The sequence below is a fragment of the Hibiscus syriacus genome, unplaced genomic scaffold (assembly GCF_006381635.1).
Source record: "Hibiscus syriacus cultivar Baekdansim isolate YM2019G1 unplaced genomic scaffold, ASM638163v2 tig00018586_pilon, whole genome shotgun sequence".
NCBI lineage: Eukaryota > Viridiplantae > Streptophyta > Magnoliopsida > Malvales > Malvaceae > Hibiscus > Hibiscus syriacus.
Window position 1 is genome coordinate 145,550 of NW_024062441.1, and position 72,089 is coordinate 217,638.

The window sequence follows — 72,089 nt, forward strand, 5'->3', positions numbered from 1 at the left end:
GTGCGAAGATTTGATTCAGCATGCAATATGAAGTTAGAGAAGATAGATTTGGTAGAACCTGGTCAGATCATAGATCTAATAAGCATTTGATGTTTTGAATTCTAATAACGGTGTAAAGGATCCTAGCTTTTTCATTTTTGTCTTTGAGGATGATTTAGTTCTCTAATATTCACAACGATTTCTACCCAAAGTACAACTGAGAGGATATAATGACTCCGTCTCTCTGTGGTAACCATTCAGCGAGGTGGGCGATGTCAATATTGCATTTTTCATTAGAGGCTAGATCAACTATGTAAAATTTTAATAGAGTTAAATCTTAATGTTAAAATATTATGTAGTCAAAATAAAATAATTAAACTAGGCATGGAATTATGCTTTCACATTACACAACAAAAAGATCATTACATTCATTAAAATGTAAAATGTAAACCGTAAAATGCTAAGTTTATATATATTAGATATCATAATTATTTAAGGTTGTTGGACCTCTTCTAAACCTTCTTTGCAAGTCACATCTCTGTTGTCATTCTTTTGCCTATCGAAGTTTCCAAAATTCTTTAAAGCCTTGGAAGTTTCATATCCTCGACCAGTTACAACCCTTGACATGACCACTAGCAAGCTCACATGATTAACTAAATCTACCATCTGACAACCAAATTTATTTAGTGTGTAAACTTACAAATAGTCATTATCATTCTAGGCCTAACACCAACACTAAAGGTTGTATATAAGTCATCATGCAAGGTTAGAGATAAGGATTCAAACTCTTTCTCCCTCTCCCAGACTCTCTCTCGGGCTCAACCTCTCTACAGTTTATCATCTCTTTTAGCATGCTAAACTATCGTCTACGGCTCTTCACCTAAATCAGAATGGACAAACCACCAACACTCACAACCATATTTCTCCCCTCAACAATTATTTTGTTGAGCGTAGATCACCACTTGACCAAAAAGAATCAGTTGAGATGAACCCAAAAGAGCAAAATAATCAATCATATCATATCTCCCATCTTCCTAAAATCCTCATGAGGCATCCGACTTTTCTAGCTAACAACATCAAACCGTGTACGATCTGATGTTTTATCAGGCTTATCATGGTACCTTTGACCAAACTGGTCAACATTACCCACTGCAACAATACCAACAGTTTGATACTCCAATGACCAAATCATCTTGCAAGTTCACAACTTGCAGAATGAGCTACAAAATTAGCATGTACAGTTTCAAGTCTCTCAGGCTGCCTAACTATAGTTGCAATAGCAAAACCATTAACAAATAGGAGCTATCCAGAAAACTCTTGAAGAGATGTTGATCTATCAATGCCAAAGAAGCAGGCAATGAGAGTATGAAGACGAAAAGCCTATAATAGTTAAGAGAGGCATCAACAAAAGTAATATGCCCAGCGTCTGAATACTTCACACGATATAGTTTCCCCTAGAGCCTGACCAAAGGGGGGATAACATTGAATATGTGTCTCAGTATGTTTACCTAGAGAGCAAGAATAGAAGAAGGAAATACAAATCATGCAAAAGGTATATTAATGATCTTAGGGCTTCAAATAGCTCTGAAGAAGATTGGGCTTACAGAGGAGAAGAATCCTCTCATGTCTCATATGCTAGTAGCTTCCTACCCTCCGCACTTCAAGTTTCCCAAGGAGACCTACGATGAGACCAAAGACCCTACTGAACACTTTTGCAGTACAAGAACTCTGTGAATATTATGGGGGCCTCCAATGAGCTGAAATGTAAAGTCCTCCCAACCACTCTACAAAAGGGAGCCAAGAATTGGTACGACTCTCTGCCACTAATAACTACGAGGGACTTCAAACAGTTGTCTCACATATTCATCAAACAGTTTTTGGCCATTAGAGTCATCCTCTACTTGAAGACCAGTCTGCTTAGTGTGATCTAGAGACCTGGCAAGCTTTTAAGGGAATATATGAGGAGATTCTCCAGAGCTGCACATAATATTCGTGACCTTTCAGATGATTAGGCCGACTCTGCGTACATTTTTAGCCTTCGATACGAGCCCCAGAAGCATGCCTTGATTAACAACATGCAAATAAAGATCAGTTAGTTCTATGAGGTAGTCAATAGGTATGTTGAAGTAGAGGAAATATGGTTTGTAGCTAGTATTGACCAGAGTTCAACTCCCCCACAATCTACCTCACAGAGCTAGTGTACTATGAGACACTCAAGGTTCCATGAGTCCTTGAGAGTTAATTAAGGTGTTGGAAGCTCCTCTTCTTTGGGTAATAAAGGAGATTGAAAAAAACATGTCTAACCATCCCTAGTAAGTTAATATAACTAACCAATAAGAGAATGGACCATTCCAGGCCTACACCAACTACAGACCCCTCAATGTATCATTTTCTGAGATCCTCTGTCAAGTTGAGGACTTCAATATTCTAAAATCCCATCCTCCAATGAGTCATGGCTCTCAACGTTACCCCACCTACTACTACGAACATCATAGTTAGAAAAGAGGTTAGACCAGTTTGTCCATAGAGGCGGGCACTAAAATAAGGTCCAAGAGAGGTACATCAAGACAACCTCGTTTGAGGATTTATCAACTGATAGCTGGTGTTGAACCACTGATGCAAAATGCACGGTGAGAGCGAATCACTTCCTAGTGGATGTTGTCACAATGGATTTCATCATTATGACGTTACTACCGTCTAAGGTGCTTGATTTTACCCACATTTTGGTGAGGTTTAAGCTTTGGTTATCTAAGGTTTCATTTTTTATTTATTTTTTTATTAATATGGGACAAGTACAAGGCATTATTTGTTTAAATATATCTCTCAACCATTTGATATTGAATGTTTACACTCCTAACATTCACGGTGCTCAAACCCGAAACCTCAAGGAATAATTTACCACTGAGGTCGCTTGGTTCGTGCCGATAAATTCCATTTTAATTAATTCCATTTTAAATTGGCTAATCTCCTTCGTGGCAATAGTTTTTATACTATAGTATAGATTTTGCTTGTTAGGAAAATCATGCTTACTAATATAATAAAAGCAACGTTGCAGCCACTACCTATATATACAATCATGCTTGGAAAATGCAAATATTTTAGAAGAAAATACCAACTTTGGAAGCTTTTTTTTAAATAAATTAGATCATATCACGATACTAATGAAAACAAATATTTTGTGTAAATTAATATACTTTTTAAAAAGATAATTTAATACTAATTATATGTAGAGTAATAAAGAATTTGTATAGAGATCTTATCAAACACATGTTAAATTCTTAAATATATGATTATATAAAAAATGAAAAAAAAAGTACCACTATAACTATATCAATTATCATGTAAAGTAAATAATAGTTTAATATTTTTAAATTAAATTGATATTTGATTAAAGCATCATATACATTTAATAAAAAATTTGTGTAATATAAATAAATAAATAAATCTAGAATAATTTTATATTTCTTAAACTAATAGTTGGGACTGATTCCTCTAAACATTTTGATCATAAATATCAGGTTTACATGTGATTTTATTATTAAAAAATTAATCACGAGAAAAACGATAAAGATTCTTGCAACTACCACTTGTACATGCAGTATATATACACATATATGCATGCCTTTGAAAGTCGTAGTCATTCTCGTTGTGGAATCAATAAGAATCACAGAAAGAAGTTGAAGAGAAGAAAATGGAAATGGATATGGCTTCTCTTCTGCACTCCTTAGTTCCCTCCTGGACCTCCGTAAGCAAATTTTCTAGTTTTTTTTTTCCTATTTCTTTCGTTGACAAAACTTGGTGATAGAATTTAGGAGGGCAACTTAAAATTTCAAAAAAAAAAATTAAAGATTTATATTAAGATTTTTAAAATTTTTGACCATTTTAGTTTATTTTTTTCTAAAAAAATATGGTCAAATTATAATTTTTAAAATTTTAAGAAACTTAACGATAATTTTAAAAATTATGGGAGGAGGTTTAATTAAGAACATTAAAAAATTAAAATTTAATTTGGACGTCTAAAAATTTTGAGGGATAAATTGATTTTTTTTTAATTTTAAGGGTCAAAATTAAAAAAAATAATTAAATTTAGATAGACCATGGCCCCTTTAATCCAGCTTGTGTTCCGCCCCTAATTTTCTTATCAAATTATGTGTTTTAATATACAAATTTAAGATGATTTGAATCGATACTCTAAAAAAGAATAGCACTCTTTTTTATCGTTAAATTCGTATTATGTCTTATTAAAATTTAATAAATTGTTGCCCTGCAGGTCAGTATATATACGATATATTTAGCTTACGTGGCGATTTCTTCCTTCGTTTTACCTGCAAAAGTTGTCCCTGGAATGATTATGAAAGATGGAACTCGTCTCCATTACCGCTGCAATGGTCTCCTTTTCTATTCAACATTTTCTCCTTTGATTTGTATATTTTTTTCCTTTGATATCTTAATTATATTTCTTTGCTTTTGGTTCGTTTTAGGGTTTTTAACACTTCTTTCATTAATTGTGCTTCTTGGGCTTGCATCTTATCTGGATTTAATATCACCCACGGTATGTATTTTAATTTAGCTAAAAAAATATTATTAAAACTGATTATTTTATTTAAAATTAAGAGATCATCAATCAACTTATATAAGAGAAATATAATTACATGTGCATCATAATTCTTAATTTTAATGAAAATATTTGCAGCTGATAGCTGACAGGGGGTTTGAGATGGTATCCACATGTTTAATATTCTCCATTCTTGTAAGTTATATTTTATTTTCCTTCCGTTTTATATTTTTTTAATTATTTTTTAATAATATCATCTTTAAGATTTAATTAGTAACGTATCATTTTACGTTTTTTTAGGTAGTTACAATTTTGTACGTTGTCGGATGCAATTCTCGTAGTCAATCTACTTCGTTAAAGCCTCATTTCACTGGAAATTTTATAGATGATTGGTACTTCGATTTACCCAAATCTTCATTTCTAACTTCCCATGTTTCCACATCCAATAATTGTGCCATTTTATCATGTTATAGGTATTTGGGAGTACAACTAAATCCTCATTTTGGGTATCAACATCAAGTATGTTACATGGTTTTAGCATTCACATGCCATGCTATCACATGATGAACACATAATCTTATAACAAATGATTTGGTTGGTTTGTGTAGATTCTTCTTTCTTAGGGTTGGAATGATGGGACGGATACTCACCAATTTATCAATTCTAGCAAAAAGTGTTCAACTCGGAACTTTTTCTCTGTCAATGATCCTATTCCAACTCTTCTGTTGGTTAATTCTCGATTCTTTACAATTAATGTATAATTATTATTATTATAGTCAGATATTACTAAAATACCCTTTTTCATCATCTGTATTTCAGATACATGTTATGGACTTCCTTTATCATGACGACAACTTAACTGGCTAGTAAGTACCATTCACCTACACATGAATAACCTATATAATCTAAATATTTTCTATAATAATCTGTTTTCATCTCCTAAAATTTTATAAATTTACTCCTAATATAAAATCTTACGTCCGTCCTGGATTTATTAAACTTACTTTTATTTTAATTTCATGCTATGGTTGTTTTTGTACTATAGCTGGGACATGATCGCTGAGAGATTAGGGTTCATGTTGATTCTTGGATATCTTGTGTGGGCTGCTTTCATAGCTACCATCTCAGTGAGCAAACTACAATAAATTCCTTTCCAACAGAACATTAAATTCAGAAATTACCATAAAGTTCTAAATTACTACACTTTTTGTTATTGTAGGGTTGGTGGCTTTTGTACAACAAAGTGGAGCTATCGACCCCAGCTGCAATAGCAATTTGCATAATTTATCTAATTGGGTAAACATTTTTCACCGTTTTAAACTAAAGGATTAGGGAATAATTAGCCAAGCAAATGAAGTAAATCATTTTAACCTAAAAATGTTTTTTTTTTTGGCAGTGTTGTTGGATATAGAGGAGCCAATAGTCAAAAACACCAGTTCAAATTGAATCCCAAAGCACCTATCTGGGGTAAGCCCCAAAGGTTATTGGTGGGAAGTTGCTAGCTTCAGGCTATTGGTAAGAACTTAATTATTTATTACAATCTCTTTTCTATCAACGAATACTATAATAAATTTCGGGTTAAAAACTACTCGACTCATATTTCTAGTTTGATTATGTTGGTAAAGGGGACTTGCAAGGCACTATACTTGCTATCACTTTCTTTCAGTTTGGTTTGCGGGTTCAGTAATTTTTTTTCTTCAAATTCTTGTATGGAAATAATAATCATATATATTTAGTACACAAATATAAACAGATGAACAATTTTGTGTGGGAAATGCATTCATTTTGCAGCTCTCCAATTCCATACTTCTACCCCATGTGTCTGATCGTGTTTTTCGTATCAAGAGAGAGAAGAGATGAAGCCCGTTGTGCAGAAAAATATAAAGAAATATGGGCAGAATACTGCAAAGTTGTTCCATGGAGAATTTTGCCATATTTGTATTAATCAACATAATGTTGCAGTAGCTGTTGGGACTATTTACTTTGATTTGATTGTTCTTGTTATTTTATTTTATTCATTTGCAAACCAGGGGGGAAGGGAGCTTGATTCTTGAATCCCTTGTTTGTAGTTTAATAAACTGCATATTTGAGATCAGTTGCCCTGCCAACTTACTCGATAAGAAATGAATTAAGAGTCCTGACTCTTGTTTTACATCTAGTTTTTGTGGGTGAGAATTCTAACAATGATTTCAGCAGACACAAAAATTTCGAACTCGAGAACTACATAATTAATATCAAATTATTTATCACTTAAATGAACCGTTGAATTAAGAAACCTACTTTGTGCCCCCTAGAAGGTAACATTACTACTGAAAAGTTGTCCAAGGAAGGTATTGGCAGGGGAAATAAAGGCCGAATCTTTTGAGATGAAATTGAACTGACTTTGACTCCACAACCTAAAGCTACTAGAGCTGATGAACTGTATTCGTAAATTTTACAATTTTAAGACAAGCTACTAGAGAGATATATTAGATATGTATATTTCAATCATCGTCAATCGTGATTATTAATTAATATAAAAAAACAGCTTGCCTTATGGTATATCCACGTGAGGCGTTTTTATATTTGATATGCAATTATTTATCAAATATAATCATTTCCTTACTTGTGTGAATATATTACTTTAGTGTATATATTTTATATTATAAGTCCATTGACCCGAACCGGTCGAGTTTTATTTAAAAAAAATCGGATTCAGATCGAGTTGGATTTTATATATAATATATTTGGGTTTAGGTTAGGGTCGGGTTTAGGGTCAAAATAACCCGACATGACCCGACCCGGGAACTTTTAAATTTAATATACGTTTTTCCATGTTAACTATCTGACACTATATCACTAAAGTAACCCTACCCTACCATGTGCAGACATACATTGTACCTAGTCCCTGGCTCCTGCTCACTCACATTTTCGGATTTTCCCTCCCATTTCACTTTACCTTCTCCAAAGCTCTAAGCCACTTTTCGACGATCTGGTCTGTAAGTATTTCTAACTTTTTTTTTTATAGAAATTTCACTCTTTTATAATTTTAATTCATCTTTAGTTATCACTAACTAACATTTTAATCTATATTTATGTTTGAAATTTAACTTGTTAAACTATATTATGGACTTGTAATTTTAATTATCTTGTATTTGAACTTATTTTTTCTTGATAGATTTGTGTTTATAATTTTTTTTTTAAAAATTCGAATAAAAAATAATTTAAAAAATTTGGGTCGGGTCAGGTTTCTCGCCAATGAATCGGGTCGAGTGGAGAAATTAATTTTCGAGTCGAGTCGGGTGGGTCGAAAATCTGACCCGGCCCATGCCCATCCCTACATGTAGGATCCCAAACGTTAATTAACAAAAATTTCAAACCTTTTATTAGTAAAAATAACCACATAAATATGGGAAAATAACGGCAGAATATTTAAGATGAAATTAAACTGACCTTGACACCAGAACCTAAAGCTACTTTAGCTGATGAAATATATCGATTTAAGTTCCTAAGAGGAAGTCTTTAGCATGTGTCCATTGTCGACCAGTGGTTAGGATATCTGGCTTTTACCCGGGAGACCCGGTTTCAATTTCCGGCAATGAAAAAAATCTTTAATCTTTTTACAATTAAGATCTGCACCACCACGGCTTATAACACAACCAAAGCTGTATAGATCCGTGTAAATAGTAGTAAACCAGTTCTAAAGTTAAATCGTCTACTTTCTTTCCTTGCTTCAAATATATATATATATTAATATATATATATATATGTTTTGTATTTATTGAGAAAATAAATAAATAATTCTCATAACATCATTTTGCATACATTTGTTAATGATGTTCTATTTGGGGTATCATGTAGGATGCTACATATTTGTGATTAGGGTTCTATTTTCATACGTGTTTAAGGGTTACATGTATGGTAAATCAGCTTAACATTTATAATCTAAGTCAAGAGTTGAGCTATAGACTTTCAAGTCTTTGGAGCCAATCTGCATCTGGTTTTTACTTCCTAAAATCCTCCCAAGTGTGAACAAGTTAATAGGGGCTGGTTTCCCTCTTAAAACCCTATAGTTTAAGAATCAAAAATCACGTTTTTAACACTTTGATCCTTAACCAAATGACCATCTTTTTAAGTGATTATAATTCTGCTCCCAATACTTATCATCATGGGTCCTTGGCCATATGGCTTTCATTTGAGTGATTTAAATCTTGTTTTCACCACCTTTCATCCTTAATGGCTCTCTCTCAGGTCACTAAAATAATTTTTTTTACCACACATGTTCCATAGTCATGTGGTCTTTTTTTTTAAATTCTAAACAAAATGATGAAAATAGTTGTATATTTTTTAACCTACTTTTAAATACCTCGAGCTAGTAATCCTAAACATACTAAAATACTTGAACAAGATTTAATAACTAGATGTACGAAAAGGCTTTAAATATTTGCTGAACAAACTTTTGCAGCTGAATCTGTTAAACACAACGTTTTGCCTTGTTTGAATTTAGGTTAGGTTAGAACAGAGACATATCTTTTAAAATTTCACCAAATATAAGTAAAGAAAAGTTCCTACCACTTCCCTGTCATTTTTCTTTTCTTTAATTGGTTGTTGATTGATTTTAATTTTTGATTATATTTTAACTTATTTAAAATAATGTTTTCTTTTGGCCCTTCTTCTAGTAAAATGTATCATGGTTGCTGATGCTTTTGGACTCGTGCAAGCTTCTTTCATTAGTCTTCTTTTTTGTCTATAGTTCTCCATGATTTCATGGTGGTTGCTTTCTTGATGTCTGATTCCTTTGTTTATTTACATGACATTCTGTTGATTCTTAAATGTATGTGTCATACGAGACTATAGTTAAAGTAAGATTCATTTTCATTCGTTCACTTCGAATATTCATGTTTTCCTCCTCTATGTTTGATGCTTTGGGCCGTCGAAACGATTCATCTCTATATGTCTTTTCCTCAATTGTTAACACTCTTGCTCAGGCTGTCATTAGTCGATCATCGTTATATTTTGCATATAATATACATGAATGTATTTGCCCTGTATGCATATGACAAGACATTGCTGATGATGTTTTCAAGATTGGAGTACAATTCTGCTTTGATACCAATTGGGTTTGGAGAATTGTTGTGAAGAGATAATGGCTACCTTCTGATTATGCTGATGTCCCATATCGTTTGTTTGTGATTGGGATGCGAAAATGGTGCAATGAATGCGCTGGAACAGAAGAAATAGCAAAGATCCTAATGACGGAGTGCTTGCTAAATTAGCTCTCAACTTCGTAATGTACTTTATAAGATTATTTCAAAACTGAATACCAATAGGCTTCCAGTTGTCCTGTATAGATGAAGCGTTTTTATTATGGGAAAACTGATTTCGGAAAATGTTGTTACTGTAATATAAAACTCTTCACTCTTTCAAAAAGAAGAGAGTTTGTCAATTGCTTGAAACTAAATATGAGAACAGCATACGATCACGTTGAATGAGATTTCCTCGAGGTCATGATGCTTCACTTCACTTGGGGTTCCATCTCCAATAGGCTTAATCCTTATTAAATGGTTTTGAATGGTGAATTTGGTGCGGTGTTCCAAAAAGAAATGCTTGAGTCAAACATTTATCAAATTATTAATGGAAATAATTTTTTAATAATCTGAGGTGATTATAAGGTAGCATCTGCTCAAAACTTTCTTAACTAATTGACAACACGTCTGCCGCTACAGGACCTGTTGAGAGAACAATATTCATTTTTACCACTTTGATGAGTTAAAATGGAAATAAATTTTATGCAGTATAAATAATCATGTAAATGATATTATATGAGTTTAAGTTGTAACCTAACCTGCAATTCGGCTTCCCTTTACCTCAAAAGAGTAGGCTATCTATTAGTTCTAGCATTATTTTTCTACCTTAAAAGAGAACGTAGCGAAGATGGATACAGTAATCACTTATTTATTTACATTTACTTTTACATAATATATACATTGATAAAATTATAAATTGAACACTATATTGACATGGATACAGCTTAATAAGAGTAAGGGTGAACAAACTATTTATATCGATTTGATTTAATTTGAATTTTATACATTTTATTTGACTTAAAAAATTATAAATAAAATTTGAATGATAAAATGACTCGTTTGCTCGATTACCTCAATTTTTTTTAATTCAAGTCAACTCAACTAGCTCGAATATTCATTCTTAGTTCTTCCTACCCCTAATTCCCCCATCCTTTAAAATCAATTTTCACAAATTTTGAATCACATGCTCCTTTAACACTATTGGATATTTATGTAACTTAAGTTCATATTTTTAACAACAAATTTACTCCTCCGGTGATTTAATCTCTCAACCTTATATTTTATTCAATTTAATTTTTTATTACAATTATTTGTGAATTATTTCTTCCCATCAATTCATAGACTCCTTTATCCTCTCATCACTACTTTTCTCCAAAATACCTTCTTTAAAAAATAAATTTATAAATATATTTTATAATTTTTTATGATATTTGATTTATAAATTAACATTGCGCTATGACAAAATATATATCTTATAAAGTTATCAAAAGTCATTCAATTGGACCGTTCCACACCATAACAATATAAATATCTACAATTAAATTTGAACAGAAAACTCGATTCAAATTTTATAAATTTGGTTTAACTCTAAAAGATTTCAAATAAAGTTTGATCCTAAATAAGACTCCTCAACTCGACTAATTCAAAATTTTTTAACTTAACTCAATTAAATACAAGCTCCTAAATAGGATTTGTTTATATCAAAAGTCAACTAACAGAATTTATCTCCATTTAACATTTGACAAATTTTAAGACAATTGTTAAATTATTTTTTAATATAATAAATATCTTATATTTTTGTTAGCAATTACTTAATTATTATTCCATATTCAAACACAATATTAAGAGATCTGCATACAAAACTTTTAGTACTAACATAATCATTGGTTGAATAATTTTTTTTTAGATATGGTAAATGTGGTAATTTTGACCACCTAAAACTTATATTTTTTGGGGGGCTAATTTGATATTTCCTGCAGTTGGTATATTGTATGGGATTAAACAAGGAGAGAAGAGGGACATACCGGAGGGTTTAACTTACGTACTACGTTCCTGCACCAAACAGGGCAGCTTTGTTCAACCCTGCAACCAACAGAAGGCTCTAGTGAGAGATTTTGCTAATTAACCCAGTTGATGAAAAGTTGGCATACATTTCATCCTTCACCTATTAACTGGAACAATAGTCTACAAACTTCCTAATAAACACTCAAAACTATGCAAATATTTTTCATCCTCTCATCCTTCCAATTCCTTCCAACTTATTTATTTATTTTTATTTATTTATTTTTTTGCTTAATGAGCATCCCATGAATGCAAGTCATCGCAAACATTGAAGTCGAGACCATGGACAACTGTCTAGAATTAAAATCCATGTACCGAATGTTGGGTGTCGGAGTACAGGTGCAGTAAGACACGTTACACTCCCAATGAGAAAATCCGTGTACGAACTTTGAAGATGTCATTGTTGGAAGAACTAGCCCTGAACCCCGAACATAGACCGTAAAACAGGTATGTAAGATATCAAAATCCATGTAAAATACGGTCTCTTCTCAGCAGATGCGTCGAATAAAAATTTCCAGTGACTGCAGTTCAAGATAGGCAGGCATCAGCAAAACCAATGTCGTCAAGGCCGGCGTCTAAAGGCACCTAGTCGATGCACCTTAGAGTTAGACAATAAAAGCCAAATAACAGGCGCATTTGATTAAGCACGTACAGCTAAAAAATACCAACCAATTGAACTTTTCTTTAACTTCTTTGCCCCATTAGATGAATCGGATTATATCAAACTCTAGTTCTACTTGTCCATTTTTGAGTACTCTACAACAAACATGGGATCATAAGGTAATCATATTGGCCAACAAAATTAAAGGAAAATTTTACAGGTTCTGCAAATATATTGGATCAATCTTTAAATTATCATAATTATACATCTTAAGACTATTAAATGTATATATAAAAAAAATACACATGCATTTTGCATTTTACTACACTCAAATGAGGGCATTTTTGCGCCTGGTGCATTTGGTAATGAGGTTCTAGTGCATAATATGTGCCTTGAAAAGGATGGGCTAAAAAAACCAAAGAGGTAAACAAATGGCATATATGATGATGCATGTTTGTACAAAAACTTTATATTCCAAAAATGTCAAGCGGTAAGAAAATAAAACTGGTTACAGATTCTAAGAGAAGGAACTCATCTGCAAGTGTTATATACAACAACGATGAACACGGATAAGTAATTCATCTTCCAGATGTTGGCAAAACCACTTCATGTGAAAAGGACTTCATCACACCATCGGCTTCTATTTGAGAAAACTTTGCCCACAACCTGAAACGGTCATCCATGTCCACAATTTATGGCAAATATTAGTCATTGTTTTACCGATGACTGCAATTTCATATTAAAGATGCAACACATTCAGCATATCCCCAAGCTTCTTAAAAAGGGCTCTGCAATTGAGATGACTCGATCCCAGGGAGACTCCAAGTTCATTTAGATATTTAATTACAGTTAAAACCATTTCATAAAGATGAATGTATATATATATATTTTTTTATAGGAATAAGGCCTCATTAAAAAAACCCTTCATAACTATTAAGTTTTGTAGAACTCCATAGTCATTGGAAGAGGGAAAAGAGTGCCCAGAATTTTACTACCAAACATAAGAAATAAAGATGAATGTATATATATATAACCCTTCAGAAAATATTCAAGAAGGTTTGATTTTTTCTCATTTTTAACAAAGATAACCTAAATACCCAGGATACAATCAAAGATGTCAAATCTGAAGCTGTTGATCACATAAAATTCTTAACCTCAAAACCACAGGCCAAATATAAATTAAAATATAAAAAGGGCAGTCAAATATATCCTAGTTCAGTAAATAGTTCAATAATTAGAGAAACAATTGCCAATATACCCTTTCAAATGCTCTGCCAAAACACATTGGTGAATTCACTACCAAAACTTCTGGTAGCACAATCCATGTAGGCATTGAGAATGTTTAACAGAACCCACTCCAAGCTTCTCTGCCAATGAGCATGTTCAAGCTACATTTAATCACAAATTAAGGGCAAAAAGAACTTGTAAGTTGAAATAACAAGTATAGCAAATTAATACAATCTGATCAAAGCATCATTAAGAATAAATAAATTGGAAAAAAATGCATGTATTACGTCCCATCATTCTATTTTACTCGACTCACCACACAACCAGATGGCAATGTTTATATAACTTCCCATACTTATAGAGCACATGTCTTACTAGCATAACTGTTGACACAGAAAAACAGTTCAAGATGAAATAACATATACAAACACAAATTAATAAATTAATAAAAACCATTTTCTTATATTTTTATTTATTTTTCTCTTTTTCCTTCTTTCATCACAACATAACCAAGTCTTATACCCGACTCCCCCATCTCTCTCAACCCACCCCCGAGATTTCACTCTAGGCAACCTTGTCTCCTCTGAGCAAGAGATTCACAAGGATTTCTTATTACTAATAGTGGCAAACTGTTACTTTACCTTGTCCCAACTCCCAAATGTCTTGCTTCATATGCCCTTTTAGCTTTTTTTCTCGCTTTGCAGCAAGACAAGACCATGGGCTTCATTGATGTTGCAGACACTTGGTAGTTATTAGGTAGGACTCTTAGGAGAAGTTGTTAGAACGGGCTCACAGAATAAAGTTGTTTTAGGACTTAAAAAGAAATTGATATTGATGGGACTTCATATAATTTCTAATATTTAATCTTATTTAAAGAGACTTACAGAATAAAAAATGGCAGAATTTCTATCAAAACCCTAAAAAAGATTTGAGTCTCTCTTTAACAAGTCCTAAGGTTTCAGTCTCCCATCAACGAGCTGAGAGATTTCAGTTTCTCAGCAACAAGCTGAATCATCAATCCCAAACACACGATCATAACAATCGAATTGGGACCAAAAATATATGGCTTGAAGCAACTTATCAGATGGAAACCCTATAGAGCCCAAATTTGGCAACAGCCATAAGATCAGTGAAGAACCTAGCAACATAAATAGGACTCTTTTCCCCCGTAATTCTACTTCTGTTTTTGGTCTATTAAACTTTGTTACTGAATGCTTTCTTCTGGTTCTTGTACTATTTAACCTTCGAGTAGATGCAGAACAGGAGCTTCCATGTTTCTTTAGATTAATAAAATCATATTAATAAATTATTTTCACACACATATATATAGTCAAAACAACTAACACAATTGCATACCATGGGGCATCAAATTGTTGCTGACTTCTCAAAATGAGTAACAAATCAAGGGGATGGCCTACACAATAAATACAGTAGATAAGAAAACAGAAATCCAAATCAATAGAAGCCTGTATAAATCTCATTAACAAAAGGTACAATCTTCATCACCTACATATTATATGCATGCATGCTAGTTTAAAGATCCACGACACCTGAACAAGAGCAAGAATGGTTAGACAAAAAGTGAGCAGAGAATAGTAGGTAGCATGTCTACTTTATTTTATTAAGGTGATTATGTTTTCCTCAGAAAGCAAGAAATTCAATGCAGACAAGATCACAGAGTTAAAAAATGAACATCCATAAATCCCATTGCATCTTACTTCTTTGAACCACAGTTGCAAGGAATTTTTTTCTCCTCCAAAGGAAACTTGTAGTTATAAGTAACTTCTTCACCAGCAGCAATATGACGTTTTGCATAAATGAATATCTTCTTTTGGCCTTCTACGCTAATAACTTTTGTGTAACAATTAGGCTGCAATTCAAGTATTCCAAATCAGCAGCATCAATCAATCATGAATAGCAATAATGAACAGAGCTACATCTTCACATACCTCACAAGAATGGTTTATAAATCTAGCAACCCCACCACGCTTTGTAGCATCAACCTATACATTGAAGTAGTATACCAGAAGTCAATAGATTGGCCCAAAAAAAAGGAAAGGATGCTCCAACCATAATGCAGCTTAAACCAAGACCCGCAAGTTAAAAATTTGATTAACTTACTACATATCCGTCATCAAGTCTAAATAGATAACTGCTACCAATTCCCATCTTCTCATAATACTGTTCCCGTATATCAGAAATCTACAACATTTAAAAGCATATTCAATGATCATTTGTGAAAAGAAGAGGAATTGCAAGAAATTAGACTGAACAGGAAAACATACAAGTCAAACCTACCCTCGAACGAATTAACTCCCCGACATATTCAATGACAAAGTCCTCAGCCTCAATTGGCTCAAGCGCAATGAGACCCCAATCATGTATCTTGCTTCGCTGAAAACGTAGACGCTTTTTCCTTGCCTAATAAATGAAGCAAATTTAAAATCAATGTCAGATCAAGACATTCCAAAACCATGGTATTTAAATATCATGATGTTAAAATCACCTTCAACTGTGTAACTTTCAAGAGATCAGCACCCTCTGCAGCAGCCAGAAGGTTGCGCATCTTCACTCTGTTAGTTCGTGCAGAAAGAGCTTTACTGTTCAACAAGTGTGCAGTACTATTAACCTCAGGACCTGAATACTTCATGTTAATACACTGAATTCCTCTAACACGAGCTCTTTCAGAGGGACTTGCATTTAGAGACCATTTATGCCACTCCCAGCCAATAATTGAAGTTCGTGCACATCCATTAGATCTAGGACAGGGATTTGCAGTCCTGGATCTAATTTTGCAGGTCTTTTGATCTGTAACCCCTCTAGATGAAGAACATTTGCTACCACCACTAGCTACTTTCTGTAGCTTGATTGAAGGTGATGGATGCTCATCATTATTTAATTTCTTTCTTTTTACCCCTGATACCTTCTTTGCTGAAGATAATAACAGAAATCAAGAAAATTTAATATATGCCATTATTTGACATAAAAAAAATAATATAAGGGGGAAAAACCTTTTAGTGTTTTCTTGGAGGAATCATTAGTAAGCTCTCCTTCACTTCCAACAGTATTGTTACTCCTGCCTACAATATTCCCATCACAATTCTGAAAGGCTGATGCTGTTTCCCTGCAGACTTTAACAGCACCTTCTCCAACCAAATTTTCTGCATAACATAGTTAATAACCATTGCCTTCTCCAAGTTCATTATCATCTTCTGCATAACCAAGAACTTATCAGAAGAAAAAAAAAACATACTTTGAACAGTAGAAGCATGCTTTGATGTTTTCTGATAAATTGCACTCTTGGGTAATGAGTGGTCATTGAGCAAACTCTTCTTAGTTTCTGCATAACATAGGTAATAACCATTATTATTTCTAAATTCATTATCATCTTCTGCATAACCAATAACTTATCAGAAGAAAAAAAACAACATACTTTGAACAGTAGAAACATCCTTTGATGTTTTCTGACAACTTGCATTCTTGGGTAATGAGTGGTCATTGAGCAAGCTCTTCTTAGTTTCTGGACAACATAGTTAAGGACCATTATTATTTCTAAGTTCATTATCATCTTCTGCAATATTAAGAAATAACCGGAAGAAAAATGGCATACTTCGAACAGCAGAAGCATCCTTTGATGTTTTCTGATCACTTGCACTCTTGGGTGATGAGTGATCATTGTGCAAACTCTTCTTAGCTATGATTTTTGATGACCCAGAAATATTAGATGATTGAGACATACTTTTATTTGTCCCAATCTTTTTAGAAGGGGCATCAGTTAGTTTTGGATCTGCATGATCTAACAAATTATTGGAAGAATCTTTCTTCCAAGGCCTTTCAACAGGTTGATCCTGTGACCCATTGATAATCATGGACTGAGAAGGTCCTACCTTTTTATGAACCAACTTTTTCTTTCGGTAATATGTACATGTACCAGTCGCTAAAGATACCTCTGAGGAACCTGAACTGATAGACTTACTTGACCCCTCCCTGGGCTTATCTCGTGGGGCAGAAAAACCAGCAAGAGTTTTCTTGTCTCCACTAAACTTCTTTTCATGAGGCAAATTAAAAGTTACAACAAAATATTCAACCCAATATAAAAATCTATGTGATTAATTGTTAGAATAGAAGGTACAAAGTAGCGATTGTTACCTTTTTGCCATCAGCCTCACTCTGTTTCTTCAAACTACGCCATGATACAATAACCTGGTAAAGACTAGCATTACTAGCAAATGATGATTTCCACTCTCTTAGTACATCATCATGGAGCTTCTGCCGACAAATTGCCATGGCAACATATTCTCCAATCTTAGGGCCACTCTCAACTGTAGTTGAAGGTCGAAATTTACAAATGTGTGATGGAACAAGAATCCAGAATTAACCTCAAGTCCAGGAGGTGATGGCTCATCAACTTCTTGTTCATTACTTACATCCACAACCTTTCCAAACAATCTCTTAAATCCCCCAGCCATAAAAGTTCCATCCCTTTTAGTATAATCATTTTCAGTTATAGACTGACAACCAGGCTTCTGTGATTCTATTGAGTTCAGATTGGCAGATAAATCTGACAATTTGATCAAAACATTCTTTTTGTCTTCACAGCCGTCAGAAGTATCAAGATCAGAAGAAAGATGGCACTGACAGGAAGATCCAACCGTGTCTTGCAGCTGTAAAAGAAAAATTATTTGTTTAAATTCTGGAAAGATATGATCCTGGTGTGTTATACATTTTTTTTTGATAGGATCCTGGTGTGTTATACATAAAGCACATATTGGGCTGTAATTGGAATGAGAGAACCTAGTATCAATAGAACAGTTTAAAAAATGTAATGAAAGAAAATGAAGAACAGGATATACCTTTTGTAACTCTTTCAATTCCTCATCTATCGACAAATTGACTGATTTCTCTGTGTCCTCTTTATTAGGATTTTCATTCAATTTTTCATCATTTTCCAGATCAATCACTAATTTGGCTTCACTTTTAACAAGATTGTTAACATAGTCGGCCATAAACACCATCGCAGAAAAATGGAGCTCATTTTCAACACCTTCCAGGATACATTGTATGCCACCATAAAGGCCATTATTGTGCAATGGACTGTTCTGTTTGGATAAAGTTTCCTGCACTGCAGATGAAGATATATGCATCTCTTCTGCATGGTTATCTACAGAAACTGTAGCCAGTTCATAACCAGGTGGACAATCAATATCATGAGCCATCAATTCCTTCCCAGAGAAGAGCTGTAAAACCATAAAGCATTAGACTCAAGTTCATTACATACTATTTACACACAATCGAATAAAGACTTTACTTACAGTTGTAGCTTTTACATTTTCAGTCTCCTTGCCATGATCAAAGGAGCCACTAGCAGATGCCATAACATTAGGCTGACCAAACCAAAGTTTTCCCCTTCTCCAGGAAGATAAATATTCAATAATACTATCATAAAAGACTGCATTCCATGTAACTTCCATGCAATACTCAAAAAGCATCTTACAAACAACTGAATAAGAACCCCAAAAATTTTCAATGCTTCCCACGGATTTTAGACGTGCATCAAAATCAGTAGATTCTTGAATTGAAGGACTAGATACATCATGGGAGCCTGCTGTGCCAAACTTGGGAGTACAACGAATACTTCTTTCAGGGGTATTTTTAATCTGTATACCAAACGAGCTTCAGATTTTAAGAAAACAAACATCAGATTTTTTTTATTGAGTGATTGCATACATTACCAGTTTTCCATCAGAACTTTTAACATCTTGGTTGCATGATTCAACCATTAGATGCCTGTCAGATTTTTTTGCAGCAACAAACTCTGAAATCATAGTGGTGATTATTTCATCTAGCATAACTCTACGAGCTGCTTGCATAATTCGAGAATGCAACTCAGAAGAAACTTCTTCAGAAATTGCCGATATGAAGTTGACAGCTGACTCGTGTTCATTTTCAACAACAAACTGACCACCTTTCCAAGCATTTAAAACAGACAACAAGTTGGTGGTGCGAAACCTATCATTAGCATGATAAATCTGCAAAATAATAATTAAAACAAAAGGAGATAAGAAGAAAGAAACCAAGTAAAGCTTTGATGCATCATGCCATCCTACCACCACAGGTGAACTAGGTTTGCTAGAGCTCATAGGACCCAATAGTTGAAACTTGAAACAAAAGATCGTTCATGCAAATAAATCATGACTCAAGAGTTTCAAGGCTTACCAAAATAGAATCTCCAAGATAACCACTGCAATGCCAAGAATACAATTGCAAAAGGGAATGAGGCCCGTGTTTCCTACTCTCACCATCTTCAAACAACCAACATACATCTTCACCTGACTGGAATAAAAAAAGAAGTGAATCATTCAGAAGAAGTCCTATAAAAAACAAACTAGCAACAAAATGCTAGGTGCTCAAGAGCTTACACTGCAGTTGAATTGAGAGGGGAAAGGGGAAGGAGTGTGTTGGACACTGGTAAGGGAAGAATTTAAATAACTGGAAGCTGTGGTTGAAGTGAGACAAACAAATCCTGTAGCAACATGATCAGGGAACTGCCTAAAGTACTTTAAGGGAACAGGATTTATCAAAGTCCCATTGACCATAGGATAAACAGGGAGCTCATCCGGCAAGAAACCAGTCGACAAACCATCGTACAACTGCTGCTGGATATAAGGACCACACATCTGCCCCTGCTCATTGACATACATCCATCCACTCACATAAGAAGAACAAGAAGAAGATGGTTCATTGCTGAAGTAACTGTTGCCTACGCACGAAGATCCACCGCCATTACAAGAATGAGGAATACCACTTTTATTGCCGTTAGACTGGCAACTCATCTCCGTTGCGAATTGCTCATCACTGCCAAATCATGAACATGAATATAAAAAAAATATGAAAGGGCCGACAGCTGAATCAACAATAAAAAAGAATATATTAATAAAATACCCGCGAATTGAAGATGCCAAGTGGGCGGAGGGATCTGAAACTTTAAGGAGCTTTCTGGAAAAATATGGGTGATCATATTTGCCAATGGGGGATGTTGAGGACACCATTGATTGACTGGAATCAATTCAAATCTAAGTCAATTGTTCATAATTGTATTATTACTAACTAATACAAAAAAAAAAGCTAAACTAAAAAGGGGTTAAAAGAAAGAAAATTATTGTGACGAGATCTATTTATCTTGAATCTGGAATAGAAACACCCAAATTCCGAAGCATCTTTTTTACACATACCAGTTGCAAAAGTATGAACCATTCAACTCTATTGCATGCCCATCCAATGCAATCTAATCGTCGCCGCAATCTGTACAACTCCGGTGGTTGTTGGTTTCAAATCCGACAAGGGTAGCAGGGGTTTCGATAGAGAGAAATTTGCTGAATTAGGGGAAAACCATTACGCGCCACCGGCGACTGATTTGGGCTGTTCCTATTGTTCTTTTCTTTCTTGGGTCACAAAGCAGAGCAAAGAAAAATTGTGCCCACCCCTCTCGCGCAAGTGAGTCACTTCTGACTCGTTCCGTTGTTTATTTTTATTTAATTTTCTTCGTACATGCATTAAAACCACTCCAAACGGAACTGGGCAATTCGTATGAGATTTCAGCTGTTCTTTTTCTCGACTTCAATCTCAAGCCCTATTTCTTTCTTCTACGATCTTACTTTTTCTGCGTTTGTTTCAGGCCTCTCTCCTATGATTTTCATATTAATTATCCACTCATTTCTTGGGCTCATTTTTGGGCCTATGAATGATAGATTGCTTGTTAATTAATCATAATAATTAATTTTATTGAGTAAATAAAGAAAAAGTATAATAAAAATCATATATTTGAAAAAAAATATAATATCTATAATAAATTAAGTATATCAACGGATCACTTATCTTAAAATCATAAAAAAAAATGTACCCTAGCCGCTCTCCCTGGATTTTCTTTAAGATTTTCTTCCCCCGTTTTGTTTTATTTATTTGATCGATAGCGATATTAATTTTAGTGTTAGTTATTAATCGTCATACTTCTTATTTTTTATTTATTTTCTTAAATTATATCTTATTTTTTATTTTCAATAATTATATTTTTGTTACATGTTTTTTTTACTTTTGTGGCACATTTTTTATGATTCAATGTTATTTCATATAAATTTGGATTGCTTCATAATATAACCACTTTTCCCTCCTTTATCTTTATATGTCTGAATTTATATAAAAATTGATATTTAATTGTATATTTCGTATTTTTAATACTTGTTGAGTTTGCTTGAACTTTCAAGTGTTAGTAATTATTTTTCCATCTGATTTTCTATGGGATTATTTTTAATTACTTTCCTTTAAGTTTAGATGAATTAGTGTTTAAGCCGTGAATATTATTTTGTTTGATACTGAGATAAAATGTTAATATATTTTTTGTTATTTATTTCATTTTTATATATATTTAAAAATATTTTTATTTTGATATAATTTAAATATTTAAATATATATTTGGTACCTGAATCAGGTATTTTTTTCCTTAAGTTGGTCCATAATTATTTTTATTTTCAAATAGGTATCTAAATTTTAATTTCATCCATTATTTAATAATTTTATTAAATTTTTTAACTTTTGATGACGTGACAATATATGATTATACTATATGTATTTTACAACCGAGTCGAACTCAAGTATTGTTGAGCTCGACTCAAACTCAAAAACTTTAAAAATAAGCTCAACTCGACTCAAAAACTCACAAGCTACAAATTATCAAGTTCAACTCGAACTCGAAATATTATATTTAAACTTGAACTCGAAAAGGCTCGAACTCAAAAAAAAATTTGAAGCTCGATTGAAGCTGAAATTCGAGCTCGATTGAAGCAAAAGAACAGTTCGCTCTATGCTCACTAAAAGCTCAATGATTTTGAATGCAAAATTGTCTTATTATTTATAAAAGTCAGTTGGGATGCTCTTATATGTTTCTTACTCATGTCGGATTGTTTTAAAAAAAAAATTAAACCAAACGACATCGTTTGTTATTATTTTTTCAGCCCAAATTTATTTTTTGATTATAGTTATATAATTATATTTATTATTTAATATGTTTTACCTTAAATATTATGTTTTAGTTGATTTGAATCATTTGTTTCACTTGATTTTATGGTTTTTAACTTATATATGTTATGACTTCTGATATTTGTATATATTTTAATATTGTAAACTTTAAAAAAGTGTTACATATATATTAATATTGCTTTAAATATTATGTAAAATTTAAAAAAAATATCATTTTATATAAAATCCGGTTCAAATCGATTGAAGCACGATTGAACCAGTACCTTCACCGATTCAAAGCCGATCCAATTTTAAAAACATTGGTTTTTACGGTATCGAATTTTGATTTAATTCCAGGTTTATCTGCAACTATGATTCAGATATTATCACATCTGAATGATAAGTGAACCGGTGTTCTCCTATAAATTTACACTAATGTCCTTGTTGCTTTTTGGGGGTTGAAAGGAATATCATTTAGCATATTCTCATTCCCAAGCTAATCAATTAATTGATTAATTTTGTGATGATGTCTTCCTTTGGAAATATACCTATTTTCCTTTTATTCTAGATTTCGTATTTCTCAAATTCTGAATTGCACAATAATAACTATATTTTATCCGCTACTTAAAAACAAAAAACAAGTATTAAAAGTAGTGGGTAATATTCTCATGCAAAAATGACATTCTATATGATAAATTAATTATAATTTGATTTTGATTATTTATTATTATTTAAAAGATAAAAACACCCTTAAAAAATTAAACTCTTGCAAAAACAAATTTATATAATTAAATTCTTATAAAAATCCATTCCGTTAATAACAATCATCATTTACTGATAATAATAGTTAATATAGGATAATGGACTAATTGATTTTTTAGGTTCACAGTAATTCAATTGATATCGTTTATAAGAACTTTTTTATGTAAGATAAGATTCATTGTGATAATATACATAATAAAATATTATAAAATTTTAATTAATTGATGAAATAATCTTCTTCTTTTAAAGGAAAAAAAATAGTAAGAGGGACACTGTATGGGCTGTCTAAAGGATTAAACTTTGAGATTAATGTCATTAGAAGATTTGATAATAATTTTTTTTACATCATTTATAGTTCAATCAAGAAAGAGAAATAAAATGTAAGTTAACTCTTCATAGTTGATATAAATAAAATTAGATTATTTTAATTTTTTTCTAAAAAATGCATTTGATTTTAGTTTAATTGTATTTTAATACCGAAAATATTAGATTAAATGAAATACATATATATGATTATCTTTCTTCTGAAAATCTAGCACTCAACATAATGGTAAATTCAATGAAATAAAAATAAAAATTAATTTTCAAAAGGAAGATAATTTTAAAAGATAATAAGTTAAAATTGAATCATTAAACAAATAAATTAGTTATCCCTAATTTATATTATAAATTTCAGTCTAATATATTTATTATTTCCCCTAATTGTAATTGGGAAAAGAGTAATAACAGGGGAAAAAAGGGGTATATTTGGAATGAAAATTGGGTTTGGTGGTATCGGCCACAGCTGCAGTCTTCCGACTCTGGATTTGATATATATAAAAGGAAAACCATCACTTCCCACTGCACACTCCACCTAAAACCAAACACACTCCGCCGCACCAACCTTCCATCGATATCCTTTTCTACTCCTTTACCAACCGAAGATCAAGACACCCCAACTAACTTCAATTACTGTTCTTCCAAATTCAGATTTAAGATTAAATCATCCCTAAACCAATCAAACAAACAACAGAAATGGACTCCGATTACGGCATTCCCAGAGAGCTTTCCGATCTCCAGAAACTCCGATCTCTGTATCAACCCCAGCTTCCTCCTTGCCTCGAGGTCTCTCCTTTCTCCACCTACATCTCGTGTTTTATTATTTGTAATCGTTGATTTTTTCCTATTTCTTTTGCTTTTTTATTATATTTCTCTTTTTGCTTTTGTTTGGATCTGATTTTTTTTCTTGTTAATCTTTTGTTCTGCATGTAGACTAATTAGATTTTTTGTTACTAACTAACGATTCATTTAATGCTTCAGGGAACAACTGTCAGGGTTGAGTTTGGTGATACCACTACATCTCTAGACCCAACCGATGCTCAAACCATTGCGCGTGCTTTTCCACACACTTTTGGCAAGCCTTTGGCTCACTTCTTTAGGCCGACTGCCAAAGTACCTGCTGCTCAGATTATAACTGAGCATCCAACTATTAGGTGCTTGTTATATTACACTTCATGATCCCCTCTCCCCGTTTTAGGCTAATTTTAATGCAACATTTGCTTCTACTTGCTGCATCCTTCATCATTTCACTTTTCCGTGGAATTGTTGGCATTAATTCATGTTCATGTTGCTGCATGGATATATTTATGTGTACAGATCTTTTTATTTGTCTAATTACCAGATCTTCTTGCATAACAGGGTTGGACTTGTCTTTTGTGGGAGACAATCCCCTGGTGGGCATAATGTCATATGGGGCCTGCACAAAGCTCTCAAAATTCACAACCCGAATAGCACTTTGCTGGGCTTTTTGGGTAAGCTGCGCTCAGCTTAAATGATGCTATACAGTCAACGCAATGATACACATACACGATACAATTATATTGGTGCACACGATCAAAACTCATACATAATTATAAGTACACCATACTCCTCTACATGTCCATAAATAGATTACACACTTATATGTTGCAGATGTGATTTGCTTAGCTTAGTTTTATTTTTCTAGTATTCCGTTGCAATACAACTGTATGTTTGTGCTTGTTATTCTCTATGTGACGGGTGATTCTTCTACCGCTCCTGCTAACAGGTGGTACTCAAGGTTTATTTGCGCAAAAAACTCTAGAGATCACTGATGATATTCTTTCGACCTACAAAATCAAGGTAGGTTTTTTAATGAGCCAATCTTATGTAAAGAAACGGCTTTGATTTTATATGGTTCTATAATTTAACATGCTTCTATGTGCTTTTTGATTGAGAAGGTGGTTATGATCTGTTGGGACGGACTCAGGATCAAATTAGAACAACTGAGCAAGTTCAGGCTGCACTAACTGCCTGCAATGTTTTGAAGTTGGATGGCCTTGTAATTATTGGAGGTGAATTAATTCTTAAGGTTTACAACATGCTATGATAAGTGAGTGGAAGTGACCAAGTAAGAGTTATGTTTGGCTTGTAGGTGTAACATCAAACACAGATGCTGCTCAACTTGCTGAAACATTTGCTGAAGCCAAATGTCCAACAAAGGTAACTTCCACGATTAGATCTCTATACTGCAACAACTGTTTTGGTTCTTCTGTCTCTATTTCAATTGGATGTTACCCTCAAAATCTTGAAATGTGTTGTGTTCCAGGTGGTTGGTGTTCCTGTTACGCTGAATGGAGACTTTAAGAATCAATTTGTTGAAGCTAATGTTGGTTTTGATACAATATGCAAGGTATCAATCTTAAACATTTAGGAATTTACATTGTAGTAGTAGTTAAAGTTAAATTCAGGAGAAAAGACATCAAGCAGATTCATTAACTTGCTGATGGAATTGTCACACTTGAAACTTTTAAATTTGATGTGCAATTTGCTTGCAGGTCAATTCCCAACTTATCAGTAATGTCTGCACTGATGCACTCTCTGCCGAGAAGGTAAGTTTTTTTCCCATCATAAGATAGTTTTTTTTCCCCAAATTGCTTTCTGGTTTCTTACCCTAGCTTCCTTTTCTTTTTTAGTATTATTATTTTATCCGTCTTATGGGAAGGAAGGCATCACATGTTGCCCTGGAATGCACCCTCCAATCTCATCCAAATATGGTTAGTTTTTGCTATATTTTTTAGTTACATCTTCTACAGAAAATGTTTATTTTCGCTAAACATTTGATATGTTTTAACAGGTAATTCTTGGCGAAGAGGTGGCTGCATCAAAACTTACTCTTTTTGACATAACAAAGCAAATTTGTGATGCAATTCAAGCTAGGGCCGAGCAAGGTAAGATATTGCAAGTTGCTTTATTTCATGTTAGAAAAAGCTCAGTTGTCATTGTTGTTCCCTGACCTTGTGTGTTCGAAACAGACAAGAACCATGGGGTCATCCTTCTGCCTGAAGGGCTTATAGAGAGCATTCCTGAAGTGTATGCACTATTGAAGGTAACTAATGTTAAATAGTGCCTAGTCTCTAGTTCCCTTCACATCCTGCGTTCTAGGAAAAAGGTTTTTCATTTGAAGCTTCGATTTGACATCAGCCTGTGTTGATGATATTTACTTCAGGAAATTCACAGTTTGCTCAGGCAAAACGTATCTGCTGACACTATTTCTTCCCAACTGTCACCCTGGGCATCTGCTTTGTTTGAATTTTTGCCACCTTTTATAAGGAAACAGGTGCTGCTTCTAATTTCCTAATGATTAAAGATATGTGCACATGGTAGACAAATTAATGAGCTTAATGAGTGTCATGTTCAATGTTACAGCTTCTCCTCCATCCCGAATCAGATGATTCTGCACAGTTGTCACAGGTAACTAGCTTGAGATATAACTACTTATTAAGAGAATACCCCATCAAATCTTTCTAATTGCTGATATCTTTTCTGCCTTTTCCAGATTGAGACAGAGAAACTACTGGCGCATCTTGTAGAGGATGAAATAAATAAGCGGCTGGTAGGGCAATATTCCCCTTGTGTTAACTACCTATTTGATACTTTCTTGTTGACCATAAACCCTAAACTTTTAAAATCATTAAATGAATTTTCCAGCCTTCTGTCAACTTAAGTTTTTCCCAAGAGAACGTTTTCCATATAACAAGTTCTGCCTTTCTCTCACGATTTACTGGAATGTTGTAGTAGTATCCTTTAGAATCATGTATATTTAACTGTTAATCTTAGTATTTTTAGACTGATTCTTTACTCACTTGTTTCTCTGTTGTTCTGGGCAGAAAGCAGGTACTTACAATGGTAAAAAATTTAATGCTATCTGCCACTTCTTTGGCTATCAGGCTCGTGGATCCTTACCATCAAAGTTTGACTGTGACTACGCCTATGTAAGTTATCATTAAAGTGTGGTTATGTTTCCTTTACCTGTTTTAATATTCTCCCTTTAGTAATAATGATGAATTTTCACAGGTTCTTGGACATGTCTGTTATCATATACTTGCAGCTGGTTTAAATGGTTACATGGCAACTATAACTAACCTAAAGAATCCAGTAAACAAGTGGCGCTGTGGTGCTGCACCTATTACAGTTGAGTTTTGTATTTTGTTTAGTATAATGCATGATTTGGGTTGACAACTTCTAACCATCATTTCATTTCGCTTACTGGGAGCACCCTTCCTCGGATCTACTCTTTCTTTTTAATGCTTTCTTATAGTCTACCTGCCATTTTCTTTCATTTGCATATTCTCTCTATAAGGCTTGACTTTGATTGCGCTTGCTAAAACTTAGGCAATGATGACTGTGAAGCGCTGGTCCCAAAATCCCAATTCTTTGGCAATTGGAAAACCTGCTATTCATCCAGCTACTGTGGATTTGAAAGGCAAAGCATATGAGTAAGTGTTGTTTTACGTTTGTAAGCGAAGCAGCATGATTCTAGATATATAAAAGCACTCCTTATAATTTGTATAAAACCTGTAATTGCAGGCTGCTGAGACAAAATGCAACAAGGTTTTTGCTGGATGATATCTACAGAAATCCAGGGCCCCTTCAGTTTGATGGTCCAGGTGCTGATGCTAAGGCTGTAACGCTATGCGTTGAAGACCAGGATTACATGGGCCGCATCAAGAAACTACAGGAGTATCTTGACAAGGTCTGTTTCTATTTAACGACGAATGATTTGTTCGTTCAGCCATCGCATGGATTTTCTTAATCTTTGGTTCTGGTTTTGATTTTGCTTCCATTCAACTGAAATTGGTATGGTAATACAGTCATCGTATATCCATCACGTATATTTTTTCCCCTTCAGGTATGTACCATAGTAAAGCCAGGGTGTTCTCAGGAAGTACTGAAAGCGGCTTTAAGTGTAATGGCATCTGTGACAGAGGTTCTCTCTGTGATGTCTTCATCTTCACCTGGCGCACAAGCCCTGTGATCCAACAAGCCAGTTACTGTCGTTTTTTTCTCAATTATCCTCAACCATTTTTCTTCTTTTTGTGAGAAACTGATTTGGAGTTCCCCCTGATTTCTTGTTTTCGGGATGGAAGATATTTTGTTGGTTTTTTTTTTTTATTTAAAAAAATATAATATATTAATAATCAATAACTAGTGTCTACGCAGCTTAACAATATTGTGTAAGCAGCCCAAGAGCTTCTTAGTTTTTCACACATAACTATCTATATTTCTATAATAATTGAGGGGGGAAATTGAACTGGTAAGTTATGAAACATTTATATTCATATATATGCTATATTTAAATTTCAAAATGAACTGGTGTCAATTCATTTGATTTTTTTTAATAATATATTCAATAATTTAGAACAAACCATTAATCAAAAAAATAATTTAGAACAAACCTTTAAGCACGACTCTCAAATTCATATACACTGTATCTATAAACACTTTAAATAAATTATTAAAATATTTTGTATCCCATGATAAGTGTGATAAAATAACTTAGTATTCTTAAAAGCAATTCCAAAAGAAATATTAGACTGATTGATTCAAAATTGTTCGTGGAGAATAGAAGATAGAGGAGATTGGCAGTTACTTTCGAGTCCAGGGTAGGTAGGTCGTCTCCGGTTTCCTCTTCGTTCTCACCTAAACTCTAGAAAACATTTCCATACAATATTCCTCCTCAAACTCGGCTCCATGTAATGCAAAACATGACAAACAGAAGCTAAAGTTCTACTCGTCTCTATATAGCTGATTCTCGGAGTCTTCCAATATGAGATTGAGGTGTCACAAAGCATCTATTAGTTCTTTCCTTCTAGGCAAGTTTACAATTATCCAATATAACGAAGTTCTGTCTTAAAGAGATATATGCAAGGACATAAATATCTCACATTCCTTCTACAGTGTCACTGAATTCATCTACATCAATTCGAGATCGAATCGGTGCTGCCCTTTGGCCTGAGCTTATCATGTTCTGATCATGGATGTCACTATTCTCAGATGCACTTGATGTTTGTGCACCTTGGGTTACAAATCTGCGTGTTAAATCCTTGAAACTCCAGTCTGTAAGATAACTTGGTCTGGTTATAACACCGGTCACTTCGGTATCTCCAGCAAGCATAGCCACTACACGGGACATGGGTGGCCGCATCGATGGTGACCCCTGAGTGCATAAAAGTGCTACTTTCACCACTCGAAGAGCTTCATTTTCGTCGAACTCGATTAAATTTCGATCAACCAGATCCAAGCTTTCGTTATTTTCATGTAGAACCCATGCCTGGAAACAATGTCGAAAACATATCCGTTCATCGTGATTTTATGTCCTTTTGAAGCCAATGGGAAACAAGTGAGTACAAGATCGCCTAATACTTACCCATTCGAGTAGATAGATTTTATCATCCTCCATGCTATTATCAGAGTTTGGTCTACCACTAAGAATCTCCAAAGCAACAATGCCAAAGCCAAAAACATCGGCTTTCTCAGTGAGATGCCCATGCATTGCGTATTCCGGCGCCAGGTAGCCACTTTAACATAAAATTACTATATCTGGTTATGTGTTATAAATGATTCCTGAACTATATATGAACTAAAGTCTATAGGGGCTTACATGGTTCCTGCAACTCGGGTGCTTATGTTCGTTTTCCGGTCATCATACAGCTTTGCCAATCCGAAATCAGATATTTTGGGGCACAGTTGTGCATCAAGCAGAATATTACATGCCTTAACATCTCTGTGTACTATCCTTGGCCTAGACTCCTCATGAAGATAAGCTAACCCCCTTGCTGTTTCTAAGCATATATTGTAACGGGTTGGCCAATCAAGATGCAAGCCACTATGTCCTGTGCGTATAAATCAAATGATTCAAATCCATTCTTCCTGAGTTTTATGGTTCTAAAGTTGATTAGTTAATGCAAGAAAACATTATTAGTGTGATCATACCAAAGAGTGCCTGATCAAGGCTTTTGTTTTCAAGGAACTCGTAAACAAGAAGATGCCTTTTCCCTTCGAAGCAGCATCCGTGTAGTTTGACAAGTTTGCGATGTTGCACGGCCGATATGGTGGCGATCTCGGCCATAAATTGACTCTTTCCCTGGTCTGATGCTATCGAAAGTTACTTCACTGCTACCACCGTCCCATCTGAAATTGTACCCTATACGGTAAACTTAGTAATGAACTTTTTCCTTTCGTCTAGGAATCACCATGATTGTTGCATCCTAAAACTGTAGAACATTCTATACTTTGAAGACATCCCCGAAACCACCTTCTCCTAACTTGTTCGAAGAAATGAAATCTTCGGTGGCGGCTTTTAACTCGGAATAACGAAACGTGATTAGTCTAGGACAGAGATCAAGCAGCACTGCAAAGTCAAGTACGGAAATTAGTAGGTTGTACGTTGGAGCAATGAAATGCAAAATAAAAGAGCTCTCTCATATTACCAATTACCGTGATTCGATAAAACTGATGCTCTTACCTTCCTCATCATCTTGTTTTTTCCTCTTTAAGTGAAAAATCGAAAATATAAGTATCGAAACCAAGACCACAACAGAAACTGTAAGAACAACAATTAATTTTGTCCAGTTCTTCTCTTTAGACCCCATGGCAGTTGAAATGAAATCTGAGAAACAAAATAGATGTATTAAAAACAGAAAACAGGAAATAAGCACATGAAGCATATAATGCATAAAGATATGCAAGCGTTAATGTGTCTTACATGGAACAACACTAATAGCTGAAATGGAGGGACCATAATAACCTTGTTCTGGTGTACAATAAGTCCCCTTACCAGCCCAAAACAGGTGAATTTCAAGACGGTTCTCAGTTACATTAACAGTGAAATTCTTAGTTATTGCTCTCTCAACACCTCCTGCCTCTTTCGATATATCGAAATCCCTTAATTTCCGGGTTCCCTAATCAAGAGTTGATGAGGTACCATAGGAAGTATTCAACTTAGAATGGTATTGATTTCTACTTCAAAAGAATTATTACCAGAATATAAACATCGAAAACACGCCTCGCTAGACTCTTCCAAGACTGCGATGATCGGTCTGGGAAACCCGTTTCTGCAAAGAACAAGTTTACGGTATAGAGCCCATTCTCAAGGCCTAGGCCATAGTATCTCAGTGATCCAGGGGATAGCCTTGAACTATGATACAGCTCCGGAGTGTTTGTACCTCTCACTTGTGCTAAGGTGTTTTCCTCGTACTGTTCATTCTGTCTATCTGCAAACAAGCCTACATTGCTAACTGCCCAATTCCGTGCACCGTTTACGACATATGTAGCTGCACCAAGGGGTCTGTCATCGGCCTCGAATTCTATCCCATTAGAAATTATCTGTGATCCGCCACACTTGATCGAGAACTTTGCATCTTACAATGCCGACATTGAAATACGTTAGCAAAGTACAAACAAAGAACTAGTCAGTCGTGATTAAAATCTTATAATTAAGACTTCAGTAACAGATAATAGTTCCAAAGTTTTAGCTAGTACATCGTGGAGCATCTTGGTTGCAGGGGAAGCTTCTTTGGAGGCATTCTAGTCCCGGTAAACGCCTGCCGAATTTCGAAACAATTTCTAGATTAGGATCAGAATACATTTCCTGGCAGATATAATAGCAAGCTTTTGTTTCCTAGACTATAGCTCACCAAATGTTTAAACTGTTAAGTGAGATGTTGTTGCCCACTAAGTTCCTACATAAAATGCCATGAAACAAGCTCTTATTGGTATTCGTTTGCAATTGATTCAACATTTACGAAGCTCCATTCGAGCACCAAAAAAGCCATAAGTTACGAAGCCATGTTAATATCAGAAAGCAAATGCAAGTAAATGAAGTATCCTGGTTTAGAAAACATACAGTTGTAAGCCTGAGTTCACCCAAGAAGGCAAGTTTCCTGATAGTAAATTGTATGATAAATCTCTGCATGTAGAAGGATATCAGCTGAAAGTAAACATGCAGCATAGAGGAATGCTGTATGAAACAAGTTGGACTGATATAATGACTTACATAGTCTGAAGTGCTTCACTCTTTTGACCGGGAATGGCACCCGAAAGACTGTTATTTCCAAGAAACCTGGCCATTTCAATAGTATGAAGAGAGATAATGTCTAAAAACTGACTTAGGCTGAGATTTTCAACTATTGAAGGGGATAGTTTTATTGTTTATTTGCAGCTTACAAGTGTCTGAGAGAACCCATTGTAAAAATATTACTTGGAATGGAGCCTATGAAGTTGTTGAAACTCAAGTCCCTGGAACAGAGAGAAATTGAAAACACAAAGCCAGTGAATATCATAAATTATTAAAGCAGTTAATTTTAAAATAAAATAAAAACTTACAGCTTTTGTAAAGACTGTAGTTCTATGATATAAGATGGCAAAACACCAGTGAGTAAGGCATTTCTTAGAACCCTGCAGAAAATGTAAATAAAAAAAAAGGAAGGGAAAAGTAATTGTTAATCCATAAATATTCATAATTGTTTTTCCAAATGAAAGAACATAGATGAATACAAGTAAAGAGTGTGGTTAACTCACAAGTCAGTCAAGTTCTTTAGATTTCTGACAAAATCAAGGGAAGAACTTCCATTGTATATATCACTAATTCGCCTACAAGATATGCAAGCATAAAAAAGGGTACATATTTGCATACATGTGTCACGTATGAATATGACATTTACACTTACAAAGAATTCAGTGAGGTTAAATTCGCAAAACTTGACGGAATCGGTCCTTCGAAAGAGTTCCCTTGAAATCTCCTGTATAGAAACATTTGACAGACTAGTATTTTGATGTCTGATTCAGAGAGAATTTTATACGAAGATGAACCGAGATATTTTGATGAATTGCAATGATGTAAGCTTTGTCCAGTTATTGCCAACAAATTCTGGTATTTTGCTTGTGAATGCATTGTCAGATGCCCACCTGAAATCCAACAGAGCTTACTGTTATATTGATAAGGACTTAATGAAATTCACGCTGTTTGCAGGAGCAAGAGAAAGAAAAAGCAATAAGCATAAAGGAGAGTCTTTCTTACACATTTCGCAGTTGTACAAGGTTAGCAAATGTTGAGGGAATCTCGCCACCCAATCCACAACTGTTAATGTTTCTGCCAAATTCAAGGGGTAATCTGTAAACACAATCTGCACATCCTCTTACAAAGAACTAAAGGAAGTTGGAACTTAAAGTTCTCGAAGTTTGACTAGATTTCCCAGTTCTGGAGGGAGTGTCCCGGAGAAATTATTAACACCGAAGTTCCTGCATCACATTGATCCTTGAACAAACTTCGGAAATGAACCCGGTTTTTATTTCGTAAAGACACAACGATAAAGTAAAACGAGAAATGTAAGTTGGTTTGTATCCATAGTTTCAATACAAAGATTCATTGAGAGTTTCTGATTCTTACACATAATATAGCTCCTTAAGGCTTCCAAGCTCCTTTGGAATAGGTCCAGATAAATCGTTGTGGGAAATTGACCTACACGATGTAAAATAACCATTGTCTGTCATATACTTGTATATAGAACAGAGTGGATTTGACACTTTACTGATTCATCTTCATAAAAAAATAACCATCCTTGTATGATAAGGGATCAGATTACGAGTTTCACTAGCCGATGTGAGACAAATATTCGTATCCGACACTCATACTTGAGTTCGAGTAACACATCCTAATTATCAATTACATGGGATTCGGAGATTCATATAAGAAACTACTTATGCCTGACATTTTCTTTGTTTCTGTTATATCAAAACTTGTTCTTATGATTCTGAAAACCAACAAAGAAATAGTGTCCACATTGAACACTAAATGCTTTTATCAGATTATCTTTCAGAACTCACAGCAACCCTAATCTAGACATTTTTCCAATGAATGTCGGCAAATGATCCGAGAAGAAATTTCGATCGAGCTTCCTACATCACCAAACAGTATAAATATGATAAGTTACTGTAAAACTAACCATTTTCCCTACCCGTAAAGACATACTGTTAAGCATTCTAAAATCTGCATTCTTTTGCAAAATATTCTAAAATCTTACAAGAATGTCAGGTAAGGCAAATCCAACAGCTCCTCTGGTATCACCCCTCGTTTATCTAGAGCATATACCGTCCTGATAGAGCGAAAATATTAGTACAAAATGAACATTCACTATTATTAGACTTAGAGCAAGAAGCATACAGGCTAGTAATGTGGCAAAGAGTGTTATTTCTGAAAGAACAATCACATCTGATAGCAGGGTTATTGGAAGGATCCTCCAACACAGAATCACTTTGGCTGAGAGCAAATCCACTGCATGGCTCTCCACTGATGTTCCATGTATGTGTATCCCATTGTTGGAAGATCGTGTTCAATGCCCTCACTGTTTTCACATTCATGAAACTATTGGTGAAAACAGCAGTACATTGTTTTATATATATACACACACAGAAACATACAGAGAGGCATGGAGTACCTTCGGAAGGATCCGTGGCAGCTTTCTGGGCAATAATGGATTGGCTGCACCAAAAGGAAACAACCAAGAAGAAGAAGAAGAGAAAACATGTCGAGGAAGACAGCAATGGCTTCATCATCCTTTTTCCTTTCTTTTGATGTAGGACAACACTCAAATCTAAACGACTCAATGAGCCCATGCCTCTGGCATCTTATTCTTCGTCCTGCTGAAGATAAAAAACCCACAAAACTTTTGTTTTAAGAGATGATCGGTACAGTAACAAAGCTCAATTTATCAATGTTTCTTCATGCTCGATTATGCAACTCTGAAAGTTGGAAAAATCAAAGTCCACTTCAAGTCTTCAACTTGGAAAAATGTAATTTTTTATTATTATTATTTTGAAGAATTGAACTAATAGATTGCGGAAGAAACTAGAAATATAATTATCATATTAGTTAAAAGAAAACCAAAGCTCCTACCAACCCCTGAGTAGGCTATCAGAATTTAGAATTAAAAAAAGGAAAAAGTTACGTCAATGTTGAATTTAAGTAAAAGCTTTTTGATATACAAGCAAAGGCTGATTCATGTATTAAATTAAATTTGTACATGTAACATTATAAATGTTTTGAAAGAACAATTTTTTAATAGAATCGAGTGATTATAAGGTAAAATTTATTCAAATTCTTTCTTAGTCATTGATAATATATACATACCTTGCAAACGTAATTGTTAAAATCTGAAACATCTAGAGAGAACTACACCCCTTTTACTGCTATGATCGAATAGATTAAAGAAAAATAAAAAACATCAAAAGAGTAAATAGTCATAGATCATATAATGAAACCTCAGGGAGCAACGTTGAAGTTTTGACAATGAGAAAAAAACAATAATGTGATTCTCAATCTGCAAATTCCTGGAAACAGTGTATTCCACTTCGGAGACTTGGCCACAAGAAACAACCAGTTTTGTTTTTATGTTGACTTAATTGTGTTCTTGTTTATTCTCACGCTATTTGGATTTGACCAGAGGAAAGGAATAAGAAGGTTAAATTCATCTGTCATAGTTCTTGGTTGACTTGGCCATCCACATATTTCATCTATACCATCCAAAATAAAATTTTAAAGTCTTCTTCTTTGTTGTAACTTTCAATTTTACCCTTAATTTGACTAAGCTAATCATGTTATGATTATGCTTGTCATTACTCTAAGATGCAATTGGTGTTTTTTTTTTATCTTGGGTCACAAAGCTTCTTGTTAAAGTATAAGATTTATCACGTACCTGAAATAATCAACTTAGAATTTTGTGTTACGGAAGATAGATTTATAAAATTTTAGAGACGAAAATATATTATTAATAGAAAATATAAAAATTTAAAATATATGAGAATTTAGAATTTTTAAAAGGACGATTGATGCACTCATCCTCCTTCCGTTCATCTTTGTCCACAACTCGAGTGTACATGTGTTTCATTTTTCTGTGCTCATCAAATAGTATTGTCAACCCGAAATTATATAATTTTAGTATACTTATGCATTGACTACAATCTTGGCTTAGACGACTCATGAAGATAAATTAATCCCCTTGTAGTTCCTAAACAATTAGTCTAATGATAATAACCGATATATACATATACTTTTAGAATATATATGTCGAAACGATTTTTAACGTGGTGGGAGATTTTGAAAAACCGCGTCATTTTTAATTATTCTCTTTATGGTTGATTTTTAATTAAAAACAATGTGATTTTAGAAAACCTCTCGTTTCGAAAATTTGGGAATTTATTCATGATAAAAACACAGGTTCGAAGAGTCGCCACCAATTTTTGATTAGGGTATGATTGGACACCCAAAAACGTTTTTTGTCATTTTAAATAAAAATTAATTTTAATTAAAACAACAAATTTAGGTCCGCGTTACCAGAAAATGAGTTCAGGAGTCGGTTACGCGTGGGGAAGGATTAACACCCCACAACGCCCTAAATCGGTATCTCGTCGATTAATTAATGTCTTTGCAATGAAATTTACAAATTCTATTTTAATTTGATTTATGATCTCCGACAAAACAATAACATACAAATTTACAACATTCAAAAGCACCAAAATAGGTTAAATTAAAATTACCCATTCTTTAGAAAGATAAAGAATATTCGATTATTTACAAATATCGAGATCATATCTTAAATCAGTTATAACAACCTTTTCTCGATAGATTTAAATAGCCGAATATTTCTTTTTCTTCCATTCACAAACTTTTAAAGTGATACATCAATTTCTTAGGTGTCATTGATGGGATACGATTTTAATTTAAAATTATTAAAAGCGGATCTCTAATCAGTTAAGACAACCCACTTAAAACAATTTTAAATTAAAAGGGTATTACCCTTAAATCAATTATGTAACGATGTCGAGTTATGCATGTGAGGCTATCATGCAAATTATGCAAAAAGGATGTCATGTAAAAATTAATTAAACATGCGATTAAAATAAATGAGTAAATAGATCTAAAGCTAAGATTACTATTAAACAAAGATCACAAAAAAAAACCTATCAATGTATTACATATACTAAGATCAAAGTAAAACCGAAACCACCTATAAAACTAAAATGAAAACCAGGAAAATGTTATGCCAAATATGCAACATCACTAAAAAACTTAAAATAACATAACTACATGACTAAAATGTAATATAAAAAAACCTTAAAGTCTAATATCTAAACAACATAAATTAAACAAATCAGCATTTAGGACGAAAATCAAATGAACATAAAATAAATAGACAGAATTAGAAACATGCAAACTTCGACATAAGGACTAAAATGAAACATAAAGAAAATAAACGTGAAATGTCTAAATAGCGAAATGTAAATATATCCACATTCGAAACTAAAATGAAACATGCATAAAATATAAATATCAGATTAAAATCGAAAAGACTCAATTCTAGGACCCAAATGAATATCAATGACAGAGGTGTAGTGACCTTAAATCAATTAACCCTAAAAACCTAATATAAAGCTTAACCCTCATAATCTACATGCAAGACATTAACCGACATAGGGACGTGACCCTCAGCCTTCCTACGAACACAACGCAAGTAAATGACGCTCCTTTCTAGGGTAACAGACAACTCTTCCCTTTGGTTGGCTCCGATGAGGAACCAAAGTTCATTTTCGACTGCTAAACAAGACCACGGGAAATCTTCCTTTCCCGATGCATTACCTCTTGATGCTATATTCGACTCTTTGACGATGAGATCCCAATAAAGGAAACTACACGATACAGGTAAGCTCGAACGACCCTCCTATTTATTGTTTACCCTCATTTCATCCTTAAACACACACACACGAGCACTGTAAAACAAAAAATGAAATGAGAAAATACCTTAAAAACTGCTATGGCTCTTTCGAACGAAAGGTAAAGAGAAATCTGGAAAATTTTCTTTTTATTGATCTCAACAAGGATCCTATTACACTTGGTTATTTTCGTTTCTCTCCCTAACCCGAATGCCCCCTGTTACAAGTATTTTCCTCCCTTCTAATTGTGAATTTTCGTTCTATCCTTCCCCCCATGTTTGTGACCTCTTCCCTTGCTCTTTGAGTTCTCTCCCCTTTTTTTCCCGTCTATCCGCTTTGTCAATGGTTCTATTCTTAAATGCCTCCCCCTTTGCCAAACAGATTCCTTGCTCCAAATATCTCTTTTTCCCGTGGATTGTGAGCTAGAAAATGCTTTGATAGTGCTCCACTCCACCGTGCATTCTGGGACAGATTCGTGAGGTTCATGGGCTGTTATCCTTCAAGTGGTGGAGACAACTCTTCATGGTCTTTGCTGGACATGTTTAGTGTATGGGACTGATTGAAAACAAAGCTGGATATTGGTTCATTATGGGCGTATGACATGTCTCCCCTATGTGAGTGCATAGGTGAGTCATCAAGCATGGGCTGGCTAAAACAATGCTGGAAATTGTCTTCCACGTGTTGTTCCCCCCTCTCTTTGTGCTGCTTATGCTTGCTGAATGGATGTCACTTATTGCTCCATCATAAACTGTCTCCCACTTAAATTCAACTTGTAATATGTTGTTATAGTGTCCCATCAGATTATTCCAACGTCCATTTGTGTAAGTGAATGGAAAACAAAAGTTTGTTGAACAGAATTCATAATTCCCGTATTAATTTTCCAGCTTGCACAGGCTTCAGTTATTTAAGCATATCTTGAGCTACCGATACCGGATTGATACGATTCAAAGTGCGTTGGAAAGATAAGAGATAATGGAATAATTGTTAAGAGACTGCGACACCCAAAGATGCTTGGAAGAGGTTCAAAATTGGCGATAAATATGGATGACGTACACTATCCACTGGATTACTTTGAATGTACCTCAAGAGTCTTCATATTTCTATCGCTTTGCTTTATCGATTGCTTTTGTTCCAATTTATCTATTGAATTCAAAACTGAAATAAATATGATTACAATCCAATTCAGCACCTAAAGCTTCTCGATTTCATATTAACCCAAATGCAAGCTTCCATTCATCTTTCATCAACACCCTCATGTCATTCGAATTAATTTCTCATCGGGCACAAATATCTTCAAATTGATTCTCGATCATATTCAAATAGATTTAAAAGGCCCGGACAAAATTAGGGTGTTACAGATGCCCCTCTTTGCTCATTGTTGTGATCACAAGAATGTAGCAAAGACAAAAAATAACCTAATTTTGTCTAACCGCAGCGTCTTTTCCCCTTCTTCTGTCTTCTTCTTCACTTTCGCCTCCATCTCATGTGCACAAAACCCTTTTAATCGATTACTTTGCTTCTTCGTACCCGAGAATCTTAGGTTTCCCTCCACATCTGATGATCTGATGGTTTGCTCCAACACTCCTCTGAAAATGTGATAGATTTGCTTCACTACTCTCTTGTGAAGGCTTAAAAATTACCTGAAGGATTTAATGATCATGCTCGAAAGACTTACTGATGGCCCAAAGGACTTATAAATTGTGAAATTTTGAAAATCGCAATCTTCGTTTTAAAAAATTTCATCTTCTTAAAACATCATTTTTTTCATTTTCAAATTCATGTGAAAACATCCTACCTGAAGGTTTTATGGATGGCCTGAAGGACTTATCATCTTGCTCTAAAGGCTTACAGATGACCCGAAGGATTTAAGCATCATGCTCGAAAGACTTATTGATGGCCCAAAGTGTAACATCCGCAATACCGGGTTAGTGACCAAATTGTAAAGTTTCAGAATTTGGTGACTAAAGTATAAGAATGAAATAGTTCAATGATTATTGAATATATATGATGAAGGTTATTTAGTAATTATTAAAAGAAGTTAAGGGTTAAATGGTCATTTGACCAGAAAGATTTTTTATCTTTCTTTTAAAGGTGATATAAACGTGGGAAATGAGAAACATCCAGAGTTCTCTTCTCCTTTCTTCTTCTTCATACGTGGGAGAGCCAAGCTAAAGGTGAGTTTTCTTGTGGATCAAATTCTTGATGAATTTAAGGTTGCTTATTGATCCTTAGATAATAACTAAGCTTAAGGAAAGCTTAGATTATCTTAAAACCATAAGATGAGGAGTATATGAAGAATTAAAGAAAGGAAGTAGAAAAGTGAAATCTTGAAGTAGAGTTTATTTCTTAAATTGGAAGTTAAATTTGACTTGTCAATGGTTAAATTAAGAGATTTGGAGTGATAGAATTGGATTTAGAACATATAGAAAATTTGGTATGATTCTTGAATCTCATAAGGAAGATAGGATTTTGAGGTTAAAGATGATTTACATGGATATAAGTTGGTTCAAGTAATGGTAGTTGAGTTTAATGTCATAAGAGGGGCTTAAAATAGAAGAATTAAGGGAAGAGTTGATGATTTACGTGCAAAAATGTCAGTTCTGGGCAATGTGCATCGATGCACATTCATTGTGCACCGATGCATCGATGATAAATCCCAGAAATTGTTTAAGGTGCATCGATGCACATGCAGTGCATCGATGCATTAATTTAAAAAGAAAACATCGAATAGGATTTATGCATCGATGCATAAGGAGTGCATCGATGCATCCCCATTAAATACAAACATCGAATAGGATTTATGCATCGATGCATGGTGTAGTGCATCGATGCATACCTTCATTAAAAGATAAAAATGACTCTTCTTTTAGCCCAAGAAATGATAGTTTAGAATATATTAATTAGTATACTGATTAGTATCAATGAATTATTATGTAGATAAAGAGCCTAAACAAGTTCCGGAACTTATCAAGTAAGATCGATCAAGGAAAGATAACAGATCGATATTGACTAGTGAGGCCAGGTGAGTGCAATTTAATTGTACTTGTGTTATCGAATAAACATTGGCTTGTGATGAGCCAGTGATGGAGTTACTATGGTAAGAAGTGACTCCTAAAATGTTATTTGATTTGTGAATGATATGATGCTTATGTGTGTATGAGTACATGATTACATGTATATGTGATATGTGATATTGAACTATATGAAATTATAATATATGAGAATACATGCCTATGTGACAAGCTATGTGAAACTGAATTAAGTAGATACATGAGAATATGACATGAGATAGATAATATGAGTTATGTGATCATATTAGAAAATATGTTAAGTGATATGTGAAAGTGGATTACATGTTTATGTGAATATGTGATACGATATGAAATTCATAAATATATGTTTATGAGATATATGTTTACACATACATAGGGTATGTGACAGAAGAGAAGGAACATGAGATTATAAGATCAATGATTACACGTATATATGATACGTGACAGAAAAGAAGAGATATGTGTTTATAAGAGAAATGATATGATATAAGTTATGTGATTACATGTATGTATTAATACATCTTGCTTGCATTACATGTTAGTGTGATTGTGAATAGGTAGGAATGAAACAAATAATGATATAAGAATCTATTATAAAATATATGATATGAAATACATGGTTACACATACATGTGGTATGTGACAGAAGAGAAAGAACAAGTGATGAGAAATGTATTCATAATGATAATGCCCATGTTATGAGTTATGAGTTATGAGAACTGTAGGTATAGTTGGCATGCCAAGAGTCAAAGAACTACCTATGTCTTTCGAGACATATGGACAGTATACCTATGTTCTAAGGAACATATGGATAGTTTACCTAGGTTCTTTGGGACCTATGGACAGTTACCGAGGATCTTTATTACCTCTGGATAGTTACCGAGGATCTTTATGACCTCTGGATAGGTCTTACGGGACATTGATCGAGCTGTGGTGACAGCATATGTGTGCACAACCTCAATATACTCACATACCTTAAGTTCTCAATAGTGTACATGGGTTAATAAAGAGATTAAACAAATATACTAAATGTGATATGTATATGTGACTTGTTATATGGAATATATTACAGGATTTACATAATGGTGTATTGCTTGGTTAATGCATGATATGGTAAAGACAAATGTTTATATAAGAGTGTTAAATTATAAAGATTAATGATAGTGAATGAGAAATGTTAAACGTGTTGATAATGATATATGTGCATGTGTGTACATGTTGCAGAAATTATATATATGTGCTTTTATATGATATGATTGTAATACTAATTGCTCATGCATTTGATATGAATTATAGTTGTATTATATGTTGTATATGCCTCACTAAGTCAACGACTTAGCGTGTGATTGTTTCACACGTAGGTTACAGAAGTGAGAAGAGTAAAGAGCAACGTGGAGCAAGACAGGTCAGTTCTTCTTACCAAAAGTCAGATCAGAAGAAAGATAAATAATATGTATTTGAATACATAAAGTTCTAGTTGGCATGTATTCAAGATAATATATTGTATAAGCTCTGAATAGTTCGATAAAGGTTTTGAATAAGTTATATGTAATAATAAGTTTTAAATTACTCACTATTTTATACAAGTAAAGGTTTTTGAAAAGTCCATGTGGCACTTCGGACTCGGATCCGGGTCGGATACGGGTTGGGGGTGTTACACAAAGGACTTATAAATTGCGAAATTTTGAAAATCGCATTCTTCGTTTTCAAAAATTTCATCTTTTTAAAACATCATTTTCTCATTTTCCTTTCATGTGAAAACATCATACCCGAAAGTTTTATGGATTGCCCGAAGGACTTATCATCTTGCTCTAAAGGCTTATAGATGACCCGAAGGATTTAAGCATCATGCTCGAAAGACTTACTGATAGCCCGAAGGACTTATCATATGTGAGATTCTGAAAATCGCATTCTTCGTTTTCAAAAATTTCATCTTCTTAAAACATCACTTTCTCATTTTCAAATTCTTGTGAAAACATCCTACCAGAAGGTCTTATGGATGGCCCGAAGGACTTATCATCTTGCTCTAAAGGCTTACAGATGATCCGAAGGATTTACGCATCATTCTCGAAAGACTTACTGATGGCCTGAAGGACTTATAAATTGTGAAATTCTAAAAATCGCATTCTTCATTTTCAAAAATTTCATCTTCTTAAAACATCACTTTCTCATTTTCAAATTCTTGTGAAAACATCCTACCCGAAGGTCTTATGGATGGCCCGAAGGACTTATCATCTTACTCTAAAGGCTTATAGATGACCCGAAGAATTTAAAGCATCATGCTCGAAAGACTTACTGATGGCCCGAAGGACTTACAAATCGTGAAATTTTGAAAATCGCATTCTTTGTTTTCAAAATTTTCATCTTCTTCAAAACATTATTTTTTCTCATTCTCAAATTCATTTGAAAACATCCTACCCGAAGGTCTTATGGATGGCCCGAAGGACTTAACTTGATGGCTGGGTAAGAAACTTTTCTTACTCTTCCAAATCTCAAATTTCATATTTTAATAAGAAATCCTTCTCATTTCCTTTCATAAAACAACTCAATGGTCGAGCCAATGCCCTGACTCAAAGTAATGCTTCCTCTGTGGATTGACCCCTGCGTTCCTCAGGTTTTGCCTCTCTGAACACTATTTCTTGTAATTGATGTTTAACTTCTACCTTTCAATTATCGGGATTTTGACATTCTGCATCTTCTATTTTCACTGGAAGATCTGTCAAAATCATGTATTTATGCATGAAACACTAATGCAACTAAATGTATCAGTGCAATGCATTTTCTTCTATGCAAATGATGTTTTCAGGAATGCATAAATATTGAATCAATTTTCACTTGGCTCCAGAGTGGTGAGCTTGATCTTTTTCTATTTGATCATTCTTTCAAAAGTCTACTTCTTATGCTCGTGTAACAACTCATAGTTTTCAACTTGCATCTTTGAAGAACCATCTAATCTTCTTCTGTCTTCTTGTCATCTTTGTTTTCTTTATCTATTTCAGAGAAAGAGTTTTCTCTCTCTACATCTTGCTATAGTCAGAAATACGATTGTACTGCCCCATTTCCTTCCTTGGCTCAATTATTGTTTCAGAGTTATTCTTCCTAGACTCTGCCATTGATCAATGCTCAGTTGATTTGCTTTACAAGGTAAGCTCTGCTCAAATTCACGATCTGCCCCTGACACTTCAAGTTGCGAGACTCATCCTCAATAACTTCTTGGTCTTAATCTTATAATCTCAACATGTTGTGGGTTCAGTCGGGTCCCAACATGGTACGGGCCTTCAAAATCCCCCATCACCTTAAATTGTAAGGCTCATTCTTTATGCCTCCTTGATCTGAATCTCGTCATCTCAACATGATGTGGGTTCAGTCGTGCCCCATCATTATCTTATACTGGTATGAGCCCTCAAAATGCCCCAACACCTCAAATTGTAAGGCTCATTCTCAAGGCCTTCTTGGTATGAATCTTGTCATCTCAACGTGATGGGAGTTCAGTCATGCCCCAAACCAGTACTGAATCTCGCGCGCATTCAATTTCTCCCTTGGTTATTTTCACCGCGACTCATTAATCTTTTGTCTCAACCCCGATCATCAACTGCAATTGTTGTCACCCATGTCAACAACTCTTTCCACTTCCAAAAACAATTCAAAACCTCCGCTATGCACGAGTTCTGAATTTAAAACTCAAGCTACCCTTTGCGGGTTTTCAACTTGAGATCTCCTTTGATTTCAAGACGCCCTTTTCAAGTTTTCATCTTGAACCCTCCTTCTTATTTTTTCTTTTTCATCTTCAAGAAAAATACCTTTTGACAGCGTCAGAATTCACTGGGTAGGGTAGCTCTGACCCATCCATCTCAGTTAATACTAGAGCTCCCCCTGAAAAATGCTTTCTTGACAACATAAGGTCCCTCCCACTTGGGCATCCATTTCCCTCAGAAATCTTTTTAAATGGGCAATATCCTACTTAGCACCAGATCTCCTTCGTGGATTTCTCGAGGGAGAACCTTCTTATCGTGTGCTCGTATCATCCGCTTCTGGTACATCTGACCATGACAAATAGCTTTCAATCTCTTTTCTTTGATCAAATTCAATTGGTCATATTTGGCCTGTACCCATTCTGCCTCATTTAGCTTCACCTCTGACAAGACCCGAAGAGAGAGAACTTCTACTTCAATAGGGAGGACCGCTTCCATGCCATAAACTAGAGAAAACAGAGTTACCCCAATTGACGTCCGTACAGAAGTTCGATAGGCAAACAAAGAAAATGGAAACTTCTCATGCCAATCTTTATAAGTCTCTGTCATTTTCTCTATAAGCCTCTTAATGTTCTTATTGGAAACCTCTATTGCCCCATTCATCTTTAGGCGATAAACAATGTAATTATGATGCTTTATATTGAATTACTCACAGACAGAGTCCATCATCTTGTTGTTTGAGTTCAATGCATTGTCAGAGATAATTCTCTCCAGTAAGCCATATCTACAGATAATTTCCTTCTTCAAGAACTTACATATCGTTGACTGGGTAACATTTGCATAGGAAGTTGCTTCTACCCATTTGGTAAAGTAGTCTATCGCTACCAGAATGAAGCGATGTCCATTTAATGCCTTCGGTGAAATTTGCCCAATAACATCCATGCCCCACATAGAAAACGACCATGGATCTGTCATCACATGCAATGGATGAGGAGGGTTGTGCATTCTATCCCCATAAATCTGACACTTGTGACACTTTCGGTCATAATTGATGCAATCAGTTTCCATAGTTGACCAATAATACCCAAATCTCATAATATGTCTGGCCATTACATGCCCATTAGCATGGGTGCCATATATTCCTTCATGTACTTCTTCAAGAATCATTTCAGCTTCTTTAGTGTCCACACACCTTAATAAGACTTGATCCATGCTTTTCTTATATAGGCTCTCACCATCGAGCACATACTCTACTGCCATTCTTCTAATGGTCCTTTAATCATTCTCAGTCGCCTGTTCGGGGTAATTTTGATACCTTATATATTATAAGATATCATAGTACCAAGGTCTTACATCTTCTTATTCTTCAATGTTAAAGCAATGGGCTGGATACTCATAAGCCTTCATCTCAATAGGCACCATATTTGAATGTTTGTTCATCTTATAGGGTATTGTCAAAGTAGCCAAGGCGTCCGCCATTTGATTTTCTTCCTTGGGGAGGTAATTAAAACTCACTTCTTCAAATTCTTCAATAAGTTCCAGGACTAATTTACGGCATTCCACAAGTTTGGGATCTTTTGTTTCCCATTCTCCTCTAAGTTGGTAGATTACCAAAGCTGAATCCCCATATACTTTAAGCATCTTTACTCCGAGTTCAATAGAAGCTCTAAGAACCATAACACAAACCTCATAGTCAGCCATATTGTTTGTACAATCAAAATTTAGTCGACTGGTAAAAGGATAATAATCTTCCTCTGGTGAGACCAAGATTGCCCCAATCCCAATATCTCAGAGAGACGTCTTTGATGGGGATTAAATAGCTATGAATTTAGTTCACATATCATCCCAGATCATCCCGGATCATTCCTTAGCATGCACTCTTCAACAAATGAACACGAGTGTCAAGTTTTTTTTGGCTACTTAGGATTTCGTGCACTTTAAAATATTAGTTTAAAGTAATACCAAGAAATCTTTTGTTTTCTTTTGAACTATGTTAATATACTTATAAGACGTTTATAAATGCACACAGTTAGGGTTTAAAAATGATGAAATTGGAATTCTACAAAATCATAGAAATCATGATAAGAAAAATCAAAAAAATAAAGTCAAATGCCTCAAGTGTCACCAACATGAATGTTCCTGAACCAAGATACAATTTGGAGCACTGAGGTAAGCTTCAGTCTAGAAGAACGCAAATGTTGCCCAAAATAGCTCCTTTCAAAACATCAGACTCTTGTGGGTGTTTTACTTGCCTGGTGCCTATCAAAATGTATTCGAGCTACCCTTTCAGCCTTTCACCTCAATTCCTTCAACGAACTTGGTGGATTCTCGTCTTGAGCCCCTATTCAATCTTCCTTATTATTTTTATTTTCTTTTATTTTCTTTTTTTTCTCTTTTTCTTCTTTTTCTTCTTTTTTTCTTCTTTTTCTTCTTCTTCTTTTTTCCTTTTTTCTTTCATTTTTCGAGTGTAGTACTTCTAATCAAACTTGTTGGGCTACTCAATTTATCTTCATCGATCTCTATCAAAAATAACGTTTCTCTAGAAAAGGCCTTGTTGACAACATGTGGTCCTTGCTCCCTTAGGCACCTATTTCTCACAATAATCTTTATGAATTGGCAAGATCTTTTCAATCACCAGATCACCCCCTCAAAACTTTAATGCTCACTTCGTTTTCTTTCGACACGTCTGTCTCTGGCAGATAGTTTCTGACCTCTTTTCTCCAATGATTGCATCAAGCTTAGGCTTATTCAGTTCGATCCCATCTTCATCTTTGTTAAAACTTGAAGTGACAGAATCTTAATCACAGTGAGTAGGGCTAAATAGAAGCATCATTATCCTTTGTTCGAGCACATACTGACGTTTGGCGTGTCTTCATAACGAAAGAAGATTTCTTATGACATTTCACTATCTTCCTCACTTAGCTTCAACCATCTTCTTTATATGGTCACTCTTATCCCTATAGTACAAACCTCAAATTCCACCAGTACTAAAGAAGCATTAGATGCCTCATCAGGATAAAACTCTCAAGGTTCGTCATTTGATTCAATTTTTCGTAGCGGATATGCACAGTAGGAACTCAGGGACTCAAAATCATCCGATGCACTACTAGACAGAAAATCTGCTTTGGAACTTTCCGTTAATGATTTTCAGGCTCACATACGATGTCAAACAATATTTTCAATCACCAGTTTATCAGTTGAGACTCTCTAAACTGTCTAGAGCCCCACTTGTCATCAGGAAATCTGATATAGGGGTTTGAGGAGTTTCTACGGTTGCATCTGCCCAAATTGTTCTTAAACCCGTGGGCCAGTCACGGATTACATCCATTAGAGCCCCTTTGCTTTGATTTCCTTTCCCATCTTCTCGTTCCATGTGTTCTCCACTAGATTTGGCTTCATTAATCTCTGTTGGGGCGAGGATTTCTGAGCATTGAACCTTAACCCCTTTCTCTTCTATCTTGCACATTTGAATCTCTTGCTCTAAAGGATCATGAAACTTTCCCTCAAGGTTGCTAGTAACCTTAGATACACAATCTGGGGCTTCAATATGTTTTAACCAGGGAACCTCCTTATAGGTCCACTTCTCATTCGGGGGCCACTATGGCGGGACATATCACTGCGTAATCAACCCAGATGTGAACATTTGTAATTTTTCACACGAAAAATAGAATGGAGGGAACTGAAAACCCCGTACTTTCTTTTTCTTCTTATCTACTCCCCATGAGTAGAGATTACTTAGCGATGACATGGGAAATTGATCCTTCTTAGCTTTCTTGACCAGCACCCGATCCTCTTTTATGCCCCTCCTCTTTGAGTAAAGCTTATCTTCTTCATTCATTATTAGTCCCTCTATGACCACATCTGGTTTTTGGAGTTGGCCTGAGATATCTTGCTCATTAGCAGGTTCTTGATCATCTGTTGTTGTCATTTCGACCCCACCACTGACATTCATAATCCCATTCAAAGCGTTTACGACGGGATCTTCTAATAGATTCTCTCCATAGATAACAACATTCACCATTTTCATTAATTTGGTCATATGTTCTCTTGATTCATTCTGGAACATTCTTGCTTGTTCGATCATCTCTTGTTGCGTCCTTATGAGTTGTTCTTGAATTTTTTCGATCCTACTAACTCGTGCTAATATCTCATTCATTACTCTCTATCCTTCCAGAAACACGTCTCGGGTAACTTCAATTTTCTTTCAGAGCTTCTGTCACATCATCTTTCACGAGTTACTCTCACATTTTCATGATTGATGCATGTAAAAATGCTTAAAATAATGCATGCAATGCAAATATACATGCTAAATGCAAATGCAAAAGGTATTAATTCCAAAAGTGACCACTATAGAACAACCTTCATTTAGACAACAAGATTTCATTACATCATGTAGCCAAAATACAATTGTGATTCTTCGTCTCTTCATTTCCATGAGTCGTACTCTTCATGGAATCTGGCACTGCACCTCCAAAGTTGTCGGCGTATCTTGTTACCTTTGATGACGTCGGATGTCCTCAAATTGAATCTTGAGGTCTCCATCTTTACTTTCAATGCAAAGTGGTCTTCATGTCCTCAAAGGGAACATCTTCGGCCTTCGCTCTTTTGAAAGAAATCTTCGATCAACTTCAAACTTCATTCATCGGATGTCTTTCTTCATAGATCGGTCTTCAATCAGGTTAAAATTTCTTCATCCTTCATGAATCATTTGAATGTCTCTAGATCTTCCAATTTTGACTACATGGCTAAGAATTTCTTGCCTCATTATGACACGCCTTCTAATTAGTCAATCACTTGCGAATTAACACCTTTTAATGACATGAAGATGCACATGCAATAAATCCAAAACAAAATAGACATAAAACAAAAAAGGGTTAGTGCACATAAGATAAACAACAAGATAATGGGTACCGTAAACATCAAATAACACCTACCCTCACATGTTGGCTACCCAATCATGCTTTAGTAGATCCTACCCATCATGATATCTACCCCCCCATGCTTTGTTTTAAAAAAAATCCTAACCGCATGATATTTAATTCGCATGCTTGTTCAAGAAAATAAACCTAACCGCATGATTTCTAGTTCACACACATTTATTCAAAAAGCGAAAATAAATGACTCAAACTTTTCCTTGTGTACTCTCTTCACGGGACTCCTAATGTTCGGGATAGGCTTGACCTAAGTTAAGGCTCTATGTTTACTATATGCTGGGTTTGGTTCTAAAGAAATAGGTTCTCGAATTGTCCTTGTCGGTGCCCCCTTGGGCTGCCGAACCCTTAATCCTGGCCCATCATAGGCTTTTGGGACTGAGTTCAATTTCGAGGGAACACACCTCCTTATGTCCATGCGGAGGTAAATACCATCACGAGTAGGGATGGCAAAAAAACCCGAACCTGACGGGGAAAATCGAAAATCGAATTAAACGGGTCGGGTTCGGGGATGATAAACGGGGATGGGGATGGGGAAAACCTATTTATTTTAAATAGGGATGGGGACGTGGTTGGTAATCCCCGCCCCGATATACGACCCGATAAATATTAAAAATGATTATTTATATATATATATATATATATATATAATATTAATAAATTTAATTTAAATAAAAATATATATATTTAATTTAAATATATATATATATACCCGGCCCGATTCCTGGCCCAATACCGACCCAATACCCGGCCCAATACCCGTTTAAATAACCGTTTATGCTAAACAGGGATACCCGTTTCCCTGCGGTTTTTCCCGATTACCTGACGGGGATCCCCGTTTAAATCCCTGTGGTTTTTTAAACGGGGACGGGTACTGGCTTTTTAAACGGGGACGGGGGGACCAATACCCGGCCCGAACCCAGCTCATTGCCATCCCTAATCACGAGGACCATAAGGTGTGAGCTCCAGAAGTGATCCACTATCCCATGCGGAGGTGAAAACCACACGAAGGAGTAGTCTTTCACTTCTACTTAAATAGGATAGAGCGGGGTTTTAGCTCATGTTATGCAAATGCAACTGTGCCGTGTGTGAGGAAAAGCAAAAATAAAACAACACATATTCACTTAAACACTCAAAAGATCAAAATTCTTTAAACACGTAATTAATCTGAAACCATTAGCAAACAGATCAGTACAATTATTTATTGGTTGATCAAATTACAAAAAACAAACAAACAGGGGATAAAAAACCAAATTAAATCGAATTTATAACTTTCAATTGCAAAGATAATCAATTAATCGACTATAGGCCTGACTCTCTAAAAAAGGTCCCCAGCGGAGTTGCCAAGCTGTCGAAACGATTTTTAACGTGGTGGGAGATTTTGAAAAACCGTGTCATTTTTAATTATTCTCTTTATGGTTGATTTTTAATTAAAAACAATGTGATTTTAGAAAACCTCTCGTTTCAAAATTTTGGGAATTCATTCACGATAAAAACACAGGTTCGAAGAGTCGCCACCAATCTTTGATTAGGGTGTGATTGGGCACCCAAAAACGTTTTTTGTCATTTTAAATAAAAATTAATTTTAATTAAAACAACAAATTTAGGTCCGCGTTACCAGAAAATGAGTTCGGGAGTCGGTTACGCGTGGGGAAGGATTAACACCCCCACAGAGCCCTAAATCGATACCTCGTCGATTAATTAATGTCTTTGCAATGAAATTTATAAATTCGATTTTAATTTGATTTATGATCCCCGACAAAACAATAACATACAAATTTACAACATTCAAAAGCACCAAAATAGGTTAAATTAAAATTACCCATTCTTTAGAAAGATAAAGAATATTCGATTATTTACAAATATCGAGACCATATCTTAAATCAGTTATAACAACCTTTTTTCGATAGATTTAAATAGCCGAATATTTCTTTTTCTTTCATTCCCAAACTTTTAAAGTGATACATCAATTTCTTAGGTGTCACTGATGGGATACGATTTTAATTTAAAATTGTTAAAAGCGGATCTCTAATCAGTTAAGACAACCCACTTAAAATAATTTTAAATTAAAAGGGTATTACCCTTAAATCAATTATGTAACGATGTCAAGTTATGCATGTGAGGCTATCATGCAAATTATGCAAAAAGGATGTCATGTAAAAATTAATTAACATAATATTAAAATAAATGAGTAAATAGATCTAAAGCTAAGATTACTATTAAACAAAGATCACAAAAAAAACCTATCAATGCATTACATATACTAAGATCAAAGTAAAACCGAAACCACCTATAAAACTAAAATGAAAATCGGGAAAATGTTATGCCAAATATGCAACATCACTAAAAAACTTAAAATAACATAACTACATGACTAAAATGTAATATAAAAAAACCTTAAAGTCTAATATCTAAACAACAGAAATTAAACAAATCAGCATTTAGGACGAAAATCAAATGAACATAAAATAAATAGACAGAATTAGAAACATGCAAACTTCGACATAAGGACTAAAACGAAACATAAAGAAAATAAACGTGAAATGTCTAAATAGCGAAATTTAAATACATCCACATTCGAAACTAAAATGAAACATGCATAAAATATAAATATCATATTAAAATCGAAAATGATCAATTCTAGGACACAAATGAATATCAATGACAGAGGTGTAGTGACCTTAAATCAATTAACCCTAAAAGCCTAATATAAAGCTTAACCCCCAAAATCTACATGCAAGACGTTAACCGACATAGGGACGTGACCCTCAGCCTTCTTACGAACACAACGCAAGTAAATGACCCCCTTTCTAAGGTAACAGACAACTCTTCCCTTTGGTTGGCTCCGATGAGGAACCAAAGTTCATTTTCGACTGCTAAACAAGACCACGGGAAATCTTCCTTTCCCGATGCATTACCTCTTGATGCTATATTCGACTCTTCGACGATGAGATCCCAATGAAGGAAACTACACGATACAGGTAAACTCGAACGACACTCCTATTTATTGTTTACCCGCATTTCATCCTTACACACGCACACACGAGCACTGTAAAACAAAAAACGAAATGAGAAAATACCTTAAAAACTGCTATGGCTCTTTCGAACGAAAGGCAAAGAGAAATCTGGAAAATTTTCTTTTTATTGATCTCAACAAGGATCTTATTACACTTGGTTATTTTCGGTTCTCTCCCTAACCCGAATGCCCCCTGTTACAAGTATTTTCATCCCTTCTAATTGTGAATGTTCGTTCTATCCTTCCCCCCCATGTTTGTGACCTTTTCCCTTGCTCTTTGAATTCTCTCCCCTTTTTTCCCGTCTATCCCCTTTGTCAATGGTTCTGTTCTTAAATGCCTCCCCCCTTGCCAAACTGATTCCTTGCTCCAAATGTCTCTTTTTCCCATGGATTGTGAGCTGGAAAATGCTTTGATAGTGATCCACTCCACCGTGCATTCTGGGACAGATTCGTGAGGTTCATGGGTTGTTATCCTTCAAGTGGTGGAGATAACTCTTCATGGTCTTTGCTGGACATGTTTAGTGTATGGGGCTGATTGAAAACAAAGCTGGATATTGGTTCATTATGGGCGTATGACATGTCTCCCCTATGTGAGTGCATAGGTGAGTCATCAAGCATGGGCTGGCTAAAACAATGCTGGAAATTGTCTTCCACGTGCTGCTCCCCCCTCTCTTTGTGCTGCTTATGCTTGCTGAATGGATGTCACTTATTGCTCCATCATAAACTGTCTCCCACTTAAATTCAACTTGTAATATGTTGTTATAGTGTCCCATCAGATTATTCCAACGTCCATTTGTGTAAGTGAATGGAAAACAAAAGTTTGTTGAACAGAATTCATAATTCCCGTATTAATTTTCCAGCTTGCACAGGCTTCAGTTATTTAAGCTAAGAGATAATGGAATAATTGTTAAGAAGACTTCAACACCCAAAGATGCTTGGAACATGTTCAAAATTGGAGATAAATATGGATGACGTACACTATCCACTGGACTGCTTTGAATGTACCTCAAGAGTCTTCATATTTCTATCGCTTTGGTTTATCGATTGCTTTTGTTCCAATTTATCTCTTGAATTCCAAACTGAAATAAATATGATTACAATCCAATTCAGCACCCAAAGCTTCTCGATTTCATATTAACCCAAATGCAAACTTCCATTCATATTTCATCAACACCCTCATGTCATTCGAATTAATTTCTCATCGGGCACAAATATCTTCAAATTGATACTCGATCATCTTCAAATGGATTTAAAAGGCCCGAACAAAATTAGGGTATTACAATATATATATATATATATATATATATATATATATATATTAACAACTTAAGATTTTTACAAATTTCGTTAAAATTAAAATAAGTAAATTGTCCATACCTGACACAACAATTTTACTCCCATTAACATAAATATTAATAAATGAGAAAATAACCTTAGTGACCAAAAATGGCTTATAATATACGATTTTAACCAACTTTTTTTGGATTTGCCAAAATGACCAACTAAATCGCAATGCGATCGATAATTCGCAACACGATCTTTGGTATCGCAAATCAGTTTCCAGATTCGCAACGCGATTCTGACTATCGCATTGCGATTTCCCAAATTCGCGTTGCGATTTTCCGAATTCGCAATGCGAATACGTAAATCGCAACGCGAATTTAGAAAATCGCAATGTGATTACGTAAATCGCAATGCGAATCTGTAAATCGCAACGAGATTCTGACTATCGCAATACTGAATTTCAAATTCGCAACTCGATTTCTGAATTCGCAACAGGTTTTAATTTCGCAACACAAATGTTTTGGGTATATAACTACGCAGCAGCAGCAACTCATAACCTAAATCCCTAAATCGTAACTCAATCCATCTCCATCTATCACTCTCTCCGGCGATATCCGTTCCTATATCCAACGACATCCTTCCCCATCCGGCAACAGGTTTTAGTTTCGCAGCTCGTTTGTTTAGTAAATTAATTTACAATAATGAAATCATCTAATGTTGATCATGTTTTGATATATTTGTGTTTTGGAGGGTCATGGGAGAATGTTCATGGTGTTTTACAATATATGCCTTTACCCATGAATCTTCAACTAAAACTGTCATTAAAAAAGTTAACTTATGAAACTCTAATGTTACGTGTTGCAAATAAATTGAATTTAGAGCCCCTAAGTGGATTTAGGCTATATTATCAGAGAAATGGTAAAGTTTATTTGTTAACCGACAATGAAGATGTTGAACGATTCATTGCTTACATTAGTGTTTCAAGTGATGATGTTACATTGTTTGTTGTTGAACCTAGAAGTAGTGAAGTTGGGTCAGTAGCAGGTAGTAATCAACTAAGTTTTTCAACCCCAGTTTATGGTGCTCAAAATTTAATGGTTCCACCACAATTTCATCACCAAGCAAATATTGTTTCACCATATTTCCAATACCAAACACAATCTCAAAACCCACAACCTTTCCCTAATCCAAATCCCAATCAACTTTCAGCACCAAATTCCAGTTTTCGTATTGACCAGTTAGACGATGATGAGCCAACAGAAAAAATTGTGAGTACTAGTCAATATTCAAAATTTGATCTTGGTTAATACCCGGACTTTGATATTGGTCAATACTCGGATTTTGATGATTTTTCAGAAGAAGAAACAGACCCTGCGTATAATGATTTTGATATTGGTCAATACCCGAATTTTGATGATGAAACAGCCGTTGCCGAGGAAGATGCTGTTGATGATAATGATGAGGAAGTTACGACTGTAAATGAACATGTTGAACATCCATTATGTAATTCATATAACACTGAAGAAGAAAAAGAAGAAGAAAAAATCCCCAAAGAAAAGTCCCCGAAGAAATTCCACGGGAGTATAACTGGAATATGCCAGAAGTACTTCAGATACCGGAAGAAGAGTTGGTAAAGATAGCAGTTGATTGTTACACAAAAATTATTCGTATCAAGAAAGATGATTGTTTTGATACAAATGAAGACTTGAAGATAGCTTTGTATACGAAATGTGTGGAAGATGGCTATCAACTAAAAGTTAACAAATCAAGTAAAGATCGTTTCGAAACAAGGTGTATGATTGACAAAAACTGTATGTGGAATATGATTGCAAAGAGGATAAAAGATTGTGAAATGTTTCAAGTTAGGACTTTTATTGATAAACATACATGTTCAAGAACCCAAGTTTTTCCTCACCATAGACAGGCAAACAAAAAGGTGTTGGTGGTTTTCTGGCTAAGTTAATATTTTTGAATGGTAGGGTATATCGGGGATATGAAATTATGACTGACATGAATGCTCGGTTCAAGATTAGTATCTCATATTCTCAAGCTTGGAGAGCCAAATGTTATGCCTTGGAATTGTTGAGGGGGTCGCCAGAAGCATCGTTTTCCCAACTGCCGGCTTATTGTCATAATTTAAAGCTGAAAAATCCTGGGTCGGTAACTCATATCAAAACAGATAGATATGGACGCTTTGAGTTGCTGTTCATCGCCATTGGTGCTGCAGTTAGTAAATCAATATAATTTTGTTGACTCATTTTTGTTAGTTACATGCATTTCACATTTAAATGATTATATTTCTTGTGTATATGATTTTGTAGATTCGTTCGTTTATTAATTGCATGCGCCCAGTTATTATAGTTGACGGAGCACATTTAAAAGGTTGATACCTTGGAGTAAACTTATTAGCAGTAGCCATTGATGCTAACAATGGGATACTGTCAATAGCTTACGGGGTTGGAAAATCTGAAACCTCTGATTCATGGACATGGTTTATGGGGCATCTTAGGGATTGCATAGGTCCTATTAGCAATCTGAAAATCATATCCGATAGGACAAACTCAATTGACAACGCTATTAGAAGGTGTTTTCCATATGCTTTTCATGGACTTTGTGGTGTTCATTTGTATAGAAATCTAAAATCAAGGTCTGCTGTATAAAAAATCACAAATGGACATACTGGAAGGCTGTAAAAGCTTATTGGGAAGTGGATTTTAATAAGCATATAAATTGTTTAAGACGTGTTTTGCCTCAGTGTGCTCAAACACTAGAAGATGTCGGGTTTGAAAGATGGTCAAGAGTACATCAACTTGGAGCAAGATATGGTTTCATGACGTCTAATAGTGCAGAATCAATCAACGCTCTAAGTCGTCATTCCCGGAAATTACCCATTATTATGTTAATGGAGTTTTTTCGAGCATCTATTCAACAGTGGTACTACAAGAAAAGAAACCATGCATGTATTATTTCTTTAAATTCGTAACTTATCATATATTTTACTAAGTATTATTTATTTAAATTTACAAGAACATTGGAACATCGTGTTACACTATGGACTGAAAAAAAGATAACGAAACGTGTTGTGAAGTCAACGTCATGGAGAGTTGAACCATGTTCAAACACTTTGTTTGAAGTACTGGATAATAACTTAAATGGGCTTGTCGATCTAAATGCAAAGACGTGTAGTTGTATGAAATGGCAAACATCTGGTTATCCGTGTGGCCATGTTATAAAAGTTTCTCTTCATCTAAACCAAGATGATTCAAGCGCATACGCTATGGATTGCTACACTACAGAAGTATATCGACAGACTTATGGCGAGATTGTCTACCCTATTCCACATCCTTCTGAGTGGGACATACCAGATGACTTACAAATAGTTTTGCCACCAGCCATGGACAGAAGGCTACCTGGCCGACCAAAAAGTCAAGATCGTATACCGTCTAAGGGTGAAGAGAAGAAGAGATTGACATGTAGTCGGTGCAAGGAAAATGGTCATACAAGGTTGACATGTGGATCACCAGTGTCATCACAATCATTTTTTCCTCTACCAAAATATGGACCCTCATCAAAATCCCAATCACAACCGGCTTCACCTTTTGGGACTGTTAACTTAGGTGATTTTTAAATGCAAACGTTGTATTATGTGTATATTATGTGTGAACTTTTAACATTTTCAGTTAGGCATGTATTAGTAACTTGAGTTTGAACATTGCTATGATATGTTCAGTTGTTATCACTTATTAGACATTCATTTGACTATCGCAACGCGGAAATTGCAACGCGAATATGACTATCGCAACACGGAAATGACTATCGCAACGCGGAATTGACTATCACAACACGGAAATGACTATCGCAACGAGAGAATCGCAATGCAAAATGAAAATCGCAACGAGTGAATCGCAATGCGAAAATGAAAATCGCAACGCGAAATTAGTTTCGCGTTGCGATTTTCATTTTCGCATTATGATTCACTCGTTGCGATTTTCATTTCGCATTGCGATTCTCTCGTTGTGATAGTCATTTCCGTATTGCGATAGTCTGTTTTGCATTCAACATAATGCAGATTGAAATCAACAAATCAACAATTACATTTCAATCAATTAAACAAGTATAAATATTATGTACACATCAATTAAACAAATAAACATTTACAAATCATCTTTTACAAATCAATTAAACAATCAAAAAATAATAATGAAATCAACTTTTGCACCCATACATCCATTTCACGCAGCTCACTTCAGGATTAACCTGCAGAAACCAAACATTGAATCAACAACACTTTCTACACATCTAAAACCTACAAACAGTAAATTATTGAATTCTAGCTACATAACCAAACATTTTCAAACCAAAAAGAGTAAATATGTTTAACAACACTTGCATTTGACTTACAAAATTGTTTATGGACACTTTCATAACGCGGATGCAGGTAGACAGCGTCTCGCATATATCGCTCTAGCCATAAAATACCGAAACCACAAGCCTACTGCACCTCTATCTCTATCGGTAGGAGGTAGAAAATGTGTACTTCCTGTCGTCAAACGCTCCAAGAACAAGCATACGAGAGGACCACAATCCCCTCTGGCTTCCTTCGTTTGTTGTGGCGCGGTCTCGTCTCTGATAACTATAACATTGAACTTCTTTGGCTTCTTGTTTCCAGACTTAGTCCAATAATCAATTGCATCCAAGAATTTAGCCAAATGAGAGCTCTATCCCTTAATCATATCTCTCAAATCATACAATGATATGTAATTTATCATGCTGTCATATACTATTGTCTTTAGGGATGGGAGCTGAAGCTCGACGAGAAGCCAATGAGTACGGTCCAAAATAGGGATAAACACCTGCATCGAAATGTAATAATTCAAATTGCGCACTTATTTATGAACACCCTTAAAATATTTAAACAAATATACTAACATTATTGACCTCCCACCATGCACGATAAAGTTTAGCTTGTCCATTAGCCAACATATATGATTCCTGTCGTTGATTCTTCAAGTGAACTACGTGAAAAGACGTCGACATAATTGTATATCACGTTTTTTTTAATATTTTTCTTCAATTTCCTTACAATTAGAAGACGTGTCACCCATGCATCAATATGTTGTTTTACAAAAAAAAAGACATATATTAGTGAATTACATAAATTTTTAAAAAAAGTAATCAAACTGAAATATAAGAAATATAAGACTTACCCCCCAATCGAAATAGTCGTTGTCTTAAACCCCTAATAATACACCCCACCAAGACCGTTCAATCAACAAATGCATATCATCGTTGAGTTTGTATATGTCAGCGTAACACCCTTGGCTCCGCTCATGTAGATAAAAATCAACTGCGGCCTTAGCCCAAAGGGTATTATCCATAATTGTTTCCAGCAGTTGTTTCCTCTCCAATTCATCTTCCGGAATGGTACTGGCCGGTAACTTATACGAAAGCCAACAGTCATCCATCATGTCCGGCACGTGAGGGGGCTTCTCAATAATTCGATATATTACGCCGTGTGAATCGGGCTCTAGAATGTTGTGAGGGACCTCTTCAACGATGACAGCGGCCTCTTGAACGGTATGAGGGGACTCTTGAGGGATGATAGGGGCCTCTTGAACGATAAGGGAGGCCTCTTGAACAATGACAGGTGAGTCGGGCTTTTTCTTACAAATTCTTCGCACTATTGGGGTGAACGGAGACGTAATGCACGTGCACGCCGTCTGATGCGTGAACTCCGTCTTGCAAGAAAAACCCAACGTAGAGCATCCACCTTAGCGGGCCGCTAAAAATAAATTAATACATAAATCAGTAAATAAATAGACATGATATTAAACAGTGAGAACAAAGACAAATATATTTCAAACTTGTACGGTATTCACCCAAGTCATTATTATATCATTGTTCACAAAATGCATCAGATAACATTCCAGAAGTAAGCACTTATATAAACATTTAAAAGGACAACATATAGGTTTAGTGCAGGTTCAATGACAACATAAAGAGTAGTAGTTTATTCTTGAAACTTAAATTTTCAACACTGTGAAGTTAGTATTTGTCTTTTGTTTGAAGTAATGCAATTCATTCAAGTTTCAATTTGCAGAAGAAGAATAGAATCTGAAACTTAAAATCGCAACGCGAAAATGACTATCGCAATGCGAAAATGACTATCGCAATACGAAAATGACTATCGCAATACGAAAATGACTATCGCAATGCGAATTTGACTATCGCAACGAGAGAATCGCAATGCGATTTTCATTTTGCATTGCGATTCTTTTGTTGCGATAGTCATTTTCGCATTGCGATAGTCATTTTCACATTTTCGATTCTCTCGTTGCGATAGTCATTTTCGCGTTGCGATAGTCATTTTCGCATTGCGATAGTAAACTATTCTTCTTCTGCAAATTGAAACTTGAATGGATTGCATTACTTCAACCAAAAGACAACCAAAAACAAATACTAACTTCACAGGGTTAAAGAATAAACAGTTAAACAGTATTGGCAGCAACCGAATGAATTTACTAAGCAATCTAAGTGAAATTACGAATAAATTTATCATCAAGTTAAATATGAAAAAATATTAAACTTACCTCATTGCGTAGAGTATGAACCTCGTTCTACAACGATGCTACAATCTCACGTAGAGCTGCTACCTCACCACGTAAAGTAGACACCTCAACACGCCATGCACCATTGTCATCGCGTAAAGTACCGACCTCCTCACGCAAGGCATTGACCTCATTACGTAACTCCCCTAACTCATCCCGTGGAGGTGGAGAACAGGGAGATAAACGTCGTGGCATCTTTGCCGGTTGCCTATCATGAGGTTATGGTGGAGAAGAGGCTCGATGATGTGACAGAATAGGTGATGACTCTCGTTGTGGAGGTGTATATTCGGGTTGATTAGGTGATGGCTCTGGGTGAGGTGATGGCTCTCGAAGTGGTGGCTGCTCATCATCCATGCCATCAAAAAAAAAGCTTACTAGCTTGCCACCAATCAGTGGCAAGCTCAGCTTCCGTGGGTGTCAGCCTCTGTAATGGAGTGTTGGCCTCCTAACAATATAAAAGCTCAAACAAAGTTAAACGTGTACTAGTAATAACTTGTTTATAAACATATGGTAGTATTTGTGTTAACTTACATTATTTATTGTAGTATACGGTAGTAAATCTTCTCATTGCTGCAAGGATCGTTTCTTCTTCCAGGAAATAGCCCTAGGAATATCATTAGAAGTTTTTAATGCATATGTCTGCATGGCGGGAAAGGCCTCAAATATCCAAATCTACAAACAATATAATAACAAACATTAGTAATTGTTAAAGAATTAATTATAATTTTGGAAACATTATATAAAAATTATTACCTTAAAGGCCCAAATAAAGCATGACAAAGTGTATTTGGAACCATCGCCACGCAAACTTTTCCGATCATTAAAGGCAGACGACAACTTATTCCATGTAGCTCTTCATAGATATGAACCCCACAGAAACAGGTTCCATTCATTTAGGCACTCTACCAATTTAATTAGATCATTAGGAATAGGTTGTCGGGCCTCTCTGCCTAAAAAGCCGGCTTGCAAAAGTATTAGAAGGCATACTCGGACAACATCGACGTTATCCATCTGAGTAAAACCATCTTTCTTATTCAATAATCTCGTCAAGTCTTCCACGTGTAAATTCGACTTCTCCGTTGACTGCTCAGGAAAAACTCGGGAAAACCATGATAGGCGGGTAATATGTCTAGTGTACCGATCTACATCATCGTGTCCAAAGCGTAGACCGGTGATTAAGCAAAACTCCTCCCGCCCAAAACACGTATATGCCGGTGGAAAATCAAACCATATCTCTTCATCACGACGTTGTATAGTCTCTGGTAGATCGCTAGTCATGGTTTGAAGAAACAGATGGGTCAACATAGCATCTCCACCCGGATGTTGTACTTTCAGCCATGGCCCGAAGCAAGTATCCTCAAATATTTTTCTTTGTGCAGGTGAAAGCTTCGACGCAATTGTTTTGGCCAGGCTTACTTTATTTCTTAAGGTCAATTGAGCCGAATAAAAGTTCTACAAAAACAATAAACATACCAATTTAGATATACCAAAAACTACACTCTGAAGATATGAACAATAAACATAAAGAATAGTAGTTTATTCTTCAAACTTAAATTTGCAACACTGTGAATTTAGTATTTGTTTTTTGGTTGAAGTAATGCAATTCATTTAAGTTTCAATTTGCAGAAGAAGAATAGTTTCTGAAACTTTAAATCGCAACACGAAAATGAATATCGCAACGCGAATTTGACTATCGCAACGCAAGAATCGCAACGCGAAATGAAAATCGCATTGCGATTCTCTCGTTGCGATAGTCAAATTCGCATTGAGATAGTCATTTTCGCGTTGCGATTCACTCGTTGCGATAGTCATTCTCGGTTTCAAATACTAAAATTGAAAGAAACTTGAATGGATTGCATTACTTCAACCAAAAGACAAAACAAAGACAAATACTAACTTCACAGGGTTAAAGACTAAACAGTTTAGCAGTATTGGCAGCAATCGAATGAATATAATAAGCAATCTAAGTGAAATGGTTAATCTATTATTGAAAACACCAGTAAACTTATCATCAATTTCAATATGAAAAACCTAATAATAATGCAAAAATTTCAAAATAAAAATAATTAAAAAAACTAACCCTCGGTAGTTGATTTGGTTGATTTTCCATTTCTGACCGTGAATGATTTCGCCGGAGATGGAGACTGTTATCGTCGTGGGGACTGATTTCGTCGGAGATGGGGACGGATGTCGCCTTAGAGAGTGAGAGATGGAGATGAGACTGAGTTGTGATTTAGGGTTTTAGGTTATGAGTTGCGATTACGGGATGTACTGTGGACGGTTCAGTGTTCCGATATATTAATATATTCGTGTTTGGAATTTGAAAAAAAATACGCGTTAATACGAATGGTGCTATGTAAATCGCATTGCGATAGTCAGATTCGCATTGCGATTTACGTATTTACATTGCGATTTACGTAATCGCATTGCGATTTACGTATTCGCATTGCGATTTTCCAAATTCGCGTTGCGATTTACGTATTCGCATTGCGATTTACGTAATCGCATTGCGATTTTCCAAATTCGCGTTGCGATTTACGTATTCGCATTGCGAATTAGGAAAATCGCAACGCGAATTTGGGAAATCGTAATGCGATAGTCAGAATCGCGTTGCGAATCTGGAAACTGATTTGTGATACCGGAGATCGTGTTGCGAATTATCGATCGCATTGCGATTTAGTTGGTCATTTTGGTAAATCCAAAAAAGTTGGTTAAAATCGTATATTATAAGGCATTTTTGGTCACTGAGATTATTTTCTCTTAATAAATCTATTCAAATTTAGTTAAAAGGCTTAAGGGCCACCTTTGTCTATGTAGTAAACTCAATTTATCATTTTTGTCCCTATCGTATTTTTACATCAATTTAGCCCTCAAAGTTGTTTAATTGCATCATTTTATATCTTACCCCTAACTTAAAATCTTAAATTGATAACCCTAAATTATAATCCCATAACCTCTTAATCATAAACTCTAAACCTTAAACTCTAAATTACCCTCAATTGAGTTTTAAGTTACGGATAAGATCTAAAATGATACAACTAGACAACTTTAAAAGCTAAACTAATGCGAAAATATGATAACGTAAAAATGATAAATTGAGTCTACTGTAAGGACAAAAATTATCATTTTGTGTTATTAAAATATATCGTGATTATTATTAGCCCAAAAAAATAAATCTCTTCTATTATGTTATTTCAAATATCTCTAAAATCTTCAAAAATTACACCAAAAAGAAAAAAGAACTTTTTCTCATATACTCTTATTTTTTTTTCTCTTTCTTACAACTCCATTATATATTGGCATTCTGTTTTATTATTATTGTGAAAACCAATTACAAGCTTACATGTAGAATTAACTAAATTTCCTTTCTTATTGTAAGATCATTCTCATCTTCTTTATTGATAAATAAAACTGTTGTAAAATAAAGATATTTGTATTGAATAACATAAATAATAAACAATAAGAAAAACATAAATGATATAATTATTTTATTGTGTAGTCATCTCTTTATAAATAATTGTATTTAGATTGATGTAATCTCTAAAGTGACTATTGTCCCCTTAAAGTTAATATAGTTTTTCAGATTTCGTACGTCTAAGATAAGAAAATAAGACTCTTTTAATATTGTTTCTTTCGAAGACAAATTGAAAACCATAAATGTGGAAAAAAAAGTAATATATGTATACAAAATAACGAATTATAACTTGATATTTATAAGAAAAAATCAAGAATAAAGCAACAATTAAATGAAAATAATTATCAAAAGTCCTCTAATATCTTTTAAATATAAAAGAAAATATTTTTTAAAAATATATTTCCTTATTTAATTATTTGCATATCCAATATTTTCACCTAGAGAATTAGAGCTACACACTCTAGCATAATGCCATCATAATCAGATAACTTGCCATACCCGATTAGAGCCCAGATTTCGCCCCATAAGCCATCAACAAGTGGTTTCCGATGTAATTCTCTGAAAATGAATTTTCCGATCACCATAAATCTGATCAAAGCAAGACTTTCCTCATCATCTCACTCCACAAAAATTTCTAACTCTCCATCAAAATCAAATAAATCTAAAATTAAATCTTAGATTTGATGAGAAAATCTAGTTGAGATTATATTCAAAGAAAATCTATCACATGTAACCGATTCTTAGATGATGAGAGAAAAGCTCATGAGAGAAAATTTGGAGACGACGGTTATAGTTCATATAGAAATGATAGATTTCAACTAGTTTAATAGTTAAAAAAAATAAGTTTAATTACACTTACGATCACTTAATTATAAGTTTGGTAACAAGTAATTTACCTTTTTAAAAAAATTACAAATATGTCATTCAATTCAAATATTGATATAAACATGTAATTCTATCATTAAATATTAGTTAAAACAGTGATGTAACTTGATATAATAACAATTTTAATCTTTAAAACTTATACGAGTTATCAATTTGATCATAATTTGCAATAATTTAATAAATTAACCCTTTATACTTATAACTTTTATCGTTTTAATCTTTTTTTTCTCCTAAAATAATTGTTATTCTCCCATAAAATTTATATTACTTTCTTGTTACTTTTTTAGCATAATAACAATTTAACAATAACTTATTGATATTGTATGGTAGAATGCAATTATACAACTACTACCTTGATCAGATGGGTTTGCTTGGTTTGACACTATCACAAAAAGATTAAATTGATAATAAAAAATTTAATATGGAGGGTTAAATTTATTGAATTGTTTTTGAATTAGGAAAAAATTATAGAATGTATAAATTTAAGAGATAAAAATATTATTAAATCAAATCATATTAGACGTTCATTTCAATTTTAACGATAAAGAATATTTTAATTAAGTAATTTATTTATAATTTCTATAGAAAAATACATGTTTATTATCAAACCCATAATTAAGTGGCATTAGATATAATTTATTATAAAAGAATATTAATATCTTCTTTTTGAAAATATATATGTATATACATATAATTTCATGTTAAGTACGACATAATTTAGATATAATATACATTTTTTATATTTAGTATAGACTCCTCTTGAACAGCAACTCAGAGCCAGGTCAAAGACATGATATCTTTAACAAAATATGGTCAAACGAGTGTCAGCGCAAGATAAAGCTTCAAGGTTGGAAGTTCGTTCAAAATCTAGTGCCTACAATGCATAATATGTATCAAAAGCGAGTGACCATGAATCCCCATTGCCCAAAATGCCCAAACCTGGTGGAATCAGTGGAACACGTGCTGTGCGAATGTCCCCTTGCGGCTGCCGTATGGAGGTCGCTAGGGATCAATTGGCCACCCCAGGGGTCTCAATGGTCTTTTAAAGAATGGCTTAGTTGGGTGTTTAATAATTACACATCAAAAAGGCATGGAGAGATTCTCACTACATTGTGGGCAATCTGGTATGCCCGAAACAAACAGTACCATGAAGAAAATATCACTACGAGGAGAGAATTAACCGCCTTTATCCTTGCTCACTGCAAAGAATATTCGTCAGTGAATGCCCGAATCCAGACCCATCCACCTCCAAAACAAACTCGATGGCTCCCACCAAATGCTCCATGGGTGAAGGTAAACTTTGATGCCAGTTTCTCCCATACAAACAAAGAAGCTTGGTCAGGTATAATCATAAGAGACAGTGTGGGAGAAATATTGGGGGCTGCAAAACGTAAAATCCGAAGGGCTACCTCTGTTTTTGCAGCGGAGGCAACAGCTGCAGTCCATGCAATCCAATTCAGAATTGACTTAGGATGTATGAGGGCTATCTTTGAAGGGGACTCTAAAACAATCATTCAGAAATTGCAATCAGATGAGGAAGACCTTTCGGAGGTGGGTGCAATGATCTGGGATGGCAAGTTTTTGGCCTCTAAGCTACATGCAGCGACGTTTCACTTCACCCAAAGAGCCGGTAACGTCGCAGCTCATATTTTAGCAAAGGAGAGAATAGAAGATAATGAAGATAGGTTTTGGATTGAGGACCCCCCCCCCAACGAGTGATGATCCAGACATCGGAGGATAGACGATGGATAGATCCCCCTAGATGAAGAAAGAAAAAGGGAAGCAAGTTTGAGGCTCTATTATGGTTTTGGTTTTTTCCTTTCCAGGTGCCCACTCGATGAGGCGATTTTCCTCAAAAATCATCAGTGATCGGTATATATACCGATCTAACACCGGTCATATTATATTTCTCGATCTAACACTCGTAGCAGTAAAGCGCACTCTCTGAACCGCGCTATATGCTGATTTGGCGCCACGTGGAGTATAGCACTCCCCCTGTACCGCGCTATACGCTAACTGGGTTACACGTGGGGTATAGCGCCCCCCTGCTCCGCGCTATACGCCACGTAGGGGTATAGCGCGGATCAAGGGTCGCGCTATACGCCGTACCAAAATTATATTTAATGCGGTCTCTGATCCGCGCTATATAATAATTACATACAACGGAGTGCATGTACCATGCCTTATATGTTTATAAATACCGGTTCTCGCATCTCTCCTCACATCTTCTCGCATCTCTCCTCTCTTATAAATTAATACAACAATTCCGTCAACGAGTAATAATTCTGGCAATCTTCTTATATTTGATTTAGAAGTTCGTGCGATTTTTCGTTATAAGGTAATTTTGTTATAATTTTTTAATTATACTTATTGTTTATTATCATTATTTGAAAAAATATTATACTAATTATTTTTAATTAATTTTTATGTTTGCAAAATTGAAAAGCAGGAGCATACGTCGAAATAGTTTTACGGTGCAGGTAATAATATAAAATTATATTATTTAAATTATTTACGTTGATGTGTAAAAAAAATTTGTATTACATTTTCGTTTATATATAATTTATTTAATCAGGTTTGTTTAAGTTATTTTTTTTACAGATATAATATTGCCGCACTTTTAAACTCAAAGAATGGCGCGACTTTTCAGCTATTGTTTATTATAATGGTGAAATTCGAGAAGATGAAACCGGCGTTGTTTTCGTATCAAATGAGCATGTTAAAATATCATTCAAGAGAAACATAACTCTTGAGGAGCTGATAACGAAGATTTCGAGGAAGATTCATGTTGGAAGTAACAGAAGAATGTCGTCGTTGCAGTACAGATTTCCAACATCATTGTTGCCATTAACTTATACAGCGTTCGGACTTTCGAACAATGATGATGTACAAATGATGGTTGAAGCTCAAAGTAATTATTCAGACGCCGCTATTGAGATGTATGCACATTTTGTTCAAGTGCGTGCTGTTCGGGGTCAATCTTTAAGCTCACACTATGGGCTGGCTGAACAAGTTGATCAAGTTGACAGCCCGACTACAGTAATGTGTAATGATTTTAATGCCATAATGGGGAGACATTCATCCGCAACTCCTTACGACATGTACCGAGGTGGGTCCACGAACAATCTGTATGGCAATACCGCGTCCAGTTCAAGGGGAAGGCATTCATCTGCAAATTTCTTTAACCATATGGATATGCCATCGACGCAACCATCTGTGCAGTTTCCATTTGACACGATGGCTTCAAGCTCCAGGGGAGGCATTCGACTGCGAGCTTTTTCGATCTCAATGTCGATATGCCTTCCAGTTCAAGGGGAATGCGTGCAAGTAGTAGTTTCTTCGACCTAACAGTATACAACAGTCCTCACACATGTTGTACTGGAGGGGTCAACCAAGATCATCCCAACTTGGACTCTGAAGTGATATGCCAAGCCATCATGCCCATGGTAAAAGCAAGCTCTCATATAGCTGTTGCAGTGTTGATTTCAGCTATACAATCGCAGTATGGGTACACCGTCTCCTATAAAAAAGCTTGGTTGGCAAAATAAAATGCCATTGTCAAACTTCATGGCGAATGGGATTCATCTTACAACAAACTTCCAGGTTGGTTTAGGCTGGTGCAGACGTTTAATTGTGGACTTCGAAACCTCCTATGCATACCATAATGATCGAGTTCTTCGCGATCGATGCCAATTCTACCGGGTTTTTTGGAGTTACCCACAATGTGTTAATGCTGCCAAATACTGCAAGCCTGTGGTCCAGATCGACGAGACTTTCTTGTATGGAAAATACAAGCAAGTTTTATTATTGGCAGTTGTCCAAGATGGCAATCGCAACATTCTTCCAGTTGCTTTTGCTCTTGTCGAAGGAGAAGATACAGATTCTTGGGCTTTTTTCCTCCGAAATATACGTGCACATGTTATCATGAGGGAAAAAATCTGTTTCATTTCAGATCGCGGAGCTGGGATCAAAGCAGCAATGGAGTCTTTGGGTCCAATGTGGCAACCACCCTTTGTCTAACATAGGTATTGTCTCCGACACATTGCTGCGAACTATCATGGAAGGTACAAGAAGAATGATGAACATCAATTAATTGTGCGCATGAGTAAGTGAAAGCAAGTTAGTAAGTTATACATTTTTTGATCATTTTAATTTTGCAAAGAAAGCAAGTTAGTAAGTTATACATTTTTTGATCAGGTTACGAACTACTTCCTTGAACGTTTGAATCAACAGGACATACGAGTAAGTTATACATTTTTTGATCAGAAGTAGTAGAAATACGAATATGTTCTTCACAACAGGACATAAAAAGGGCAATCGATACCATGCCCAAGACTACAGCAGTAGGAGACATCCGCCGATAGCATTACGTCTGTAGTCAGTGGCTCCACACATCTCCCTGTACAGCAAAGCCAAAACTGTCGAGCCCCAACTGAATGATCCGGCGAGACGAAAGTCGCTAAGATGTCGCAACCACATGCAGTGAACTAGGTTGCGCGATTTGTCCGGCATCAGCAACCCTCCTATAAACTCCAGTATGCATGCTCGTGCATACATCTTAACCTCATCCTCAGAGGCGTCTGCGCTCAACTCCCGAAAATTGGCATCTAACCAATTTAACGGTATCCTACATCCGATAAAATTTTCCGGGACACGTCCTAGACTATCCCGAGACAAAGTAGTCCAAGAACCGGAAGCTATCCCCGATATCACATCTCCATCCACTGGAAGCCCCAGGTGCATAGAAACATCCTCAAGCATGATCGTGCACTCTTCGCACGAAAGATAGAATGTGTGGGTCTCCGGCCTCCACCGCTCTACTAAGGCAGAAATCAGGTCTGGCTCTATCTTACAATGACCCTGATATCTACTTATGTAACCGAATCCAGTCTCTACTAAATACGGCAAGACACGGTTGTGTATCACTAACTTAAGATTCCTAATAAAATGATCTAATACACGGTCCTTCTCCTAAAAATAAATAATTACAAAAATTAATTCTTACTCTAATAATCATGCATTAAATAAATCAACTAATTATTACTAATAATTTAAATTAAATTAAAACGTTAAAATGTTACCGTATCAGCAGAGTGTCGAGATATTTAATTCTTAATCTAATAATCATGCATTAAATAAATCAACTAATAATTTAAATTAAATTAAATTAAAACGTTAAAATGTTACCGTATCAGCAAAGTGTCGAGATATTTAATTATTAATCTAATAATCATGCATTAAATAAATCAACTAAATATTACTAATAATTTAAATTAAATTAAAACGTTAAAATGTTACCGTATCAGCAAAGTGTAGAGATATATGATTTCTATCCGAGCGAAGTAGACTGCCTTCCATTATATATCTGCAAAAGAATTATATTAGTAAAATATTAAATAAAGTAAATACATAATAGTAAAAATATTATAAAATATACCTTAAAAAGATAGAGTATTCGAGAGAAATTTAGAGAATTTGAGAGAATTTGGAATGATAAAAGTGATTGAGGATGGGGTTAGGGGTATAGCGCGCCCCCTGCACCGCGTTATACCTCACGTGTCAGATACCCAGGTATAGCGCGGATTAGGAGGCGCACTATACCCACGTGGTGCCAGATAACCGCATATCGCGGGGCAGGGGACGCGCTATACCCACGTGGCGTCAAATCAGCGTATAGCGCGATTCAGGAGGCACGTTTTACTGCTACGGGTGTTAGATCGAGAAATATAATATGACCGATGTTAAATCGGTAAATATACCGATCATCGGTGATTTATTGGGAAAATTGCCACTCGATGAAGATAATTTGAATGGAAGAGGAACAGCTGGTTTATAGGTTAACGCATTTACTTTTCATTTGTTATTCAATTTTAGGAACACAGTTAGAGTGCATTTAGGAAAAGTTTATTCCTTTAGAAAGCAAGGCAGCTTTTGTTTGTTTTTACCATTTCGTTTTTTAGTAGTGAATAAAATAACCAACCATTAGATAATATATATATATATATATATATATATATATATATATATATATATATGCCATTCTAGAAAAGTAACATTATTCAACTTAAACAAGATTTTATATTTTAATTAATAATTAGTTCATTTTATTCTTATTAAATATTTTAAATGATATTCATAATTTAAATTCTAAAATTCTAAATAAAGTAAAAAACATCTTCATATGGATCTGTATAGTATCTAATTTATCGATAATTTAAAAAGAAAATCAGATTTCAAATTTTAGATGTTGCGGAGGGCTAAGTGAAGTTTTGCAGTTCGTGGGTTAGCCCAGCCATGCTCTGGGCTGTCTTCGTGATTCAAACTCAACTCACCGAGTGCCCAATTTGAGACTTCTATTGACCGTACCTGGCTCAGTCCACAAGAATCTTATAATAGTTCCAATTTCTTGACAGAAGACGAGAGTCAATCTCGCGTGAATCGTAGTAGAGATTTGTCTGAAAATGGAGAGTTCAAGGTTTTACATGCTTATGTTTACTATCGCCATTTTGGCATCACCGGCACTTTCCGATCTGGTCCTTTCCAAAGTAGATCGACGCGTAAGTTTTCACCTTCTTTTTTCATTTTCCAAGCTTTCTAGGGTTTAATATCATTACTAGTATTCCATGCGAGTTCGTTTCTCTGATTGGTTCACTGCTTTTGGTGCTGTTTCTGAAGATTTTTTCCATCTGAAACTTCAAATCTTGGGTTGATCTGAACTGCTTCTGTAGTTGTATATCTTTGATTGTTGCAAGCTGTAAATATTTATGTTAACATCGTTCCTATTTGTGTTGCAGATATATTTGACATCACACATTGTTCGGGTTTCTTCAACTTTAAAGGTGCTTCCGTAACACTAACTTTTCTTTTCGTTCTCAAGTTGCTGATGCCTTTCAACTT

General features: G+C 34.9%; 4 protein-coding genes and 2 pseudogenes across 4 annotated transcripts in view; 4 read left to right on the plus strand and 2 right to left on the minus strand.

Annotated features, from left to right (window-relative positions):
• The first annotated feature begins 3,660 nt into the window (after positions 1 to 3,660).
• LOC120209282 lies at positions 3,661 to 6,394 on the plus strand (annotated as a pseudogene).
• Positions 6,395 to 9,876: 3,482 nt separating this feature from the next.
• LOC120209293 (histone-lysine N-methyltransferase ATXR7-like) lies at positions 9,877 to 21,123 on the minus strand. The gene is given in 25 exon segments (XM_039208332.1): positions 9,877 to 10,242; positions 11,625 to 11,682; positions 11,977 to 12,246; positions 12,331 to 12,928; positions 13,521 to 13,650; positions 14,846 to 14,903; positions 15,000 to 15,039; positions 15,208 to 15,359; positions 15,439 to 15,492; positions 15,611 to 15,691; positions 15,788 to 15,910; positions 15,996 to 16,420; positions 16,501 to 16,650; positions 16,743 to 16,829; positions 16,923 to 17,009; positions 17,100 to 17,535; positions 17,639 to 17,856; positions 17,859 to 18,153; positions 18,343 to 18,726; positions 18,802 to 19,146; positions 19,222 to 19,518; positions 19,706 to 19,822; positions 19,909 to 20,344; positions 20,432 to 20,546; positions 20,722 to 21,123. Coding segments are annotated over 19 exon segments (3,846 nt in total). The 5' UTR covers positions 20,744 to 21,123; the 3' UTR covers positions 9,877 to 10,242; positions 11,625 to 11,682; positions 11,977 to 12,246; positions 12,331 to 12,928; positions 13,521 to 13,650; positions 14,846 to 14,903; positions 15,000 to 15,017.
• A 3,034-nt stretch (positions 21,124 to 24,157) lies between these two features.
• LOC120209294 (pyrophosphate--fructose 6-phosphate 1-phosphotransferase subunit alpha-like) lies at positions 24,158 to 28,620 on the plus strand. The gene is made up of 19 exons (XM_039208333.1): positions 24,158 to 24,367; positions 24,563 to 24,735; positions 24,941 to 25,053; positions 25,329 to 25,406; positions 25,498 to 25,614; positions 25,695 to 25,762; positions 25,869 to 25,952; positions 26,098 to 26,151; positions 26,236 to 26,316; positions 26,397 to 26,490; positions 26,575 to 26,648; positions 26,769 to 26,879; positions 26,969 to 27,013; positions 27,099 to 27,155; positions 27,430 to 27,534; positions 27,617 to 27,733; positions 27,935 to 28,038; positions 28,130 to 28,295; positions 28,452 to 28,620. Exons 1-19 carry the CDS (start codon positions 24,278 to 24,280, stop codon positions 28,575 to 28,577), a joined length of 1,857 nt encoding a protein of 618 aa, XP_039064264.1. The 5' UTR covers positions 24,158 to 24,277; the 3' UTR covers positions 28,578 to 28,620.
• A 588-nt stretch (positions 28,621 to 29,208) lies between these two features.
• Positions 29,209 to 35,230, minus strand: LOC120209295 (annotated as a pseudogene).
• A 30,871-nt stretch (positions 35,231 to 66,101) lies between these two features.
• Positions 66,102 to 66,911, plus strand: LOC120209283. Its single transcript, XM_039208326.1, has one exon. The coding sequence runs from the start codon at positions 66,102 to 66,104 to the stop codon at positions 66,909 to 66,911; it is 810 nt and encodes a 269-aa protein (XP_039064257.1).
• A 4,742-nt stretch (positions 66,912 to 71,653) lies between these two features.
• Positions 71,654 to 72,089, plus strand: part of LOC120209296 (dolichyl-diphosphooligosaccharide--protein glycosyltransferase subunit 1A-like) — a 3,273-nt gene continuing 2,837 nt past the window's right edge. Inside the window, 2 exon segments of the mRNA XM_039208334.1 lie at positions 71,654 to 71,749; positions 71,987 to 72,031. Of these exon segments, the coding sequence (XP_039064265.1) occupies positions 71,654 to 71,749; positions 71,987 to 72,031 (141 nt within the window).

Excerpts from the sequence above, each read along its gene's own strand:
- LOC120209294 (XM_039208333.1), top strand. The coding sequence starts at position 24,278 with ATGGACTCCGATTACGGCATTCCCAGAGAGCTTTCCGATCTCCAGAAA. Across the intron at positions 26,491-26,574 it reads TCAAGCTAGGGCCGAGCAAG|ACAAGAACCATGGGGTCATC; the intron begins GTAAGATATTGC and ends TGTTCGAAACAG. Across the intron at positions 26,880-26,968 it reads CACCTTTTATAAGGAAACAG|CTTCTCCTCCATCCCGAATC; the intron begins GTGCTGCTTCTA and ends TCAATGTTACAG.
- LOC120209283 (XM_039208326.1), top strand. The coding sequence starts at position 66,102 with ATGAATCCCCATTGCCCAAAATGCCCAAACCTGGTGGAATCAGTGGAA.